The 69,066-nt window shown below is 46.5% G+C and overlaps 6 protein-coding genes across 11 annotated transcripts; 2 read left to right on the forward strand and 4 right to left on the reverse strand.

Annotated features, from left to right (window-relative positions):
• Positions 1-7,620: 7,620 nt before the first annotated feature.
• Positions 7,621-17,162, reverse strand: LOC117857171 (ABC transporter G family member 31). Its single transcript, XM_034739684.2, has 24 exons — positions 16,722-17,162; positions 15,805-15,925; positions 15,542-15,630; positions 15,322-15,406; positions 14,947-15,106; positions 14,785-14,861; positions 14,650-14,703; positions 14,250-14,340; positions 13,827-14,128; positions 13,475-13,756; positions 12,707-13,023; positions 12,458-12,618; positions 12,280-12,383; positions 11,918-12,074; positions 11,712-11,831; positions 11,512-11,603; positions 11,087-11,419; positions 10,708-10,998; positions 10,288-10,371; positions 10,067-10,200; positions 9,753-9,980; positions 9,476-9,647; positions 9,120-9,374; positions 7,621-8,099 (listed from the first exon to the last, which is right to left on the reverse strand). Exons 1-24 carry the CDS (start codon positions 17,018-17,020, stop codon positions 7,827-7,829), a joined length of 4,281 nt encoding a protein of 1,426 aa, XP_034595575.1. The 5' UTR covers positions 17,021-17,162; the 3' UTR covers positions 7,621-7,826.
• Positions 17,163-21,068: 3,906 nt separating this feature from the next.
• On the reverse strand, positions 21,069-25,080 carry LOC117858516 (aromatic aminotransferase ISS1). 2 transcript variants are annotated; one of them, XM_034741587.2, is made up of 11 exons: positions 24,994-25,080; positions 24,851-24,915; positions 24,617-24,732; positions 24,474-24,521; positions 23,896-24,024; positions 23,182-23,241; positions 22,827-22,983; positions 22,431-22,537; positions 22,299-22,357; positions 21,984-22,092; positions 21,069-21,853 (listed from the first exon to the last, which is right to left on the reverse strand). In XM_034741587.2, exons 3-11 carry the CDS (start codon positions 24,677-24,679, stop codon positions 21,401-21,403), a joined length of 1,185 nt encoding a protein of 394 aa, XP_034597478.1. In that variant the 5' UTR covers positions 24,680-24,732; positions 24,851-24,915; positions 24,994-25,080; the 3' UTR covers positions 21,069-21,400. The 2 variants fall into 2 exon arrangements, with proteins under 2 accessions (XP_034597478.1, XP_034597477.1); XM_034741586.2 differs by lacking the exon at positions 24,994-25,080 and having other exon boundaries at positions 24,851-24,987.
• Positions 25,081-29,021: 3,941 nt separating this feature from the next.
• LOC117856725 (uncharacterized) lies at positions 29,022-32,463 on the forward strand. Of its 4 annotated transcripts, none has more exons than XM_034739096.2 (6): positions 29,022-29,417; positions 29,765-29,932; positions 30,584-30,830; positions 31,413-31,598; positions 31,684-31,955; positions 32,054-32,463. In XM_034739096.2, exons 1-6 carry the CDS (start codon positions 29,130-29,132, stop codon positions 32,228-32,230), a joined length of 1,338 nt encoding a protein of 445 aa, XP_034594987.1. In that variant the 5' UTR covers positions 29,022-29,129; the 3' UTR covers positions 32,231-32,463. The 4 variants fall into 4 exon arrangements, with proteins under 4 accessions (XP_034594987.1, XP_034594989.1, XP_034594990.1 ...); XM_034739098.2 differs by having other exon boundaries at positions 29,023-29,417; positions 31,476-31,598; XM_034739099.2 differs by having other exon boundaries at positions 29,023-29,417; positions 31,497-31,598.
• A 214-nt stretch (positions 32,464-32,677) lies between these two features.
• On the forward strand, positions 32,678-35,207 carry LOC117856727 (protein PGR). The gene is made up of 5 exons (XM_034739100.2): positions 32,678-33,023; positions 33,111-33,224; positions 34,207-34,429; positions 34,517-34,765; positions 34,867-35,207. Exons 1-5 carry the CDS (start codon positions 32,857-32,859, stop codon positions 34,996-34,998), a joined length of 885 nt encoding a protein of 294 aa, XP_034594991.1. The 5' UTR covers positions 32,678-32,856; the 3' UTR covers positions 34,999-35,207.
• An 863-nt stretch (positions 35,208-36,070) lies between these two features.
• LOC117856724 (serine/threonine protein phosphatase 2A 57 kDa regulatory subunit B' kappa isoform) lies at positions 36,071-39,258 on the reverse strand. The gene is made up of 2 exons (XM_034739095.2): positions 37,691-39,258; positions 36,071-36,666 (listed from the first exon to the last, which is right to left on the reverse strand). Exons 1-2 carry the CDS (start codon positions 38,789-38,791, stop codon positions 36,286-36,288), a joined length of 1,482 nt encoding a protein of 493 aa, XP_034594986.1. The 5' UTR covers positions 38,792-39,258; the 3' UTR covers positions 36,071-36,285.
• A 4,493-nt stretch (positions 39,259-43,751) lies between these two features.
• LOC117858376 (auxin-responsive protein IAA1) lies at positions 43,752-47,133 on the reverse strand. 2 transcript variants are annotated; one of them, XM_034741434.2, is made up of 5 exons: positions 46,884-47,131; positions 46,557-46,771; positions 46,303-46,417; positions 44,244-44,305; positions 43,752-44,151 (listed from the first exon to the last, which is right to left on the reverse strand). In XM_034741434.2, exons 1-5 carry the CDS (start codon positions 47,114-47,116, stop codon positions 44,132-44,134), a joined length of 645 nt encoding a protein of 214 aa, XP_034597325.1. In that variant the 5' UTR covers positions 47,117-47,131; the 3' UTR covers positions 43,752-44,131. The 2 variants fall into 2 exon arrangements, with proteins under 2 accessions (XP_034597325.1, XP_072149694.1); XM_072293593.1 differs by lacking the exons at positions 43,752-44,151; positions 44,244-44,305 and adding an exon at positions 44,312-45,082 and having other exon boundaries at positions 46,884-47,133.
• Between the last annotated feature and the right edge of the window lie 21,933 nt (positions 47,134-69,066).

Genomic DNA, 69,066 nt, shown 5'->3' on the forward strand with positions numbered 1-69,066 from the left:
AGTAGAATTCACCAGATTGCAAGCTTTGGTCCTGCCACCTCCGAAGCAAAAGAAGGACCCACCTCCTAATAAAGCAAAGCCTCCACCTCCGAAGCTTCCATATGAACGAACTATGGAGGAAAGTCATACGATATCTAAGGCTGAGGTTGTTGCTCACTTCGGGCCAAAGAAGAAGCCCGAGGAACCACCAATTGATGAAGCAACGAAGAAATATTTTAAATCCCTGGTGGTTAAAAAAGTGGTGAAAGAACCCATCTGGAACAATGATTGCTCAATCACAAAGGCATTTGAGAAGAAAAAAGATCACAGTCTACCATTCCCCAGCTCAGAGAACAATCTCAACAATTGATCGATCCGCTCAAAGTGCTTTCAAAAGAAGATGAGATTCTAGCTCAATGGATTGCTGAGACCAATCTCATAAAAGAGCAACTCCTAGGAGGGACGATATCGAAACTCACCCAGGTGCTGGTAAATGGGAGTTTAAGTTGGGGGAACCTCTTGTGCGGCCACAATTGGTGTCTCACATGCTAACGAAAATGTATGCATTTTATAAATGGTACATGGAGGTAGCTGCAAATGGACGAATCATGTTCGCTGCTCGGGTTCAAGATCGTGATTACTTTCGAGGGCCAGATGACATATGGATTGAGTTTGAAAGTCTATGGTACTTGTATCATCAAGACGCCCTTGACAAGTCCCTCATTAGTGCATGGGTTCTGTAGGTATTTGCTCTGATTTCTACATCCTAGCTCCTATATTAATTGTGCGTCATCTCATCCCCTCTTTTATTCTGTATCGTGTAGAATGGAGATTCAATATTGATGGAGAAAATATATCTATCATGTCAGATTCATGGACCCATATGTTATAAACGAGGAATGCTTACTAAAATGGCCAAATAGGACCATGAAGACTATTTTCAACTTCCTGGATAAGCAGCATCACATGCAATTCATACTTTTTCCGTACAACTTTAAGTGAGTCATTCATCCCTATTTTCATCCGTTCAAGTTAATAATAAGTATATCTAACATAGCTTGTGTATATGTATATGAACAACTTCCACTGGATATTGCTTGCCATCGAGATTGATCGAAGCCACGTCACGGTGCTAGACCCGAAGAAGAGACCAAAAGCAGAGTACCAAAGCATCATAACGCGCTTAATAGGGTATGGGCTCGCTTCATAAAAAAACACCCAGGACAGTTCAAGGAACAACTTCATATCAGGGAAAACTTTCCGGTATGAATTCAATTTGAACATCTAGTGTCATTTCTTTAATTACCACGACTGCTTGAATATTTCATAACTCCTTTTTCCATATTTAGTGTTTGAGATAGGAGGATGGAAACAACTTATGTGGATACTACTGTTGTGAGTTCATCCATAGCTTTGTAGGTCCTAAGAAAATTCCGGCCCAAGAATACAAAGTACATAAACACAATTCGTAACTTTTTCACTCTGCACATATATTGCTTTAAAATGATGATGTTAATTTGCACATGATAGATTTCTGAAATGAGAGAACAACTCATCGCCCTAGAACGACTCAAGGCAATTTAGGAGCAACTATGTGGATTCCTTTTGGAGGAGGTCGTAAATTTAAAGATAGAATTTTATTACGATGGAACAAGTGTGGGTCAACTTCATCCAATCAAGGACTCGGATGACGACGCGTAGTGCATATTAGGAATACTTGTAGCTTTTGAAGTATATATAAATTGTATAAATATAATATATGTAACCTTTACCGTGCTAGATCAATATATATATATATATATATATTAGCATAATATTACTACTATACGCAAACAGATATTGTACACAAATATAAATATGAATATGAATTAAAATGAAAGGAAAATAAAAAAGAAAAGGAATAATCATTTAGTACCGGTTATAAAACCAACCGGTACTAAACTGCCTTCCACAACAGCATTTTGGCCGGTACTAAATGGCGTGGCATTTAGTACCGACCAAGCAGTAACAGTCAGGTGCCCGATACTAAAGGGGGTTACTGTCCATTACTAAAGGTCGATCAGTAGTAACGTATAGAAAGTAGTTGTAACTTGTAAGCATGGAAGCCACCAAATATCCATCTCTCTATTGGTGGGGTTGGGGTGAGAGAGAGTTTCAATAGTGGATAGAGATTCAACTTAAAGAGGCACATACATAGAGATACTCAATTGGCAAGAAAGTTTTTGTGATGATTATTACGTAGAATCCGATAGCAAATGAATTTGACTTTTTCGATGAAGTTTGGCTGAAAGATAGAAAACTACAAGCTTGACCAAAATTTGCTCGTATTAGGTCAATAGATGGAGTTTATCAGAATACTCTTTTTTTTAAATGCAATAAATAAAATATAGATGCTCACGTGCACAGACAACTATCTGCATGATCTTACAGCTAAGAGAATAGTTATATTAATTTTGAACGAGTAATGTACCCATGATTAGTTGGTTAGTGGAACGAGTTATATAAATTCGAACTTGGATCGACAGGTTCCGCTAACCAACTAATCATGCATGAGCTCCCCTATTTATTGACCAAAGATCTTTGCTCAGCTTTATTTGAAAGCTTAAGAAAACCGTTTCCCTATTAGTACTGCTGGCGTTCATTGAGGTGTGCGCCTTTCTAATAAGCGTGTATGTGTACGTTACATATAGGACGTGTTCAGATAGTATCCTTTCGTTGAGTGCTTTGTTTGATTAATTTCTCCATGTTTATTTGTTACACATGCGTGCTTCAATCATGTGTTAACCAAGGGCATTTATGTTATGACGGCAAACCATACATGTCAGAGCAATCAGTGAATCGGTGGATCGAGTAGCAATAGCAAGCAGTGTACTAGCAGGGAAAAAGATTGATCGAACATATGTTGGCTCACCATGTGGGCATTCCAAGTCTCCAACACATTTTGTCTAGGGACATTGTCAGGCCAGGGCCGGCCAAATATGACAGGCTAAATTGGAATTAGGAGCCCTGTCTCCATGTGGATGCCACATGATGTGGGGGAAAGCTACCTAAAAATTACAGCACATAAAACAGTGGGGAAGTGCGAGTGACATTGCTCGTCTTTTCTCCCAACACCTCACCTTTCAGCATATGTATTGGTTTGGTTGGTGCACACAACTCATCTGTCAGAAATATTATTGTCGATCATATCATATAGCCAAAATAACTGATAGATGGCTATATACATACATGCATGCATGTGGCCTATGTGATAGCATTAATCACGAACGGTCCATGAGGAGAACTCTAAGCAATGGAAGTATTTGTACGAGTTGCACTCGCATACATACACATATAGGTAGGGTGTAAACACTAGGACACATTGGGACAAAGTTTGTGAGGGCGGTGGGTGGTGAGGGGTAATGTGATGTCCCTTGGTGAGGTTGCCAGGGTGCTGGTTGGTAGCTGCTAAAGAGAATAGGGAAGGGATGGAGTGTAGTGTCTCCTAGCTGACAGGACAAGGAGCACTGAGAGCTCAGTGGAAAAGCATGCATATGAACAATGGTATGCAAAAATTAGGTATCAGATCAGAAAATGGTTATTTCAGCAACATAATCTTTTGGATAGGAAAAGGATATATGTGTAGCTAGAGGTACCTTTTCTTAGCAAAAATGAGGGTCCGGCTTTATTTCTCAAGCACAATCAATTGTGACTGCACAGTTGGTTGAAAAAAATGATCAGCGATCAATATCTTGGTGCACATATATATACATATATATATATATATATATATATATATATATATATATATAGCTTGATCAGTTCTATAATTTTTAAACGAAATTATTGTGGTGGTGGATGCATTTGTGTATAAATTTTATGCATAGTTTTTATCCATTTGAAAAGTTTGATCAAGAAGCCTATCTTATTTTTTAGCAATATATTTTAGGTACATTAAGTTCCTACCTAGGACCCGCAAATTATCCACGCGCGAGTATTATCAATGATTTATTTATAAGCGTGAGATATGAGGCACATTTGTAGGCATGCGAATGTTTTTTCATGTGTGGTGACGTGTCTTTGTGTGTGTCATCCTTTGTAATCACAAAAAAGTGTCCCCAACTAGGAATGATTTGATTATTACACAACATAACTTAATTCTTTTTTGTTTTTGTTATTTATGTTTATGCCAACTTATAAACCTTTACCGGGCCCAAGCTATTAATAGTAGAAGAGCTCAGAAAAGGATTGCCATATATTTATCATGATGACCTGCATCCATCACAGAAATTTTATGAGGGGAATAAAATAAATACAGTTAGAATTAAGAGGGAAAAAATCCCTCTCCCTGTCACAATCAAGTCCATTGAACTAAGGAGGCAAAATGACATGCTTAATTTGCCAAGTGCCCCATATGTCATGTCTGATACTAGCTAGTGTCCGCCGATTCAGCCATATAAGCCAAACCATGCTTAATGTTGTATACACCGCCTCCATCACTCTTATCCCCTTGTAGCTACTTCGTCAAGCAGGCGGGGCCCATAAGCACAAATTTGGGTCCCCTTTTACTCCCTTTTGTGCTAACCCATGAGGTGGACAAAGGAACATGATTCAATGGCCAAATCTTAGCTAAAATACGGTGTGAATTAATCACGAAGCGGATAAGGATAAAAGTGGATTCGATAATATCTTGTTGGAGCTATATGTATGTATGATTAAGATATATAATAATGAATTTGTTTACATGTACATCACTTTGAATTCAATAAATCAATATTTGATAGTCTCAAATAACATCACAGATGCACAGGTGTCTATGTAAATAATACATGTCCGTTTCACAATATCAATGCATCTATGCATAATTTTTTTAATGTTGCAAAATGCCTGTCTCTTATATAAAAAAATCATAGCATTTCCTTGTCATATACTTAATGTCTTCCTAAAAGAGGGTCAAAAGAAGATATCGTCGTACTCACTCTCGAAGCCAAAAAGTCACTGCGCTGGATTGTGATTGAGTATGAGTAGCACCCGCGCTGGCTCTCATTGCGTGACTGCTACCATATCCCTAACCCTGTCCCCTTGTTGGATTGCATCTTCGTGTTGACAGCTCAAGAAAAGTCGAAGCTTTAACATATGCATGCACATGTCCAGTTTATTTTACTGCACAGTGGGAGCACACATGATTTGATTTACGTTGATTTAGGATGTGAACAATGTCCTTTTAAAATATGCACTGATGGCATTTACACTCCTAAGATCTAGTATGTTGAGATACAAGAACACTCGATGTCCATCCAAGTATCTCATCCTCACTCTCTGCACAGGAAATTCATCCAAACCAACGACCTCATGAAGACATGGATCAGGATGATACATATGCTACTGACCACGCTTGGCCTCCACATGGAAAGGGACACCGATGAATTGGTGGGGGAAGATACAGATTAGGCACCGTTGCACCGTATCTAGTTTGAACCCCCGTAGTTAGAGGCTGTAGGATAAGAACCAAGTCAAGGAGCAATCCGCAAATGGTGGAGCCATAACCTTCGATGACAACGATAGGCAGGACACATGAGCAACACGTTGGTAAGCGGTTACTTTTGATCGAGAATTCACTACGGAAGTTATGAAATTAACTAGTTCTAAACGTTCGTATATTTAAAAACAGAAGAGGTATAACACGCTAACACCTACACCTAACCGGTGTTTAGTTTATGATGAGTGAGGCTAGCTATGTGATCATCAGACAGCGTTTTATAGGATCACTACTCTCTGGCCTTAGCGTCGTCGTCGTTCCTTGGTCGTTTCCCTTGGAGCATGCGTCGTCGTCACCTAGTGCTACTCGCTACGTGCTCATCCCTACGCCCGCAGGGCTGATTGGTTGGTAGGTTATGTTACTCCTCCTTCCTTTTCCCTCCTTTATTTTTCCCCTGGCCGTTTTGGCTGCACTTCCAGCGGGTGAGATCAGCATATCAATCTTTGTCACCATCGCGCAGGGCATGCATGCGGCATGCCCACCTCGCATGGCGTCAAAATCCCCTCGGCCACCTAACCAAATTGCGGGCTCATGATTAGCCCTATCATTAGTTCATCACCGGCTCCAGCTGCATGTTCTCCTGCAGCCGGCGTGTCAGCTACATGCCTTGCCTGGCCGCCCTGCTGCACAGTCACTTGCCCTTTGCCGCTGCCGCAGCACTGGGGATCGGATGGATCTGACGACGAGAGAGACCGATCAGGCCGGCCGTTGCACGAATAATCCGTTCCATGCTGCTCGATCAGGCAGGTTAAAAACGAAAAAGAGATCGGGCTCGAGCGAGGAATGGAAGAAGAACACGATCACGACGCTACCTCGATGGATCGATCAAGCAAGTGGAGGTGGAGCTTTCCTCGATCCACGGGCCGACCGGTGGAGCTGTCCATGCTTGACCATGGATGGACAGTGCCTGACTGCCTGCGGTGCGGCGTGCCAACTTGCTTTCCGTGCTCTCGGCATGGACGCGCAGGCTGGAGGGAGGCGATATCACATCAGCGGCCGATCAAGATCAAGTGACCCCGACCCGACGCCAGCCCAGCGATCGATCGCCCACATGCGGATCCAGCGAGAGGGGAAGAGGCCGGCGCGCGGGGCATGGGGCGCTGAGCTGACGGCACCGGCCACCCTATGGCACGCCGCGCGCCAACCTATAGCTGCTAGTGCTAGCCTACCCTTCCTGCCCCGCGCCGCTGCCGCCCACAAACCTAGTAAACCTTGGACGCAGTGGCGGCCGGCGGCCGTGATGACGCGAGCCGTGAGGCAAGCCGAGCCGCCCTGCCGCCGCCAGCTCTCCAGCAGATACGATGCGGGCGCACCGCCCTTTGGCTTATTGCCCGCTCCGTCGATCGTGGCTGGCCTGGCTCGATCTCTGCGACGCTGGCACGCGCCGTGGCGTAGGTGGCGTACACATTAACACGCAGCGGGTGCGGACAAACCGCAGATCAGACACGATGCGCCCTTCCACCGTTTCACTCCACTCACTCACTGCTACGTACTGCCCAGTGTTACCCCTCGAGTACTGTAATGCTGGCTGCGCTGGTACTGCCATGTACGTAACACAACAACCATCCTCTCGAGTCTCGACTCGACGGATGGAGCTGTGCCTGTGCGTCTGCAGATGCAGCCAGACGCCGGGCAGGTACAGCAGCAGCACGTACCGCAGATCGGGCAGGTAAAGCTCGGCTTGGCCTCCATCTGTTCCACGAACCTGCAGAGAAAGAGAGACAGCGAGAGAGATGCTCGTCGCCTAGCACAAGGGGATCGATCGCTATCATCGCGGCCGTCACCTCACCTCGACTGATAGAGTGATAGATGGAGAGCGAGCGGGACACTACCAAGACGCCGCTGGCTGCCGCTGGCTTTTCCAGCGCTTGGAAGCACTGCGCAAGCGTGCCCGCCTACGCTACGCATCCAAAAGGGAGGCATCGGGGAGGACGAGGCCGCCATGCCAAAGCGGTCAAAAGGGAGCGCAGGTGTCGACCGCCCATTGGCGCCGCGGCGGCCGCTCGTGGGCACCGGCAGAAAGGCGCGGTCAAAAAAAAAAACCTGCACGAAGCGACCGCACGGTATAACGATGGAGAGAGGCAGTGGCGGACTGGCAGTACATGCACGCGCAGACGCATTCCTGCAGGGGTGAAAGAAAGCTGGCTTACTGGGGGCTATACAGTTTTTACTTTTCTCACTCTTCACACGCTCCCGTGACCGACCGGAAGATTATTTACCGGCGACAAAATGTTTCTGGACAAATTAATGTGCGGCGAACTGGTGGTGACACGATGCGGCGGGCGGTGGTGGTGGTGGTACATTGGCGAGCACGGGGGGCGGCGAGCGATCATCTTCGCTGGAAGTTGAGGTACTTAATGGCGAGGGCGAAGACGACGGCGAAGAGGACGCAGAAGCCGGCGACCACGGCGGCGACGACGCCGAGGAAGTCGTAGCGGAACCCGAAGTGGTGCTCCAGGAAGGACGCCACGGTGGTGGAGGTGACGCCGTCGGCGAGGAGCAGGGGCTGGTCCAGGTCGCCGAACTGCGAGGTCAGGAGGCCGTACAGCGTCCACGACACCGGGTTGGCCCAGTAGTACCAACGCCACCACACGGGGATGCGCTGCGAGCGTTCAGCGGAGAGACAAAAATTGGTCAGTGCTGCCGCTGTGAAGAACAGATGGCTGATGTGCAAATAACATGGGCATAGCGTGCACTGTGTATAAGAACATGAGGTTAACTCATCCAAGGCTTTCTAGAATTAGAAACTTTATTTACGGGAAAGGGATCAATTTTTGCAAGTACTATGAAAAAACTTGGACTAAGAACATATATACTCCTTGTATATAAAAAAAGGCTATTGAGCCCATGGGAGGTAGGAAAGCAGTGACTTCACATCGAAGTTAGATACTAATTAGGAGTATTAAATATAGGTTAATTACAAAACCAATTGCATAAATGAAGGCTAATTCGTGAGACGAATCTATCAATCCTAATTAGTCCATGATTTGACCATGTGATGCTACAGTAAATATGTGCTAATCATGGATTAATTAGGCTTAATAGATTTGTCTCGCGAATTAGCCACAACTTATCCAATTAGTTTTATAATTAGTTCACGTTTAGTTCTTCTAATCGGTATTCAAATATCCGATGTGATCCGAACTAAAAATTAATCCCTAATGCATTATGCAGTTAAAGCCCAACTCGACAAAATATGGCCCACCTAGGACAGTCAGTCTGGCTTAAAGTAACCCTCCACTCCCGAAAACAAACAACAAACAGAAAATAAAATAGTGCACAGGGGAAAATCCATTTAGCAATTGGTTTCTTCTATTGGAGGGAAGCTCTCCGATTCAGCTAACTCTGATGTTCAGAGCAACATTCCAATCATTTCAAAGTAACCAGTGTATAGCGCTTTTTTCCCGGATATGGCAATGACTCACAACCAATAACTCAGAAAGCTAGACAAGAAAAAAAAGCATTTTTAAAAATATCTAAGATTTTTATCATATCATTCTGTCTGGTGCAACTTTTTGGATGAGATGTCACATGCAAAATTCACAATTATTGGTAGGCTATGGCACAGAAATCGGCTAGAGGACATTAGGTGTGAATTACCGGGTGCATGTTTATCCCATACCTTTCTTGGGATCATGAATCCGCAGAAGAGATTCCACAGAGTGTAGAACGGAGCAGCAATAATAGGCGCAACCGTGTGGTTTGGAGTGATCGCCGTTGTCATCATGCCGTAGAAGGTGAAGTACAACAACGTGAAGTACATGAAGAACAGGTACCACAGGAACTTGGGAGCTGTCCACTCAAATGATCCCAAACTGTAGAAGATTGTACCGTAGATAAGTGACTGCACAAGGATGTAAGGGAACTCCACAGTGACCTGTCAAACAGCAATGGTTATCCAACAACATGAGCACCATTATCAAGAATAACAACAAAATCTTAGTCCCAAGCAAGCAAATGAATTCTGACGGAAATTACCAGAGAAAATGCAAAAGGCAATGCTGAATACATCCCAGCGGCTCGCTCTCTGTATGATACAAATCTTTCGATGGAGATCACAGGCTGAACAGAAGTGGCATTGGTAATTCCTATGAACAGCACTGCTGCGTACATGGCACCCATGGCATTGAATATGTCATGTTGGGTTTCCCTGGTAATTATTCAGCGACAAAATTGTGCTAAGTTCAGGTTGCCAGTTAAGTAGTTGTGTATATGTATGTGTTAAAATTTCTGGCAGAACAATCAGTAGACATACCTTCTAGACCCAAACTTCCAGCAAATAGTTCCAAACATCAATGAAATGATAACAGTGTAGAAGAATCGAACTGCGGTATATTGAGGGTTCCTCCAGTATGATAGGTTTTGCTTCCATAAGCAAGCAATATACTGAGCACAAAATGGTTGGGCATACTTTGTGGCGAAAGTAAGTTCTTTCGATTCACTGCTCGGTCTGCTCAGGACCTCAACCATTTCTCTGGTCTGCCTGAAATGCAATAGCATTACAAGATGATGAGTGGGGAAATGGTTATCCAAAAACATAAGAGAATTTTAGAGGGTATATGTATTTACTGAAATAATTTTGATTTTCGATAGTATTCAGCGAAATCCACTCCAAGAATCTGCTCCATTTGAGTACTTGTGACTTCCAACATCCATGCAGCAGGATTATAGCCATCCCTGATTTTAGGCACTCCTGGAATTGCCTGTTAGCAAATACGGATGTAAGGACAGAGGCATTGTGTAAACTTGCATCAGTAAGAAAATTAGAAAACACATACGGCAGAATATACCTCAAAAAAGTCAACCAGATTGCGTGATTTGGCACCTAAGGGACCAGCATATATAAGTTGCCCTCCACGCTTCATGAACAAAAGCTGAGGACCATACACATAAGTTAGGAGAGGACAAATCTGTAATCTTTACAGCTAGTAATAGTTGGGGGGGACAGTAGGTACAACATATAAGACCAATGAAACTTCTACCAAACAGGGTTCAGAATAAATTTCTCATCACGATGATCCTCAAATTAGATGTAACATCGTATTGTTTTCCTTCGTAGTGAAATTGGGACTCAATATATGTAACTAATTAACAGACATTTTCATCATATAATAAAATAAGAGCTTTGGAATGTTTAGATCAGTATTAATCAACTCTCATGTTTATGAAATGGATAGCTTATATAATAACTTCTCGGTTATTTCTTGTACCTCATCAAATGATTCGAATATGTCAATACTTGGCTGATGGATGGTGCAGACAATAGTCCGGCCTGTATTAACAATATTTCTCACTGTCCTCATCACAATGGCTGCAGATCGAGCATCCAATCCTGATGTGGGTTCGTCCATGAAAACAATAGAAGGATTTGCAACAAGCTCAACAGCAATTGTCAACCTTTTACGTTGTTCTGTAGACAAACCGTTTACCCCCGGCAAACCAACAAGAGCACCACTTAAGGGATTCAACTCAACAAGTTCCATCACCTCTTCAACAAAAGCCTATGAATGGGAACACTGAGGATAAGGAGGACGAAAGGGGGCATGGGACATAGAAAACCAAAAGAAAAAACATTCTGAAAAAGCTTACCCTTTGAGTGTCTGCATCAACATGAGAAGGCAACCGGAGGCATGCTGAGTATAACAAAGACTCAAGCACAGTCAAGCAAGGTGAATGGACATCATTCTGTTCACAATACCCGGAGATCCTAGTGAAGGTCTCCTGGTTCTTAGGATACCCAGATATAGTAATGCTTCCTTCTATGAGCCCTCCAGTTTTCCGGCCAGCTAAAACATCCATGAGGGTGGTTTTGCCAGCTCCACTGACTCCAACAAGTGCTGTTAGTATCCCTGGCCTAAATGCTCCAGTGACATCAACAAGCAGCTGTAGGCGGTCTTCTGCTATACCTTGCTTTTTCAATTCCTGCTAGCAAAACTGGATTATGAATGAATAAATACATATCTTTACTTTTTCTGAGTAACCTCAGTCATACAAATGATACAACTTTGACATACCTCTGGTACATCAACGTAGTAGTTGATATTCCTAAAGCACATAGAAAGGGGTTGAAAAGGCAACACCATCCCCTTCTGTTCCTTGAGATTACCTGAAAGTCAACCACAGTCAATGTCCATGAAAGTCACCCTTTTACAAAGGAAAAACAAAATTTTCTTCTTATGTGAGTATTACGAAAAAAAATTCCATCTAGAATTACCACTTAATGAATTTGAGTGCAGATAAGATCGTAGCTCCAGGGCTACCCTATCATTCTTCCTCCTAGAATCCCTGTGTCGAATTTCATCTTTGGACACAACAGCTTGCAGATTTCCAATAGCTGTGAAAAAGCAATAAGGGCGAAAATTAGTAAACTATTGCAAAGAAGTTGAAGTCGTTTTGGCCTTCTAGTAAGCATAAACTTACGGTTGAGAATCGTCAAGAACATTGTGAACAAGATGTTCAAAACAATAGCATAACCAAACAATGCTCCAACACCAATCCAGAACCAATATTTTTCCTTGAATAACCCATATCCAGTGAGTATCGCTTCACCCATTGTAATGTTCTGGTTTGCAAATTGCTGAAATACAGCAAGTATGTATCAGTAGAAAACCCCTATAGCACCATAACAACAAAACTAATATATCTCAATCATTTGGTTTATAGCCTTGGAACTATTTATGTGTATCCATGTTTTGTGTTGTGCACAACACAACTATAAACATAACAGATTGGTGCCATGTTGCGTTCCCGGCATGAGACTCGGGATTAAAATCAAGTGCTACCTTGCTCCATGAATGCCCATGGAATTCATTGATGGAAATAGCGTTTTGTGCGTACATCATAGGAGAGATCCAATAACCCCAAATCCACCAGACTGGTATGCTTTCTGTTGGTTATCAAGGAAACATTAGGTATATAATCTTAAAGTACTATGAATAAGCTAACAGAGAGAGGTTCAACCTTTGGTTATGATGAATCCTCCAAGAATCATAACAACCAACAAAGCAAATGATCCAAAGGTATTAGCAACTATCATATTACGGCCCAAAGATGCCATGACCCGAAAAAGAGCCAAAGATGTTTGGTGCAGAAAGAAAAGCAACAAAAATTGTCCCAAAAATCTGCAGATGGAAAAGATCAAACTTTAAATGAAAAACATCTCTGATGCTCTGAGAAAAAATAAAAATCAACAAATTTAATGTCAACTACCTTGTGAATTGGGGATCATAGCCAACCACATAATATGTTACAAGTACCCACATTCCTGATTCATAAAGTGAGGTTGGGATGCTCAAGAGCCAAGAAGGAAGTGTATAAGCCCATGGCGGGTAGAAGTGCAGGTCCCTGTGCTTGTAAAGAACAGGAAGCTTTGTGACCAGCATCGAGACTTCAGTGAAGCCATTGAACAGAATCATCACTATCGCAAAGTAAAGGGCTCCTAGATAAATAATCCCATCATCAACTGAATCATGGTGCATTGTTGATCTGAAAAACACTGTCATTGTGATAAGAGCAACAAGTAGAAGCTGCCAAAAAGAGAGAGCATGTTAAAACATCTTTCATTGGTTGGAATTGACACCAGAAAGTAAAACACGCGATTCATATCAAAATCATGGCATATGATTACAAACACGAAGATATAAGAGGCTGTGGCTCTGTGCATATCAAACTAGTGAAAGGCTAACATATAATATTTAAGTATGATAGGATTACTTTTTAGCACAAAAGGCATAATAGCTATATGAATCTGTACGACAATCACATTTATTATTTCATCATATTAAGAGGTTCTGAAGCAGAAAAGCCATCAAATGAATCAGTGAGGGCAATGTGTGTGTTTGGCTCAAGTTACTGAGCAAGTTTTAGCTACCACTGTTTGCATAAGTTTTTCGTATCAACTGTTCAACAGTGTAGCGGTGGCCTTGTGCACATACTTATTTATTCAGTTTGCTAGATGCATATCATAAATGATAATACCTGAATGAATTTGAAGACATAGATGAATGAGTTCCTTTTCATGAGCAGACGCTGCCACTGGTAGTTGGATTTGAGAAGCTCAAGCCTCTTGACACCGTAACTTGATGTACAAAGAGCTGCAGGATGATTACGATATCTGTTGTATGGCACAGCTAATTCCTCATGCAATCTCTTACCGATAATAAATGTTTTAAAGGCTTCAGCAAATTTTGATACAGAAACAAACTGGTATGGATAATCGTAGTGGCACCAATACTGCTGCTGATCTTTCTTGGACAAAACCTGAAACGAAAGAAAAATGAATACAAGAAAATCCAGTCGATATGAAACTAGAAAGTGTGGAGGTGCCTACTTCTTGCAAAAAATCTGCCACATTTTTTCTTTCTGGACACTTGAATCCCATAGCAGCAAAAAAATCAACAGCATATTCACGGGGACCCTGGTATACAATTTGACCTTCAGCTATCAGAATGACATCATCGAATAGTTCATAAGTCTCTGGAGCTGGCTGCAGCAAGGATATGATCGTAGTGCCGTCAAGTGCATGTGTGGAATGCCTTAGGTACTTGATAATCTGATATGTTGTTGCACTGTCAAGGCCTGTAGATATCTCATCCATGAACAGCACACGGGCAGACCCAACTAGCAATTCACCTGCAAGAACAACAAAGATTAGCACAACTTGCACAATGGAAACAGCATGCAAATCTTGCAATAGCTCAATTCCTTCAGCTAACAGCATTAGCATACATAAATGGCAGTAATATGTAGTAACCTGTTGTCAGGCGTTTCTTTTGCCCTCCGGAGATCCCTTTGATCATTTCATCTCCAACAATGGTGTCAGCACAGATGTCCAGCCCTAAAATCTTGGCTAGATCAAAATTAGCAATTCAGAAATCTTGGCACGGAAAGTAATCACGAAGCTATAGGAAATAAAATTGTGTTAACAACTATTTAAAACAATTAGAAAAGGAAGAATACTCCCCCATAAATGAAAGCAATGAACATTTAAAAGGGGGAATGGGCCGAATAACGTATTTGTACAATAAAGGAATAAAAAAATCACGTAAATTAATGAGGCCAGCAGAAAAAGTAACTGGACAAACACAATAGAAACAATTTTTTGGGACTATCCAAAGCAAATAAACAAATAGCTGAAAGAGATACATCAATACCTTCATTATATACTCAGCCACAAGGCTTGTCTGCTTACCCTCAAGAGCCAACGCCTGAAAAGTTAAGAACAAGATATATGACACAACAATTAATTTGGTGTGCAAAGATGGTAAAGCTATCTTGACGTAATCTACCTTCATGAATACATCAAGGTCCTCATCGGGTTTTATCCCCGCATTCTTTTCTCTCCTCAGTAGTTCAACAAGCATGTCTGCAGGTTGATTCATGTCAAAGAACAAACAAACAACTAAGCAAGGAACAATAGAACTTGATAATATCATGGTGCAGTGACCTACCATACTTTATTCCAACACCCTGACAGCGCCCAGCAAACTCCAGAGTTTCTCTGACCGTCATCTCTGAAGCATGCCAGTCTTGCTGACTGACATAAGCAGATGTTCGCTGAGGCACAAACTCATTTAAATGGTGGCCGTTGTAAGTAATGTTCCCAGACATCTACAACAAATTTGGGTGCTGCTTGTCAGCAACAAGAAGTTGTTTGGGGCTTGAAAGGCTAATTTTGCTGATCAGAATTCATTTTCAGGAAACAGATGGTATTCTTCTGATGATGGATAAAGCGTTGACTGAACCAGACCAGGTAATAAAGATTTTGCCTATCAACTTTGAGCAAGATATATAGAAAGAAAGCTGATTGACATGATGATACAAACCTTTAATCCAGGGCCAAGCCGTCCAGCAAGAGCCAGAAGCAAGGTGGTCTTCCCGGAGCTTGGAGGACCCAAAAGCAGTGTCATTCTGCAGCATGAACCATACGCATATTTAGTTTAGCAAAGCTTAATTTTGAGCAACATAAAAACAGAATGAAACACAGTTTTCCTATATATCATTGAGAGAGGGGGGGGGGAGGAGGGATAGAGTCTCCACACGCACCTTGATGGGCGAATTATCCCACTGATGTTGTCCAATATCGGCAATTTCATTCTTCCTCCTCGGTAGATCCTCATATGCCTCAGAAACGCCTTTCAAATCGACAAAATAAGCATTTCAAGATCAATAAAACTGGTGCCTAATTCTGGTTGTTGTCGTACCGAAATCGTTTGATCAAAACTTTCACCACGAAAATTAGTATACTGGACAGCTGATGGATACCGAAAATTGAAGATAGATTTTGCAGCTAAAGATCACAGGCCAACCTCAGTCATGTTGCATATGAAGTTTGGGATGGTGGGCAGCGCCCTGCTCCCGACGTGCACGTACGCGTCCACCGTCAGATCCTCATACCTCACTTCGATCTTGGGGAACTCTATGTGCACACTGCAGGAATGGATATCGGACACCAAGAAACCACACATAGTTCAGAACCAAGGAAAGATCAGCATGCTGCAAAGTATGGGGGACACAAATTATTTGATTCAGAGCGAGTAATACAAATTATGTGACACAAGCGGGCACATACGCGGCTCGTCATACGAGTACGCACGACACGAACCATGTATTGGCGCTACTGCCGAAATAGTGATCTGGTGAGCTTGCGTGCGCCTGCTACTGCTGCAGGTGCTCAGCGCCTCAGCCTCCCGCCTGCCCGTGGGGCCCAAACATGGCCAGCAAGTCGGTGGGCCATGCTATAGAAGCTTCTGAGTAGCACGTTCGGGAAGATTCTAGAAGAAAAAACTTCGAGGCCTACGCGCTGCGCTGCGGCGGCGCCACGGACGGGCCAGGCGACAATCCAAATTACGCCTGCGCTGGGCTCTCTGCAATAGGAGAAAGCCCGCGGGGCCCGCGGGCCAGTCGCTCTGAGCGCGCATCTGGGAAGCCTTTCCGCAGACCGCAGCAGCACTGCAGCACCACGCCACCACCAACCAGCAAGCAGCAACTCCAGCGGATGTGTCCTTTGGGCCCGCATTTCAGCCAATGCGCGCGTGGGCCCCACGGACGCGCCACACTGGACCAGGCGAGCGCTTCTAGAAGCTTCTAGCGTCGGCGCGCCGCCGCTGGCGCGTGCGGAGGCGGCGGAGTGCAGCACAAGTAAACCGAGAGGCGGAGAGAGACGAGGATGCCGAACGATGATGATGATGCGAGAGCTAATTAAATGCAAGGCGTGTGTACTCACGCGTCGAAGCGGCTGCGTATGCGCCGGAAGAAGTGCTCGGCGTCGCCGGAGTCGGCGAGGAGGCGGTCGACGAGCGCGGTTCGGTCGCCGGAGGAGAGCCCCGCGACGTCGACCTCGCAGAGCACGTCGTCCCCCTCGACGGCCGCGGCGCCGTCGGGCGCTGGGGACCTGAGCAGGCCCCGGCGCGCGCGGGCGACGGTGGGGAGCCGCTGCAGCGCCGCCCACCGCAGCGCCTCTCGCTCGTCCTCCGCCTCCCGCCACGACCCCGAGCGCGAGAACGCCGCCTCCGCCGCCCACATCGCGCCCACCCGGTCTCCTCCTCCTCCGCCGCCGCGCCCGGTCCCCAAACCCTAGCTCCCGCGCCCCTTTCCGCCGAGTGTGTGGGTGGCGCGGCACTGCGGGGGATTTAAGGAGGGTCGTACTGGCAGCCGGTGGTAATGGCGGGGTGGGAGGGAGAGGAGTTGGATCCACCGACTCGCTCGCATTTATGGCGCGCGCGGCCATGGCCGCCTTCTCTCTCTCTCTCCTCGCTTGATCGCTCGATGACCTCGCCTCGGCTGGGTTTGCTTTGCGCCTCACCTAATCCTCGGGGTTTTAGCGGAGACCTGCAAGCTCACTCACAGTCACAGCCACCGGAAAAAAGGGAGGGAAATGGGGAGGCCGTGCACCGGCTTCCCAATTCAGATCCCCCCGGTTCGGTTCTTCTGGGCTTGTTCCAGGGCCCATTGAATAGAATAGCCTTTCGTTTCGATGGATCCTCCGATTTCACTTTTTACCGGCCCATAGTAACTCTTCCATATCAGATTCATATCCCTGTTTGAAACTTGTTATACTGTTACGTTCTAAAATTAGGAATGTAAAAAAAAAACGTGAAATTCTGGCGTTCGAAATGATGGTGATGATGTCTGAGAGTCGTTTTGCTGCCGCATTGCGTTGCATGGCCAAGGCAGCAGCACGAGCGAGCAAGGACACGGACGGCCGTGGCTGCGCTTGCACGGGCGAGCTGGTTGCCAGCGGCAACAGGTTGGCACGACCGATGGCGTATGGCACGTGACGCAGCCCCGTGTGCTACTGTGACAAAAACAGTGCTACCCGTATGTCCTAATGGTTGGACAGTTGGTCATAGTAATTAATTGGTTCGAGGTCGAGAAATTTGGCTCATTTCCTTCGGTGGCCTTTTTCAGGCTACTGTAGTGGAGTGAGAGTGGAGAGCACCAGGCTGCAGAGCCAAACGAACCGAACCAAAGCGAGATCGACGGGGACTTGCTGTTCTTGATGGCCTAAATTTAGCTAAGGGGGACAGCGCAATGCGCTTCCGAATAATTCACGACAGTAATAGCTCGGACCGCAGCACCGTGCTCACTGTACCGGCGGCGAGTAGGGTAGGGGGCACGGCGCGGCGCGGCGGCGAGTAGGAAGACGATGGAGCAAACGGAGAGGAGGGGTCAGACGTCAGAAGGCAGCAAGGGGGTCCCACCGTTACAGCTTCTTCTCGGCGCGAGGGACCGGGGGGGCGCGGAGGGGAGGGTTTGGACCAGGAACGCTATCGCCATGGCCAGTGGCCCTACACCAGCTCGCCGCAATAACTGCAGTGTCTGCCCGCTGGGTTAACTGGGCTTGGCAGGGCGCGGCATTCATGGCTCCCGCCAACCGCAATTGCGTGCTGCAGTTAATCTCATCCCGCCGGCGCGACGCCGGCAACTCGTCGGCGGCATCGCTCCGTTCAGCCCCGTTTTGGGAGTGTAGCGGAGCGCAGGAGTTGTTCCCGCGGGGATCTCTCGCACGGAAGCACCCAAACCCAACAAGAAACAAGAAAGATCATCGTCAGGGTTACAGTAGTTAACTACTACTGCCATCCTAGTGCCAGTGTCTGGCTTGGCGTCGCTGCCATGTCGTGCTACGTTGGAGTGGGTTTGTCGTGGCGTACGCGCCGTGCAGAACCACGTCGCAGCCTCTCGGATCTCCGATCGATCCGCCTGTCGGGCGTGTGAGCACGTACAAGGCAGTACAACACTACACGGCCGACAGCACAGCACATGGATGCGAAGAGTTTACAGCCTTCAGACTTCAGTACTTGTGAATATACCTCGCTGCAGAGATCTGAACTCTGAAGAACTTGATGTGGTTCTGACAGTGCAGTCAGTCCAGGCGCGCAAACCAGCCGAGTTCAGAGTTCAGAGCACATCGTGTCTGAAGGTCCCAGTCCTCCTCAAGCACTGGCCGCATCTGCATCTGACTGGCAGTTCCCGGTCCTTAGCTTTGTTTTCGTGTAACTTGCTGGCTTGTGTCGCTGTACTTCTTTTGGCAGCGAGGCGATCGCTTCGATCAGCCGGCAGATCGATGCGCCGCGCCACAAGTTCCCCCAGCTCTCACGCTCACACCGCTCGACGCCTCGACCGGCAGCTGCAAGCCTGCAACTGCACCGGACCTCAAACCTCCTCCTCCAAACCAGCACGCCCAACAACCTCTGAAGAAAAACGGCAGCATTGATCTCCCATCCACTTTTACAATAACAGGGGCCCGTTGCCGCATGCCTGAAAGATTGGCAGTTATGGCGCCCAAAGGTAGCGTGCGTCATGAGATGAGATGAGATCTGGGGACGGGACCATAGCGATCAACCACGACGACGACGGCCGGTCGCTGCTGCGCGCTGCACGCTCACATGGTCTTTGGCCACCTACCAGAGGCCACCAGGCCACCACCATTGCTGTCCGCGACCTGTAAACTCGATCGAGGAAGAAGGGATTGGCAGAGCATGAGCGCGTACTGTGAAGCAATGAGGAGCAACCATGCCTGGCCGGGGGGACGTCAATGCCGTGCTGGATGTGGCCAGATCAACAGATCCTTTTCTGATGATGGGCCACTACTCTACTCTTTCCCATATTACTGTTTCGTTCTGGTGAGCCACTGTTCGATCCGATCAGACATTTATCCGAGATGATTGACAACATTTTCTCGCTTTAGAGAAACAAGTGTCGTATATAATACTATCTCAGTTGTTGTTAACAATTTTTCAGCCACTTCTCTCTTCTTTCACCCTGAAAAAATGAAGGTGTTTTTGTTAACAGGGGAAGAAAAATGAAACTGTGACAGTGTCAGGAGTTGTCCTTTGTCATTAGTTGCAGGCCACCCCACAATCCTGCTCAAGAATTAGTTGGGGCTTGACTAGCATGATAGTACTCTACTTTGGTAGCGGGGCGCTTGACCTTAAGGTTGCTGCACCTGCATTCCACATTGCCACTGCAGCAGTACTCTGCCCTGCACTGGCCATTCATGAACTTTGCCCAGAAATTGGAGCAACACATGTTGCGTCCTGGGTGCCATGACAGGACGCCTAACCAAGAAAGCCCCCAGCTTGATTACGCTAGCATACAACACTGCTCTATGATTCAGGGACTTAAACAGTGTGCTCCGCATTGAATTGCAGCCCTAGTGCTGCACCTGCTTTCTCCTGCAGCCATTCAATCCTCTTTCAGCCACCTGAACGCGTTGGACCCGCCTCACGTGGCACACGAACGGAACGGAACGGGGCGGGGCGGAGCAGTCCGTTCCTACCCCCAGAAATGAACGCCGTTTTTCTTGATGACCTGTTCATCCCCTTTACCCACTGAGATGTTAGCTGCAATTTGTCTTCAGCCACGGCTTGCAAAAGTCACGTTCCTTACCAGCTGCATCCTGGCAGTTTGTTGAGAGCTTTTCTTTTTCCCCCCTTCTCCCTTCCCGAAAGGAGTTTTGAGCATTTCCTATTGTTTTCTGCTGTTTTTTTTGTTTTTGCATTGTTTTCAGTGCGTGGATGAAGGGAGGAGTCGTTTTCGTGTGTACTCCGCCACGTTTGGAAGGCTATTGATGCGCCGCTTCTGCACTTGGCACATCCCTCTCAAGCTAGTCGCTTTTAATTTTCTCTATTTTTTTATAAAGAAAAATAAAACGAGTGGAGACAAAAACAAAATGGTTTTATGGGAAGCCGATCGCGTTGTGCGGCCAGTGTACGATGAAAGGGACCCGGTTGGAGGAGGATTAGAGAAATGTCACCAGAAAGAGGCAGTGAAATGGCCAGCGCAATGGTCAGGAGAGATTGTTCCAAATCTCTGATGTGATGCCTCGCCGGTCGCCATCATGAGAGACAACTGGAGTTCTCTCCCTCTGTGTTTCAGGAACTGCAATTTGCATTACCTTTTTTGCTTGGACTGAAAATTTCACCAGATCAGGTTCTTAACATTCAGGTTCAGAGTTACAATACTATCATATCAGCAACATAAGAAAAGCAGCTGGTTTGAGTTTGCAAGCATGAAGAAAACCGAAAGCTCGGCAAAACAATTTACCAACGAACAGCTCATCAGACAAGCATTTCATGAACAGCTAATAACTCTTATAGTCTTAATGTCTTATACTTCGATTGTGTACAATTGCTGTCATCAGTAATACGGAAAACTGGAAGTCAAACAGCAGCAAGTACTCAATGGTGATATGCTATTTATAACATAGGTGACTCTGCAGGCTGGATGCCTTTTATTCTGTTCAAGTTCTCGTTCCACCAATTGCCCTTTTCAACAACGATGTATTCTTGAAAATAATATCCTTTTCTTCTCTCGAATCAAGCCCAGCAGAAATTTTTATACCATTGAAAATTGGAGTTCTGTGAAACTTGAATGTTAAGCTTTACTTACGCCAATGGGTGGTTACTGTACCATTCCATCAGTCACTAGCTCCTGCAAGCCACGCCTTAGTCTCTCTGCAGCAAGCCTTGTATCTTCCTCCTTGAGCCCACCGAAGGAAACACGGATGTATCCAGGGCCCCCACTGGCACTTCCAGGGATCACAGCGATCCCATGCTTGTTTGCGAGCCACCTGACGACTTCGAAATCATCTGAGAAGTTGTCTGGTAGCTTGGCCCAGAGGTAGATGGCACCCTCCCCGCCCTTGACATTGTCCTCACCGAGTGGAGACAGCGCTTCCACAAGTAGCTTTCGGTTTTTCACCAAGTCTTTCACCCTTTCTTTGATCCACTCGGGTCCAGCCTCCAGTGAGTAGAGCGCCAGGCGCTGCCCGATGATGGAAGCACAGATAGGTATGTTATCTTGCACTTTGAGGAGCTGATCATGGAAGCCATCAGCTTCATTTGGAAATGCGATCTGCAGCAGACAGATCATGCATGACTTGCTGGCACAATGGCAATTAACAACAGCAAACTAGCAGGCTGGGCTAGGCATCACCAGTAGTAAACAATAAGAAAAGGATAAAGGGTGAGTATGATGCACTCACGTATCCCACACGCCACCCCATCATTCCATAGGCTTTGGAGAACGAGAAGAGGTTGACAATATGATTATCTTCTAAGCAATAGTGCTCCATTCCATCATACATAAAGTATCTGTAAAAGACCCCACAAATATTGAATGAAAATTGATGCCATCTGGACACAGATTCAAGAGTAGGAACTAGGAAGTAGAGTTCGAATGACTGATGTCCCTTTGACTACAACCATAAGTCAAGGCTCTTTTCAGTTCTCTCAATATATATCACAAAAGGTTATATGATTACTTGTGAAAAATTATCACTCTATAAGTATTTACTTACTCATAGGTATTGTCAACGACAAGCCATGCACCAGCATTTTTGCAAATATCTGAAATTCTCTGCAATGACAATGTAATATTAGGAAATATTCAATAGTGATTACAAACACAAGTGTTTGTGGAGAGAGATGACCTCAAGCATAGGCCTGGGAATAAAAGCTCCGGAGGGATTCCCCGGATTCACAACAGTAACAAGTTTAGGGACAGGGTCATTTTCTTGCAGAACCTTCTCCAACCAATCTGCAGTTTTAGACATACTTGTAATGCATGCTTCCAAACTGAAATATTATCCATTATAGCCGATAGATAATTTCTTATACTACATGCATTGGTATCGCACTTTGTAAAGCATATCCCTCTAATTAGCTAAAAGATGGCATAGACTTATCAGAAAAATTTATCATGTGTCAATGAAGCAGCTGCTGCCAGAACCAGCACTAAGTACAACAAATTTCTTACAATATACTGTTGATATAAGACATCTCATCGACTTTTCAAATGCAAAGGAAGAACAGGAGAGTCATCTTACCAACATCAGGATGAAGTGTCTTGGGATCGCAAGCACCAACTAATATGTCAGTAACACCTGTCATCTGGAATGACATGTAGGCGTTGAAATAATACGGCGCAAACATGACAACAGAATCACCAGCATCACAAAGAGTGAGGACCAAGTTCACGAAAGCCTGAAAAAATAGGTGTAAGAAAAGACCTGGTTTGACCAACCTAGTCGAAAGACAGGAAAAAAGGAGTGTGCCCCAAAGAATTAATAAACAGAAACTGGGAAACACAACCTGCAGCTTGACAACTTTACAAAGAAAAATAGGCAGCACGAAAAAGTAAAAACTTATACCAGGGCGATCTAGATGAAACATAACTATTACCTGATTTGCTCCAGCAGTAACCATAACTGATGACTTGGTAAGCTTATTCTCTTTGCGTAGCTGCAAAAGAATAAGTAAACATCAGAAAATATATCCAAGTTGCGACAATCTTTTTTTTTCCGAAAGGACAAGTTGCTAGCTATCTCAACGGAGGCATGAAGTCAAGGTGCAATAGGCAATAGGCAATGAAACACTGGAATAAATTTTAAAGATAACTGCGCCCCGTGGAATATTCAGGCTAATAGTATTATGGAGAGTACCCAAATGATCTCATGAATTCATCTTAACTGTTAGACAAACAAATTGCAGCTCCTTGAACCATGATTTTGCCTTCCAAACTTCCAGGAGTCACATAAATGAACATCATTCTCATTTCTCAGTTGATAAATAAACAGTTTAGCAAACTTGTTGCCTATCAGAAAATTAGATGCTTCCGGGAAACATAACTCTGAGAAAAGGCTTTTTGGGACCCTTCTCTTTGACAAAATTAATTTCTGAAGCTTTCAGCAATCACTTGAGGTTGCCATTTGCCAATGCAATTCTTAGAATTGAGATCACATATTTCTATTAGATTTTGGTGAAGATGTGGTGGGCTTGAAAGCGGGATCCTGAGTCTTGAATGCCAATGGCAGTGCAGTAACATAACAGCATGGTAATCTTGTTCTAATGTATGGGGGGAAATATATTATATATCCCACGATGAAAATAATTTACCTTTTCGAGAAGTGCTTCTCGAAGTTCAGGAAGTCCATCATCAGAACCGTATTTACTGACTGCTGGTTCCCTGATGATTTTTTCGATCTTATTCATAGCTGACTCAGGAGGTTGCCAGTAAACAACTCCCTGCATTCAAGGTTTACAAAAGTTAAAAGCAGAAACTAATTTCTAGGAGATACTGCATGGTCTGGTCATGCTAGTAGTGGTAGGACACTTACAGACATGCTTGTCACTAACTAGATTACATGGCAATAAAAGAAGAAGAAGTATTACATTCGAATGTGTCCCACAGCAGCAACATAAGAAACATTTTCAGGAATAGCAAGTAAAAACCATTTGATGCGTTCCATGAAACATAGCAGAACTGTATCAAACTACATTACAACTTGAACAATTGACAAAATCATACGGGGAGCTAATTGCTATACAGATGATCGCTCCACATGCCCCCATTTGACTTCCATTTCATAATTCATATGCAATGCAAACATCCCATGTGCTTGTGTTTAACCTTACATCTCCCTCACAACGCATCAATTCATTGCACAGCCAAATCGAGAACTATGATCAGATACCTGCGCAAGCGACATCACGTTCGTGGCCCCTCGAAGCAGTTCTTGTATCTGAAAAAGGGACGCCATCAGGAAGAAATCAGCACAGAAGACCAAGAAACAGGGAATCAAGACGCGAATTCGATGAGGCAGGAGAAAATCGTCACCTTCACCATGACCGGGGCGTCCGTCTCCACCGCCCTCCTCGCCAGCTTCGCCAAGCTACCCATGGCGCCTCCTCTCCTCTCCCCTGCAGCCCTCCTCCAAGAAGAAGAACCAAGAACTGGAGATTGTGGGGAAAGGCTGGAGTCAGAGATCCAAGGAGACCAACCAAAGAACAGCAGCGAGTCCAAGAACCCGTGGAAGAAGATGGGGCTTAAGAATTCCCCCGAGACAACAACCTCTGGGGTCACCCGCTGATCCCGAGCTCGCTCACCAACTCTTCCCCCCTCTCGTCCCAAGTCTCCTGCCCCAACAAGCCAACGTCTAAACAAAGACACATGAAGACAGAAAAAAACTGAAAGATTCGAGGGGAGGTTCCTACTCTCTTTTTTTCCCGCTTCCTATCACTCCTCTAATCTTGTCTGTCTCTTTCTCTGATCTTTTGGCTTACGTTACGGGAGTGGTGGGGGTGCCGTGGATAAGAATCCAAGCTCAGCTGCTTTGCGTTTCATTCAGGGGCAGGAGGGTCAAGAAAGGTGGAGCTTTATGGTAAAAAAAGGAGACAAAAAGATTGCGTTTAAATTTTTTTAATGCAGTGTAGTGCCATCAGTCAGAGGAGAAATCGCCAAAATGTCGCAGGCAATTGATGGTGAGAAGATTCCATGAAATCCGGCAGGCTTCCTCTTCCTCATATCCCAGATGTAAGTTCATTTTGGCTTAGACAAAAGAATCAGATTATGATGGTAATAAGATGTGTAATCATTGATTCATTTACATTTGAATATGAGCATTGCATGGTAGAGTAAAACAAAATGATGGATTTATATTCGGGATCCCAATGAAGTAGACAACAAACACGTATCATGTGTGATAGACAAAAAATCGAATTGTTTTTGTTGCGTTCAAGTTCAATGCAGGAGCTAGAATCCAACAGGTGGATGAAGACAAGTTTGCTCAGCCTAACTCCAAGAAAGTTTGCTATCCAACTTGCTAATCTAAAATTTGGTAAGAAAGTTTGCTATCCAACTTGCTAATCTAAAATTTGGTAAGTTAGTAAGAAAATCGTGGTCCAACAGAGTTGCTATACGGCTCTTCATGCTATCTGACTTGCCAAACTTCCCCTCGCACGTGCCAAACTTGGCAAGCCAATTTACCTTGCCAAAGCATGGGTCCCACGTGCAATAATTGCTCTAATGGAGAATGCAAAATGGAGAGACTGCTGTAGTTGTTGGAGTGGATGGAGAGTGTATATTTTAGAGAGTAATCTAGCCGTTGGGATTTGGAGACTGGGAAATGGATAGTCTGTTGCAATAAATAACTTAATACGGAGAGGGATATTTTTGCTAACTCAAATAGAAAGTCAAAAATGGGTAGTCTGTTTGGAGATGCTATCAGTATTCTCCTGCTTAATAGGACAAAACTGATTTAGCTCCACAAGAGAGGAGCACAAATACGATCAGAATCTCAACAGTCCCAGCGTTTCTACTTTCTCCCGAAAGTAAAATCAAACTGGGTACCTCCACAAGATTATCCCAACTTATTAGTAAGTTTATTAGTATGGCCGCGACAAATCTTATTGGCAAAGTGCAGAAAAAAAATTGACATTTCCAGAGCAAATTTTACCACCAATCCAGATGCGCTAACAAGACGAAGGATCGGAGTTAAGAGTGACGAGACGGACAAGGACAGAAGCAAATAATGCTCGGACCTTCTGCGGGGTCGGGGGAGCTGGAGCCCCCTGGATCGCGACGCGACCCAGCGGCACGACTGCACGAGGCCCGGGCTCCCGGCACCAAGCAAGGATGCCGCCGATCCGGCTCGATCTGTTCGTGGACGAGGACGAGGACACTCGAGGAGGGTTTTGTCGACGGGCAAACGCTGAACACGCGGCCTTTTTCTTGCTGGCGCGGCGTCGGGCGGGCCCCACGTCATGGCGTGCATGAGTTGCGTTGCGGCGGAGCCGCGGAGGCGTCGTGAACCACGGCGGACGCAGGGCCCGCGCCATGGAATGGGCTGGTTATTGGACAAGACGACAAGCCGGCGTCCGGTCGTGCTGCTGCTGCTGCCCATTCATCCGAGTCTGTTAACACGCCCGGGCCGGATCGGGCCAGACCAGGCCTTAAAATCAATCAAATGTTTCAAAAAAAAAACGTACTAGTATCAAAGGATCAAGTTACATCTATATTTAGGCCGATCGCACTCAATTGCGTCGCGATAACCCCGATCTGAAATTGCAATTTCACCACATACAAACCAGATTTAGTTCTCTGCGCTGATTCGATCATTCAGCATGCTATAGATGAGGGGTGTTGTATTTTTTTTATGAAGGTAATGTTGTTGTAAAAATTTTAGACCTAGCATATATTTTTACTCGGTAATACTCAGGTTGATTGACCGGCAGTCCACGAGCGCCCCTGCCCGCTTCTCTTTCTCCACGTGAGTGAGCCCCACTCTTCCGGTGGTTTCTTCCCCAACCATTCTTTCTCTTTCTCTATTCTTCTTCGATGGGTGGCACGCCGGTGGCCTGGCGAGCACTGAATATGGCACCGTGTTGTCCCTGTAGTGCTTCCTCGTGAACTCCTTGGCGCCAGGATCTTGCTGCGGCGCCTGCTGCGGTGGTGGTGGCGGCGGGAGTGGTGGCGGCGGGAGGAACTGCTGGTGTTGGTGATGGGCCGCGTGGCTCCAGCCGAGCATGGCGCGACCTCGTGCTGCGGCGGCGCAAGGTGGTGGAAGGCGGTAGTGCGGGAGCCGGGTGAGGGGTGCGAGGCGCCAGAACGGAGGGAGACAACGAGGGAGGAGAAGTTGGCCGGGACGGTGTCGGTGGCAACGATGATGGGGGGCTCCGCCTGCTCGAGCAGCCACTGATGGTCTTGCCGTCGGTCTTGTTGCCCAGCTCCCGTGTCAGCTAGAGCACCCGGGCGGTGCACAACGCCGGCATCCGTATCCGCTGCCCGCGCCCCTCCACCTTGGTATGCCGGTTCTTGGTGGGCCGCTTCGCCACCAGCCGCACGACCTTCTTCTTCGCGCCACCGGACGATCTAGGGGGCATCGTGCCGTGCCGCACCAGTGGCCGTGGCAAGCAGCTCGTGGAGGTCGAGCAGGCGAGCAACGGGCACTTCCCTCAACGCCATAGCTGCAGCGCGTGGAGGTCAAGCAGCGTGCGGCGGGCGCACCCTTAATGCCACAAGCTGCCGCATTGCTAACCATGACGAGCTCCTCCGCATGCTCGACGCCATGGCGAAATGGAGCAGCAGAAGCTCGCGCCTACTGACGGCTCCATGTTGCGATAGGTACCTCCTCGTGTTGCAGTAGAGATTTTTGGATGTTGCAAGTGCTATAGATGTGCGCGGGTGTTGCAAATGAATGTATCTTTTGACCTTGCACGATTGATTTTCTAAGATGTTTCAATGTTGCAACAGTTGACTTTTGATGTTTCATTTGTTGATTTTTCGTGTTGCAATATTTGTCCCTGTAAGAGCTCAAACAGTCAAACATATGATGATTTATTTAGAAATGTTGCATGAAACATATGTTCGATGTCGCGGTGGGAATTTTTCCTCACTGAATATTTATGTTTACATTGAGCCATATTTTTGTATTTTTTTAATATTGCAACTATAGATTTTCGATGTTGCAGCTGTTTTGTTTTCGATGTTGCAACGGAACATTTGATTATTAGTGGGTATTTATTATGGTGCTACTATAGCTATCAGATTTTAAATAGATGGTGATGCATGCGTCGGACGGGAGCTGCTCCGCTAAACGTCCGGGCGCTAGCAAGCCCCTTTTTCTATTAGCCACATTGTGGCAAGTACCGCCATCAACTATAACTTTGTATTCCTCGTAGAAGAAACAACTATAACTTTGCCATATCTTGCCATTGACATTTTGCTTTGGTATATGAAAACTTTATGGCTTCTTATATTTATTAATGAAAATGCGACAGATTTGGCTGGGCGCGTACCAAGTGGAAAATAAGGGCGTGTTTAGATGTTTCATTGCCCTTGCTCGGCCTGCCTAGGCAAGAAATTAGTCATTTGGTTGCCTTACAAGTTACCTCAATTTTTACGCTTTCAAGAATTTTCCTCACCAATCCAGACGCTGTTAAGAATTTTTCTCACCAATTCAGACGAGCTAAAAATACTCTCCCACACTATGAAGCCTAACCTTACCGAGCGAGGCGAGGCGAGGTGAGGTGGCCGGTCAAGACAACCAAACGTGCCCTAAAATCGCATTGGGGCCATGGGGCGGGTGAAACATTGCAACAAAACTATGGGGATCGAATATAAAAATCAAACTTCAAAGTGTCAAAGTGACATTTAAGGGTCTTTTGCAATCGCAGAAAGAATTCCTAACCAGCATTTCCGTTTACTAGTTGCTATCACGGACTTCACAAAATCCGCCTTCACTGTGCGTTGGCAATAGCCAAACTTCCGAATAGCCGGAACGCAAAATCCTCTGACGGTCTGACCTCGCCGCCGGAGAACACCCTGACTCAGTGACCCCGCACCAACTGCGATGGCGGCAGCGGCGGCGGCGGAAGCGCCGAGCGCATCGGCCTCTTCCGCCGGGAACCACAGGCTCCTGCAGTCCCTCGCGGACCGAGGATGGCGCTTTCGCGACCCCACCGACGAGGCTATCCAGGCCCTGCTCCTGGCTTCCCCCACGCCGTCGCCGGAGGCCATGGAGTCAGAGCTCGTTGACATGGACTTGAGGTCGTTCGGCGGCAAGTCGCTACCGGACCGCGCCACCACCGCCGCCACGGCGAAGCGGCTTTCGTACCTTCACGGCCCCATCGTGCTGCAGGTACTGTCGGAAATCTCAAAACCACCCAGTCCCGAGCTTATACACCCGCTGCGCTAAGAATTTGTATCAGTATCCGAGGAAAAAATGTCTTGCTTGGGGTAATTATTTAATCTGTGGCTCGATTTGGGTGAACATTGCATTTGTGATTTATGGTTGCGACGTGACAGTGGTTCTAGCCAATAAGAGGGAAAAGAGCATTGGCATTTGGCAATGCCAGTTCTCTGGACCAAACTTGTGTGTGTCAGAGGGTGAAGTGTCTGTTCTGCACTTGTGGATTGACTGTGCATTCTCATGTTATTGTAGTATAATATGCCTAACTATTTCCATGAACTGTTGTTTTAATACAGGTAGTCTCTGTAAGAGATATATATCGCAGCAGCATTGATGCCTCCTTCAAGAACCCGCAACAGCGTCGTCTTCTGCGCTTTGGTCTCACTGATGGGACATGTGAAGCAGTTGCCATAGAGTTTACTCCTATCCCATTCATCACTGAAGAGATAGCGCCAGGTACCAAGGTCAGTTGACACTGTTCTGGTTCTGTTTCTTGTTGTGGAGTGGCACATTTTGTGCCCATTCGGTGTACAGAGTTTAAGCTTGCCTGACTATCTGGGTATTGTCTGGGACTTCTAGTTCAGTCCTGAATATCAATGCCATTGGAACCAGAGACTAGAGTATATTTTTTTGAAACATTGAGATTAGAGTATAGATTAACAATATCTAGCTCAGAGCATATTAGAAATGGATAAGAGAATAGGAATGTTCAGGTAGCTTTTGTGTGAAGCTATTCCATCTTTCAGCATGAAAACAAACTTTGAAACAGATAAAGTAGGCATGCTAATATTTCTATGTAAGAATGGTGTAACGAAGCTTATTTGAGATGATGTATATATGGTGATGTGGCATTAAGATGGGGTTGGGAGATAGCATTCTTTATTCCCATTGGTTGTCTGCCCCATGGTCTGTCTGAAATTCCTTGTGCTTTTTTTTTAAAAAAAAAACTAAATATGAAGTCCTGAATTTTGATTAAGAACTGTACATTATGGTTCTCTGTGACCATTTGAAGTTGAACTGCCATGCAATACCATGCGGCACCTGCAGTTTACATGCTTTTGCAGTTTATTGAGAAATAGCATTGACATGCATTTTTTGTCCTTGCCACTTTACAGGTTCGCCTTGAGAATAAAATTCCAATCAATAATGGTATATTGTGCTTAAGTGCGAAAAATGTGAGAGTCATTGGGGGGACTGTCCAATCATTGTATGAAGAATGGCAGATGAACCAGAAATACTCTGGCTTATCTCGTCCATCTTTGAGGTTGTCTCAAAGTGATGATGGAGCTGGACCTCCACCATTTGAAAAGTTAGACATTGAAGCACGTCCCTGCAGGACAACCAAAGTTCAACCGTATCCTGGTAAGTATTCATACCTCTCTTGCCGTTATCACTCATGCTGTTCACTAAAGAACTGGAAGTTATGTAGAGTTGTTTACTTTCAGTAAAATACAGCAGCAGCAGCAACAAAGTTTTCTAGGTCCAATTTTGGCTAAGATGAAACACATCATGAGGCACCAGCAAATAGGAAAAAATTCATACAAAAAAATCGTTTAGTAAAACACCGCATTGGAAGTCAATCACAATTGCATTTGGTTTGGGTGGTGAAATCCACATGGATGGCATATTAATGTTCAGTCCTTCATTAGAAGGTGTTATAACATATAGTATTTTGTTACACTCGTCACTATATACTTGCTTTTTTTGAAATTTAATATGAAGTCACTATCAAGTCCTGTGAATCTGAAGCACCATTATTTTGATAGCGAACCGGTTCCTTGTCGTTTCTGAAAAACATGGAGCTCTGCACCTCAGTAGGAAAACCTGATCCTTCTGAGGTTTCTCACATGCTTGCAAGATACACACTTGTTTTGTATACCTGCACTACATAATTCTCACCTGTTACTCCACGCACAATTATTACATGTTTGCAAAAACTTTTAGGCTTTGGTAACGTGCTTGTAACTTGTGGGCTGTCTTCCTTTCATAAAGCTATTAAGTTGGCAGTTACTCATGACCACGTGCCAGTTAATTCCGGTGGCAAACCAATGAATGAGGGTTCGAATGATGTATACAAAGACACTACAAAAAGCAAGGTTGAATCCACTCAAGATAGCAGACCAAAAGAAGGTGGGCTTCCAAAACTTATCTTTCATCAATTTACTCAGCATAATTTGTCAGGTGCAGTTAGAACTTATTTCCTTGCAATTTGCAGTCAGTGAAACAGTTCCTGTTCAAAACCAAGCTGCTGCACAGAAGCTACTGCAGAAAATGTCGCAGGCTGTGCCTGAAGGCAGGCATGGTCGGGGTCATAGATTCAAGGGCAAAGGTAAGGAAGAAGATGCTCAGGTTTTTACCCTTGACGAATGGGAGAAGAGGAAGGCCATTGGTTCAAAGTCCACCTCAGAAAGCTATATGCAAGACACTAGCCGAGATGAGGAACTGGCAAGGCAACTGCAGGAACAACTAGACCTAGAAGATATGCATGTTAGTTCGATCCCTTATTATGATCATGCGTTCCTTTCCAGACTTTCGATAACACTAGTGTCAGAATGTTGATTCCAATGTCAATATGATGTTTTCAGGGTGGGGCAGATGTTTTCCATGGCAGGCCAGAGAGTTCAGATGCTGAACGTTTACGGATGAGCATGTTCAGCTTCAGTGGCCCTGATGAAGCAGGTGGTGGTAGAAGAGAGTTTGGAGGATGGGGGCGGGGCAGGGGAAGGGGCCGAGGGCGAGGTCGGGGCAGGGGAAGATTTTAGTCCAGTAACGGAATTGTAGGTTTATGAGTTTGTTGTGTGTAGGAGTAATAGCGGTATGATGATGACCTCCTCAAATCATGTTCTCATTTTCTCTAGCCGGATGGGAAATTTAGGAAAAAATTGTATACTTCCATGGAAATTTTGTTCTATTCTTCGATGCACGACAGCACGAGAATAGACACATGATTTGAACTTTGAAGAATGAATTCAAGTCCAAATTTCCATGACTTTAATGTTCTGTTTATTTGATGGCTACTAGTGCATCCATCTGACCTATGTTACTGTATGCTTAGATATTGTGTTTCCTCTTCATTCTGATTTTGCTTGTAAAAATGAAAGTCAATGCATTGTGGATCCAGCAATTACAAGACGATGGGCAGAAACTACAACTCTGGACAAACGTAAGGGGTTCCTTGCAAAAGTTGCCAACTATAACGACTTCTTAGACTTGAAGAAATCTCAGAACAGCAGCAAAGAAACACCAGAGCAGCAAGACAACGAGCACCTCGCGACGATCGCTCTTCCAATTCCTCGAGTTGAAACGATTTCGCAAGCATTAAGGTTGCCAATTTTGCCAATTTGCTTCGGTGGTATTGGTAGGATCCCAGGGCGACGAGGTAGCCGCAATGGATCACGGTGGCGGCGGCGGCGGCGGCATCTGGATCCGCGCGGCGGCGGCGGTGGCGGCGGGAGGCGCCATCGCGGCGCGCGCCGTCCGGCGCAGGTCTGTCGACTTCAGCGCCGTGTACGTCGGAGTCCCTGCCATGGTGGCTCATACCATCGCCGGGTACAGGTTAGAGAGGCGTCTCTCTTCTCTTCGTTTCCGGCGGAAGGGCTCGCCGGTGAATTCGTGACGAGATCTCGAGTTTGTGCCTCGCAGGTTCGCGGGGTTGCTGCTGGTATTCTTCTTCACGTCGTCGCGGGTGACGAGGGTCGGGGAGGCGAGGAAGCGTGCTCTTGATCCCGAGTTTAAGGAGGGCGGGCAGCGTAACTGGTGAGTGAGATCCTGCCTATGTTGCTCTACCTCTCCGCCAAGAGCCCAAGACCCAGTTTACAAGCAAGAGTAACATGGAAATCTTAGTTTCAGTTTTGGGGTATGATGGTGTGGTAATTTTTTTGGAAGGCGTAAAAACTGAATGTTAAGTCCCTGGATTTTTATATGTTTGGTGGATGATGTTATAAATTGAGGAACGAGGAGGTTTTGCGGAGGTGGAATATCGAGTATTTTGATTGTCTACATCATTAGCTCTGTAGAACCTTCAGATGATTTCGGTTTCAGTTGTTTAGTAGGATAATGAATTAATTCGGTGGAAGAGAGTTTATCTGAGTAGAATTTTTCTCCAAGTAGAGAGAAGTCGGTGGGAATTTTGTTTTCATTATTTCCTGCAGTGGTTCTGTAGTTTTGTGGCTGAAAGGAGGAACCAAGGGCTTGGTATGCTTTTGAACCTAAGTCTTAAAATGACTAGATGGCCTAACTTTTCATAAACGGAAGGATGATGGCTATGAATATGAAGTTTTGTTTTGAATTTGATTGCCTTTTCTTCTGTTAAGAACTCATCATACTACTGTCTAAAAGATATCTTGCATACCTTTCTCTTTCTGTAAACTGGTGTAAATTGATATTTCTTGCCTTGGAGCATGCTTGCTTTCTTCATCTCAGGAGCTGTGTCAATGATTATTATGCCTTGTTCAGTCTTACTCAAAGTGTTGGTAGAATACAAGAAAAGTAAAAAACAACGAACAGTTTCTATCTTGATGTAATATTATCCACCACCCATATCTTTCTTATTTTTCAGATTTAATGAGTCAGTTTTCCTTGATCTGAATGTAAATGACGTGCAACCAATGTGCCTGTATTTATGTGCTTTCTAATTTTGAAAACGTTGACATCACCATTGCTGAGATGGATATATTTGGATTTCAGAAAGTTCCCTTCTGAATCTTTCTAATGCAGGTGCCCCCACTCTTATTGGCAGGAAGCAAGTTTTGTCAAATAGCGGCATTGCAAGTATCTTGGTTGTTTTGATAGCATTAGTTACTGGAGGGACAGATAGGTGTTTGGATTCTAAAGAGTCGACTCTTGTAACTGCACTTATTGGTGGTGTTATTGGACATTATGCTTGCTGCAATGGTGATACATGGTCTTCTGAACTTGGCATTCTTAGCAAAGCTGAGCCACGAATTATCACAACATTCAAGGTACACTTTAAACCTTTTTTCCTCGATTGCGCAATTCACTAGCAAGATTATAATTTCACTGTATGTTTTTACATTAAATTCTATCAGAGAGTGCAAAAGGGTACCAATGGTGGTGTAACCATAGATGGACTTCTCGCAGCAGCAGCAGCAGGATTCTCAATTGGGCTTGCGTTTGTGCTGATAGGATTTTTAACCACTCACTGTGCTTCTGATGTATTCTGGAGGCAGCTGCTAGTTATACCCTTGGCTACAGCTGCTGGCCTATGTGGAAGCCTGATTGATTCAATCTTGGGCGCAACAGTTCAGTACAGTGGTTTCTGCAGTGTTCGTAAAAAGGTACTACAACATCCTACTCTATTTGAAATCTGCCGATGTCTACATATCCATCTTTGATTCAAAAGCTGATTATTTCTGTTGTGTATGATTGCTTTGTTTAGGTGGTCGGAGTAGACGGTCCAACCGTAACGAGAATTTCCGGAATCAACATACTGGATAACAACGGGGTCAATGTAGTGTCTGTATTCTTGACAACTGTTCTTACTGGGGTGGCTTGCACATACATCTTCTGAGGTCTAGCAACTGAGAGTAATCATAGGATGACATTACTGAAGACAAATAGAAAACCAATTGATGGATTAGAACATCAAATTGTGTAACAGTGCCATTGATCAGCTTTCATACAGGTAGTAGTAGATGCAAATTGTTGTTTTAGCATCAAGTATTTTCAACACTGGATGATATCTTAAATCCTTTTAATAGAGAAAGACACTTGCAGCTATCCCTTAAGATTGTCTGAAAACTGCTGTTCTATGCCTCCGATTTTCTTGTGCGCAGTAGACGTTATTCACGTAGTGCGTTCTCTGTCAACATAATTATTTATGCTCTCGCAAGAGAAATAAAAAACACATGTTCTCTGTTATCATCTTCGTTAATTTACGAAATATATAATGTATTCTTCATGATTGGAACGAGGTAAAGATGACTGGAACCTAATGGCCCCATCAAATTAACAATAAGATCTCTTTATGCAAAGAACAGACAAGAACAATCACAGAGAGTGCGCATCATGGTAATATTGATACATGTGAGTACTGAAGATCATAATATACTGCAATAAAAACATCGTAAGACATTATTTCATTTCTGTTATTTTCACTTTTCTCTATTTCACTCTACGATACGGGGCATTATTTCATTTCTTTTCTCTTATATAATGTATCCATGTAGCTAAATTAGCAATGTGTGTTTTGAAGGCTCTCCAGCTCCACAGCTGGATCCAAATAATTCCCAGAATATTATGTAAGAATTAGGCCAGCTCTTGGATTACAGGAGAACAATGAGACAGGATCCTGATTATATAATAGAAAATCGCTAGCAATTAGCAAGTAGATAACCAAAGCACATTTTGAAAGAGATGTTTATGTCTCAGCTAGCCCCAGCTGCTCTTGTTTCCTTTACGCTTTCCATTCCATACTTCAATTTTGTCCACATAATAGATTTTTTTTAAAAAAGAAACATAAGTTATCTGCCACAAAAACAGCAAAAAGGAAGGGCTGCAAACTTTTCATCTTCTCATGCAATGCACGCTGTCCAGACAACACAGAAAACAGAGCACTCTGGTAGAATTTGAACGAGACAAGATTTAGAGAAGAAGAAACACATGCCCATTCCAAGAATACGCCATGCAAAAATCAAAATGTCCCTTGTCCTCAAACCATCAACTATTAATTACAGACTTTGACATTGGGGACGCATACAAAAGGTAACAAAATGCCTTTGCACATCCCCAGGGAAGCAAGCAACTTCATCTAGCTTAGCTACCAAGTGGTGAAAAAGGAATGCAGTTTGTTCCAATCTCATGTCACAGTAGGGGCTACCAGACGAGCTGATGAAGGGGGCGGTGGGAAGCTCACGTCCGCGGCGATCACTGGCTGATGGTATCCACGCGCGGCGCTCCGCTCCAGCTGCTCCCACATGAGTCTCCGCCGCTCCTCGGTTGCGGCTCGCGTCTCTTCTTCCTCTTCAAAATTGTTCTGACAAGCCAGGAGCAACCTCTCGTCCATGTCGTGGAACATTTTCCGCACGTTCATTGTTACATTGAGGACTGATTGGTTCCAGTGCCAACGGGTGTTCCGCTCCAGAGCTGGATATACAATCGGCAGGATGACTTGACGATTTTGGGAGATCATATCAAACAGATGCTCATTGTTCCATAGGAATAAGGCTCTCTCAGCAATCTACAAAAAACATGCCAAAGAAAAGCAGCAGTGCTTGAGTTTTGAATGCTAACTACATTATGCGACACTGCAATATATATGTATCGTAGAACATGCAAGTGACATGAACAAAGCGGACAGTAGTGTCAGGCCAGCCATAATCCTACATTTATGTTTTTTTGATCTACAGTGAGATAGATGAATACAACATGTTATACATGTAAGGAAATAGGAGTCATTGCAACCCATCCACATTAGCGAACAAAATCAGTAAACAACACAAATGAAAAATCACAATTCTATCTTATTGATTGTCAAACTCCACAAAGTTCAAATGCCTACAACTTTTACTTATTAAGGAAATTAGAGCATTTGCGTTCATAATGACTGGAGTATATAAAATAGCAGCAGACTTGATCACTACATATTAACGCCCCAAAAGATTCCTCTCATCTGCCTCTGGACCAAGGATTTGATTTATTGTGGCTTAGAGTTCTAGAGTACACTGGGACCAATATAACGCAGAACTAGAGAATTATAGGGCATTTCCCAATCCTATGTTAAAAACAGATGGCCTGAAGCCTCGCAGGGTTAGGAAAGTGACCACCAACTGCACCCGAGCCAATATCATAAGCGTGTGGTCTCACTTTAGCCAACAAGAAAAGATTTTAACCACTGATGAAATTCTTATCATTAATTAGCAAGCACTATGTCATAAAGGCGCAGGGGACCATGTAAAGGAGCACTAATAAATCTTAAAAGCACCACAAAAAGGAAAGGGGTCAAACAGATTCTTGGATTAAAATAAGCAAAAGATTCAGCTGGAAAACAACTTTGCAACTACTACTTGATAATAAAAAAGATTTTCCCAAAACCTTTTATTAGAGAAACTAACATTACATGGGCATATACTTCCCATTAGTATTTCTTACCATGACAATTGTTATGAGCAGAAGAGCACGACAAAATACACGGAGATGGCACAATTCAAGGGAAAACATTAACCAAGGACTACTTCGATTACTGATTTCAGAAAGAAACTCACCTGAAAATGAGAGTTATTCAGGCAACAAGCAATCCTCCGGAATAAAGGAATCATGCACTTCTGAAATTCAGCCATGTCAGTCAACTCCAGCACCTCCTCCAACTCCCCCAAGAACATCACTTCCTTCTGACTATTCGTAACCGGCCAATACTTCAACAGGCCTCTAATCACAGTCCCGGCAAGCTTTGGTTCCTTCTCAATAAATTGTGTAATGCAATACGTCAGCTGCGGCAGATACACTCCCACTGATTTCGGCTTATGAAGCGGAATCAATGCTTTCCATAAGAACAACTTGTGTTCCTCCTTCAATGGCTTTGCAAACCCACTTATTACACTGCCAAAGACCTCCAACAGCTCGGCAATCCCATTGTGATGATCAGTCTCGAACACAAACCTATAAAAGATATTGCTCACAGCCTTACGGATGAATGGACGGTTCCCCATGAACTTTCCATAAATCCTATGCAATATCGTCTTCAAGCAGTCCCTCTCTCTCGGGTCATCAGAATCAAACAGATCGAGCAGCTTCGAGACGAAAGCGCTATCCACATACTTCCTAGCTACCTTGGCATCGACGAGTGGCGAGGTCACAAAGCGAAGGAGAAACTCATACACGACTTGCAGGTGGTACCAGGACGGATCGAAGAACGGCTCGTCCTCCTCGGTCTCCGAAGCCGTGGTGCCCGACCGGACTTTGGGCGGGAAGACCCTGAAGAGGTTGGCGGCGAACATGCGCACGCAGGCCGCGATCATCGTCTCCGTGAGGGGCTCCTCGGCGGCGCCAATGCAGTCGACCAGGGACATGAGCATCTGCCGCTTGCGCTCCTTCTCCGGCGAGTCCTTGCCCCGGTCGGAGAAGTCGTACACCACGCAGCAAATGTTCACCTTCTGGATGAAGGCCTCCTCCCTGGACCTCACCTCGGCTCCGGCGCCCGCCAAGGGAGACGGAGGCGAGGCGCTGGGCTTCCCCGCGGCCCCATTCTCCCGCGGCGACGGCAGTGGCGGCGGTGGCTTCGCAGGCGGCGAGCCGGCGCCCCCGCCACCGCCGGAGCTGGATTTCATCGACTTCCACGACAGCTTGCCAATAAATTGCTTCCACATGGCGGCGAGATCCGGCGGCACCAACACCACATCAAATCTCCCCCCAATTAAACAACCATTCCGACCAGCCCAGCCTCCTCCCTCAACAACACGGCGGCGCGAATCCCGGGCCGTGAAAGACCACGCTTTCGCGGCGGCAACAAGCGGCCGATCCTCGCAGGGCGAGGTGCACCCGCCGGAACAGATCAACCACCACCCCCGGAACCAGAGGGGACGACACACCGCGCCAAAAAAGTCCGGGCCCGGAGCGCGACGGTGGGGAGGAGGCCTGGCAGGGATCCGGCAATGGCGGGCTCAGCGCCAGATCCGGGGGCGGGAGGCGGCCATGGATTGGATCTCGGGAGGAGGGGAAAGGGCGTGGAGAGGTGGGGAAATTTTTGGCGTTTTGAGGAGGGGGTGGTGGCAGGGCAGGGCAGCCGCTGGGAGCGAAGGCGAGGCGAGGAGCACTGCGAGTGAGCGAGCTGCCTGCAGTGTGGTGCGCTGCAAGGACGATGGATGGATCGCCCGCTCGGCGCGCGTGGGCCGTCGGATCGGGCAGTGGAGCTTCCTCAACCGTTGGATCCGGGAGCAATTGTTTTCGACTATTTTATGGTTGGTTTCCTTGTTTAGCTCTGGAAAGGCATACGGGTATGAACTGCACGATGCTGATTGGATAATGGGAAATCGGTTGTAACGGTCGGAGAAATATCACCATATTTCCTTTGGTGCCCATAGTTTGTTTATTTTCCTTTGGTGCCCATAGTTTGTTTCATTTGTAAAGTTCTTTTATGATTTTCCCCGTTTCTTCTTTTATATTGTTTTACTCGAAGATTTTGTGGTCTACTCCAAGAGATGATGTTTGAGCATGGAGGCATCATGATAATGGACCTGTTCGCTTCAGCTTATTCAGCCGGCTTATCAGCCACCAAAGAGTGTTTTCCTCTCACAACAAATCAGCCGTTTCATCTTTTCAGCCGGCTTATAAGCTGAAGCGAACATGCCCAATGTACCTGCGTGTTGATGCAATTTAATTTTTTAGAAGATATAACCTAGCAAACATACTATTTGGTAGGCTTTTTCTGATAAATGGGTGATGAATCGTCATTCTTCCGATCCAAAGGGCGAATGATGGCTTCATTTGACATCCCAACACCTAATAATCATTTCATTTCAGTCTCAAACCGTGCTTTGAGTAGCCATGAAGTCCCCCCGAACTTTCGTTCGCCCCAAGACCTTAACATTATTTATTAAGCTCATGAAATCCATGCTGCCGTAGAGTAGTCTGCACCACAACCCGATCGATCTCCTCATGGCCTCATGCTTTCAACTGAAGCCTTTAGCTTGCTCCAAGAGTGTCGTTTTCCCCAAATAAATCCTTCAGAAAAGGGAAGAAGGCCAAGAAATGGACATGGCAGGTGACAAAGCCCCTAGGATGACCGGACATGGATAAGCCGGTCGTTTTCCCTCTGAAAAGGGAGCGCCACCAGTCCTGATCCATCGCCGCCGCACCACCCCATTCGGCGGCGACGAGACCACGCCAGTCACAAGGCCTGGCCAGCTCTCGCCAAAGCTGACGCTGGCCGCCGCCCGTCGCCATCCTCCACCCATGTTCCGCGTACCATGCGCCATGCGCCCATCAGGATCCGGGACCCCGCCCGGCGAGATCACGGTGCCGATCAATCATCTGGGCTCCGGAGCGCCCAGAACAGCTGAACAGGCGCCTCTCGCCGTCCCACCGCACCCGCAGGAAAGGAAGAAAAGGACCCTTCATTTGGTCGTGTCGGTTTCGGTTCAGGGCTTCAGGTTTCAGAGAGATGCTGGAACAACATGGCAGAGAGACCATGGTCCTCAACTGAAGAATTGGTTTATATTGGGGTATGACTTCGGCCCCGTTTTCTTCCACTGACTTATTTTTAGCACCCGTCACATCGAATGTTTAGATACTAGGAGTATTAAACGTGGACTATTTACAAAACCCATTACATAAGACGAATCTAAACGGCGAGACGAATCTATTAAGCCTAATCAGTCCATGATTTGACAATGTGTTGCTACAGTAAATATTTGCTAACGATGGATTAATTAGGCTTAATTAGGCCTAATAGATTCGTCTCGCCGTTTAGCCTCCACTTATGTAATTGGTTTTGTAAATAGTCTACGTTTAATACTCCTAATTAGTATCTAAACATTCGATGTGACACGTGCTAAAAATAAAACAGTGGAAGAAAACGCCCCTTCATTTTCAATGACTGTTCCATTTGGCATCAGCATGGCGTTGGTTAAAAAAAAATTCAACCATTGACGACCATTCATTATGGAAGTTCAGAATGATTATTCATTTCAGCTCTCCCAAGACCTTTGGGGTTGGGAGCAACCTAATGCACATGAACTTTTTTTTCCGAAAAAGAGAACGTGGAATCAGTACCCACAAAAGACTCGATACAACTCGGGACATCCGAGAAGGATCCTCTTGCGTATGACTAGATGAGCTAACTTATGCGCGACTTTATTCTGTTCTCTACTGATCTCGATGAACCTCATGCTTGATAGAATCTCAGCATCTTAGAGAGCGCGTCACGAATTATAAGCGCCACCAACTATCTGTCTATGCCTCCAGCTTTAAGCTTCTCCACCACTCCTGAACAATCAGAATCCAAGATCGCCTCTCGGTTTGGCCAGCACCCGGCCATCCTGATTCTCTCAAGGCAAGCCTGTGCCTTCGCCTCTAAAAGCAATAGAGATTGCGTGGAATAATAGATTGATTAGGGTATACAATATGTACAAATATATAGGCCTTCGCGTCTCTGCAATGCCTTAGGAGACGTCAGGAAGCCAGGAGTGGCTGGCCAGCCCCTCCCGTTTCCTTGATGAAGGCTCCATCAACATTGATCTTCAGCGCCTCTCCTGGCAGCGGTACCCATCCTCCATCAGCGGCTAGCCTCTTCACAACAGGGTGGGCATTCCTTCCTCGGTCCAGCTTCTTCTTCCCACATGTATCGCCCTCCACTTGCTGTTGTTATTGTCGGATTTGGAACATTGCCTCTATGTAGCGTGTCAAGAAAAGCATTGAGCCGACGATAGAGATCTGCTCTCCTACTTGCAATACGCTGTTCCTGACATTCCAACAAATCCATATTAGCATGAGAAAATTTTGAACTAGAAACGGCATCATACCTGTCCAATATGGCAAGTAGCCATTCAGACCCTATATTTCTCATATCTGCTTCTGCTGGCATAGCCACCAGCTTCCGGAGCTCGTTCCTGAGGGCACGTGCGTGCGGGCAAGAGATGATCGCATGAAAAACATCCTCCATTTGGTGACCACACAACTCATAGTTACACTCCCGATCAAGATGCCTATACTTCTCATTCTGTCTCGTTCTGTCTCATTGGTAGCCCATTGTTGACCATCTTCCAAGCAAAAACTTTAACCTTTGATGGTACTTCAGCACTCCACACTCGTTTCCATAGAGCCCACTCTACTTCTGTACTAGAGCTGGAACCGGTGGCGCCCATCTCATATTTTTCACGCATAGCCGCTTGTATGCACTTCTGACTGAGAACATGCTTGTCTTATCAAAGTTCCACGCAATCCAGTTTGCAGATGGGGTGGATGGTAGTTTAATCTTCAAGATCTCATCGACATCGCAGCGATAGAAAAATCTTCTAATAGCAGCTTCATTCCATATGTTGGACGTCTGATCAATGAGGTGGGAAACCCGTCGCAACCTACACATTCTCACACTCTCGATTGGCTTCATACCATATGGCCTGGGTATCCAATTGTCTTGCCATATACGAATGAAACCCGCCAAGTTGTCTCGCCATGTACGAATGGAACTACCATCGCCAACCCGCCAAGTTACCCCCTTCTTGAGCAATTCCAGTCCATACTCAATGGCCCTCCATGTCTGCGAGGCTTCCCCGGCCACCGCAGTGTCCAAGAGGTTTCCTGTAGGGAACTTTAGGATAGGAGCACACAGGCTATCTGGGAAGATAAGTAAGCGCCAAGTCTGTTTAGCAAGTACAGCCTGATTAAAAAGCATCAAATCCTTAAAACCCACCTATCCTTAAAATTCCTGCAGGGAACTTTAAGGGCGCGAGCACACAGGCTATCGGGGAAGATTAGTAAGCGCCAAGTCTGTTTAGCAAGTAGAGCCTGATTAAAAAGCATCAAATCCTTAAAACCCACCTATCCTTAAAACCCACCCACTCCTCCAAAACCTTTGAGCACTAGCATGGTCATCCATGGAACCCATTGCACTTTCGGTCTGCCCCTCTCTAATCCTCACCAGTAAGCACGAATAGCTTTCATTAGATCCTCACATAGGCCACTCATAAGCTTGAAAACGCCCCACCAATAAGCACGAATAGCTCCACCAATAAGCACGAATAGCTTTACAGCTTTAGATCCTCACATAGGCCACTCGTAAGCTTGAAAACGTCCTACCAGTAAGCACGAATAACTTTCATTAGATCCTCACATAGGCCACTCGTAGAAAACGCTTAAGAACTATAACTTTCATTAGATCCTCACATAGGCCACTCGTAGAACTTTCATTAGATCCTCACATAGGCCACTCGTAGAAAATGCTTAAGACATAGTTCGGGAACGCTTGGGCTACCAATTTAATTAGAATTTCTTTCCCAGCCGACATCTCCTTTTCCTTCCGAGCAATCATGCGCTCTACAAACCTCGCCTCAAGTGCCTCGAAAATTCATCTTTTCATGCACCCCTTAACTCTAAAGTGTAGGCAGGCCCAAGTACTCCTCAAAATCCAATCTCTCCGCACCCAGAATGCTACGGACCTGGACGTTGGTGAAACATCAGCCGACTGAATCTCAACCCGCCTGATACCTAAGCTCGTCAGTTTATAACCAGAAGAAGCAACGTGCCATAGAGAATCAGAATATATCGGCAACAGAACAAGCTGACCACATCTCAAAAAGGATGGAGAACCATGAACTCCAAACAAAACCATAGCTCAACACAATAAGATGTATAATATGACTTATGACAGCAATGCCATCAGCCTCACACCTGTAGCGATTACCACACATATAACCACCTAAAATCAAAACGGCAAGCAGGCGACAAGCGTCGACGGCCATGGGTTCTGCGTGTCTGGTCTCATTCATCGGGAGGCGAACTGTAGGCGTGTATATTTCAAGGTTCGGTTCTATATGTAGAAACTACAGACAAGTAATGCAACTACAAACTTTTCTCAGCTCAATAGCATAAGGGGACCAAAAGCGGGGTTGGTGACAACTGTACACATTTCTATCTCACGTGAAGATCCTCAGGAGAGCAAAGTTCCCTCTTTCCTTCAAGAAGCCTGTGCGAAGAGTGAGGAGTGTGCTTCACCGCGCAGCTCTTGGTGCTGTAACAGAAAAAGAACTGAGTGAATCAAGATGGTTGCAAGCATGAGCTGGCAATTGTACCATAGGAACACAAGCTTTAGAAAACACGTACCTAAGTTAACAGCCTCTGAACTTTTCATCAGACGAAGGCGCTGGCAGGTTTCCACAAACATCCTGCATAAGGATTAATTAGAAACTTGACATATTGATGTCTAGTGGGAACATTCTACTATGGACTTGCATCTCTTTGGAGCACTACTCTAGTTCATTGCAGTATACAAAGAAAGAAGATACATAATAAAATAAAACGGACCGAACCATCGCAAACCTCAGGTAATATATTTCCTAGAAGGATCAAGAACCAATTTGCTCTGTAGCAGAGCCCAAACGGTGTGCAATCCAGTAGTGGAGTACGAAACAAGAAAGAAAACCTTATCCAAAGTTGCACAACTTAATAAAGTTCATCTTTTCATACATAGGCCACTAGAATTGCTCTGTTGTGGAGAGAAACAGTACACAGATTTGCTTAAACAAACAAAAGAGCTAGAAACAGCCGTAGCAACTTATACGTACAAGAAGCCTCAAAAAGAAATTATTGTGATTGATCCACCTGATAGATGTTTACGGATGAAACATAAGGTTAAAAAAACAAAAGAGGTGTGGATAACTAGATTCAATTCTCCCCGTTGGTTATTTGAGTTAAACTTGACCAAAAGAAAAAAGGGCTGTGCTACAAGGTGAAAAGGAAATGACAAAGCTTGTCTCTAAATGTAAATGGCAAAAAAGGGTTGTGCTTCTAAGTCTAATTTCCTGAGATCACTCAGGGGCTGATTGGTTACCTGTGCGGAGGCTCAGCCAGGCTGCTGGGATGCAGTCTGCGCTGGTTTGGTTGCCTGCACTGTCATGTGAACCTGGCCCAGCTCATGCAAAAGGCACCACTCAGCCTGGCTCCTGGGAAACGCAGATGGAGTCTGTTTCAGGCGGGCCTGGCTCGTGGGTGCAAGTGATTTTTTCACTAATGATGATGTTAAGCAGGTGATTAACTTATATTAAGTGGTATTAGTATTTTTCAAAGATGATTAAGACTTAATGAGGTAGAATAAGAACTATTAAAGTAAACTTAAATAAAATAAGCATCATAATAATATTTATTTGTAATAGTTCATCTCATGCAACATGTTCTCATGCGGGCAACCAAACAGCTTCTGTCCGTGGCCTGGGTGAATGAATACAGGTAGACAATCAAACCTTCATTGAATCTCCAGAGCCTGGCTATCAGGAGCCTGGCTCCCAGATACGAGCCAGGCTAAGCTCAGCAGCAAACTAATCATGAGCCTGTTCGCTTCAGCTTATAAGCTGGCTGAAAAGCTGAAACGGCTGATTTGTTGTGAGAGGAAAACACTGTTTGGTGGCTGATAAGCCAGCTGAATAAGCTGAAGCGATCCCCATGCCCTCATATACTCCCAAGAACACTATAGATCAGTACATGCGGAATCAGAAAAGCAATTCCTCCTCAAATGCAGTTGTGCTACACACATGTATTACTGCCAACGACCAAGGGCACTTCTAAGGAATCTAACTTTAAAACAAAGCACCTCTGTGAGAAAAAAGTTAAAACAAAACAGGCAAGGCACCCTATGGTCTTTTTCAAATTAGATTAAAATCACTTCGTATACATGACGAAGATGAAGCAATTTCGGTGCCAATCCAGGGCAATAGGCAAAGTCCCTTATCAGTCCACAGCAGATCGCTAATAAATAGCCCCCAATATTTCAAACACAGGCCACGTCATCGTATTGGGCCCATCGGAAGGGACGCGCGGGCGTGCGGGAATCAAGTCTGTTTTTTAGCGTCACTAAAAAATTGGGGAAGGTTTAGGTGGATTGTTGGAGTTTATTTTTTCTCTTTTTTCCTAAAAAAGGTATTGGGGTAAGATTAGCAGCCTCTTGGAGTTGCTCTTAGGATTTGCTTCCTTCCTACCCAATCTCAACTCATATCAATCATGTTGGTTACAAAGCTACTTGGCGCAATCTAATCCCAACCAAAATAGTTCATCACAGGACACTGCAGAAATTCTCAAATCACAGTCACCACGTCAATTTGACGATCAGTTCAAGATCCTAATCATCGACGAATTTGGGAAAGTAGGAGAACGGATTGAAGGAGCTCACTTCCAGGGGACGTCGCCGACAAGCATCCAGTCGCCGTCCTTGTCCTCGTACGTGGGCACGTACTCCGTCCCGTTCACTGCGTCCACCAGCTTCCTCTCGTCGTCGGCGAACTTCCCTGCGCGGCATCCAGGCAAACCACCCTCATCAGCTGGAACGCTCAACCAAACAGAGCGAAGCGCTGCCGGAACCAGACGCGAGCGAGGCGGGGGGGGGGGGGGGGGGGGGGGGGGGTATGGTGCCATGGTGGTACTCACGGATGGTGAAGTGGGAGAAGAACTTGTCCTGGAGCGCGCGGAGGAGCTGGTCGTAGCCGGCGTAGGCCTCGAGGTCCACCTTCCGCAGGTAGGGCGCGCCGTCGACGGCCACCTTGACGAACTTGGCGGCCTGCTTGGCCTTGCAGGAGCCCGCGACGTCGGCGAGCGCGTTCTTGCGATACGACCTCACCGGCGGCCACCCCACCACCCGCGCCCTGACCGCCGTAAGAAAGAGGCAGAAGCAATCAGGCGCACGCTCACCTCAGACCAAATTAATCACCTTGCAAACTCTTGAAAAAAAAAGGGAAATGAAGAAGGGGGCCGTACTTGGGTGCCGGTGGAGCATCGGAGGACTCTGCGGCGGCGGGGATCGGGGAGGAGCGGTCGGCGTCGGCGTCGGAGGAGGGGCGCTTGTGGTCGGGGTCGGGGAAGGCGGAGGAGGACGAGGACGAGGACGCGGAGCCCGGGAGGCGGAGGGTGAGCGTGAGCGCGGTGTCCTCGAAGTCGAGGCCCGACGCCGCGGAGGACTCGGTAGAGCTCCGCTCCGTCTCCACCGACATGGCCGAGCGGCGTGGGTGGGGCTGCCGCGGCTGCAGCTGCCGTTCCGTGTGGGCGAGAGAGAGGAGGTGGGGAGAAGGGAAAGCGGAGACGGTTTGGTTATAGTGGGTGGGCCTCGGGTCGCTGGTCAGGTTGCGCGGGCTTTTGCGCATGAGCCCCTAACATTTACGTAATTCTTATAAATAATAGAACCTTTTCACTAGTTCCTCGTAAGCCGACAGGCGTAAGTACATGGTGAAACGCTTATGAAGAGCTGTGTAAATACGGGACGGGACGAGGAGCGAAGCGTAAAGAGCCATCGAGAGGGAGAGGCTCGAGAGTTCCCAAAAGTGGAATAAACAAGGAAAATAATCGCGGGAGAGCACTCAGCGCGTGCGGGCCCACCGGTGGGCCCCTGCTGCCGGTTGGGCGCCCTGCAGCGGCCCCCGAAAGCGGCAAAAGCGGGCCCGCGCCGGCCCGGCCGTCGGATCCCTCACCGACGACGGCGACGGTCAGCAGCTCGGGGCACGCCGAAAGAGACCTGAAGCACACGCACGCACTGCTGCCTCCTGGTGGGTCGTCGGGTGTATCCGTTATAAAATTCTAGCGGAGGAGGCGAAGGCACGCACGAATTTTCTCTTTTTTTAAAAAAAACACAAAGACAGGGCACGCACGAATTCGAAACGCGTGGAGCGGATTTGGGCAGGATTGGTACCACCCTGAAACTTTTACAGCCGCTACCTGCCAGTACAAATCTGAGTGAAACCGAATTTAGGGTTGGCGTTTAGTTCGGGACGCATCGTATGTTTGGGTTAGTCAGAAGTATTAAATATAGGTTAATGATAAAAATAATTGTATAAATAAGAGTTAAGTTTGTTTGCCGGAGCCCGAAGGCGTACCTGTCGAACCATAAAGGCCGGGGCCGGGCATGTGAATGTGCCGGGCTGTCGGCCGCTTGTCCCCCGCGCACCCACCCGCTCTTCCGTGCGTCGATTCATGGCTCGCCCGCTCAGTTCGGTCACTTGCGTCTCCGCTTCGCCTTGCCAGAATGCCAGTCCTGCCGTGCCGTGCCGTCGCCCGCAGGTCTCCGCCTCTTCTCTGCTCTCCCACCACCGGGCGCGCGCGCCCGTGCGGCCGCTTCGGATGCCCGGCCGGACCGCGGGTGGCGTCCGTGCCACCAAGTAGGCACGAGATCGCGAGCGCGAGCTATTCCCCCCGGTCCGGCGGGCCGGCAGCCGTGGAATGGAAGACAAGAAAAGGAGGGTGCAGAGTGAGTGGACGGGGCGGCCGGTGCGTGGAGAAGCGCGCTGGCGTTGAGATCTCGACGCCTTTTTCCTGTCCAGTTCAGGCGCGACAGGGCAGGACCCGAGGCCGCCGCCCGGACGCCTTGCCCTGTTCGACGAATCGACCGCGGCAGGCTGGCAGAGCGAGCCGCAGCGTGATTTTGACGGATCAGGGGCTGCGGCCTTGCGGCTGTGCGTGTGGCCTGGTTTGGTTTAAGCTCCTTATTTTTTAAGCACCCGTCACATCGATGTTTAGATACTGATTAGAAGTATTAAACGTAGACTATTTATAAAACCCACTACATAAGCGGAGGTTAAACGGCGAGACGAATCTATTAAGCCTAATTAGTCCATAATTTGGCAATGTGTTGCTACAGTAAATATTTGCTAATGATGGATTAATTAGGCTTAATTAGGCTTAATAGATTCGTCTCGCTGTTTAGCCTCCACTTATGTAATGGGTTTTGTAAATAGTCTACGTTTAATACTCCTAATTAGTATCTAAACATTCGATGTGACACGTGTTAAAAATAAGCAAACGGAACCAAACAGCCCCTGTATCTGTATGACTCGGTGAGATTCATTGGCCAGCTGGGCTGATTAGGACCATGCATGCCGAGATTTGGGCCTTGGCGAGGTTGGCGCCGTCAAAATCACTATACGGCACTGTAGCACATTGTAGCGTTTCGTTTGTATTTGTGAATTATTTTTCAAATATTGACTAATTAGGCTTAAAAGCTTCATCTCGCAAAGTACAACCAAACTGTGCAAATTAGTTTTTAATTTCGTCAACATTTAATACTCCATACATGTACCGCAAGTTTGATGTGACGGGGAATCTTCTTTTTGCATAGTGCCAAAGTTTGGATTCTGGGGGAACTAAACAAGACCTTGTAGGGCCAGTTTTCGCGAAGCTTCACCGGATCCGGCTCCATCTAACATGTCATCGTAGGTCCACGGGAGTTGGGTTCTCTCTCTTACTCCTCCCCCTCACGTATCGTCTTACTCCTCCCCCTCACGTATCGGTAAGGAGTCAGCTCCACCAGCTCCAGCTCCTCTGACACTCCTGCCACGCACAGTGTAGGAGCTGGAGCCGGAGCCAGATGGAGCGGCACCAAATGAGCCCGTAGTATAATTTATGAATCCAATCCTTATTTCTGTTCTGATATTCTCTCACGATTCGAAGTCTTATTCAGCTAATTTCAGGGCCGGTTTGGATCCCTTTGCTAAAGTTTAGTTGGCTAAATTGGTCCCATTTGCTACCACTGACTTATTTTTAGCACCCGTCACATCGAATGTTTAGATACTAATTAAGAGTATTAAACGTAGACTATTTACAAAACCCATTACATAAGTGGAGGCTAAACGGCGAGATGAATCTATTAAGCCTAATTAGTCCATGATTTGACAATGTGTTGCTACAGTAAACATTTGCTAATGATGGATTAATTAGGCTTAATAGATTCGTCTCGCCGTTTAGCCTCCACTTATGTAATGGGTTTTCTAAATAGTCTACGTTTATTACTCCTAATTAGTATCTGTTGGCGCTAGAAATCGGTCAACCGAATCCCAACGACCGACACACGACCCGGGAGAATCTGCTTAACTCCTGTTCGGGTGAATGCCCTGGTGCGGTCTACGCGGCGTGCCAGCCAATCTGACCTGTTGATTGGCAAGGAAGAACACGTGTTAGGTTCAGAAATCACGATCGGCTAAGTTTCCGATCTCGAGAGAGCTTATCAGCGAATCGGCCGATTTGCTATATTAAAGGAATCGGCTATAGGACAGCCGATCACTGTAGCCTTGTTGACAAAGAATTGCTAGAGTAATCGATGCAAAGCTTATGATAGTAACACTAGGAATAGATCTAATCGGCAATAGATGAATCTAACAACGGAAAGTAAAGAAAGCCGATACTACCGATTCCTAGCTGGATAACTGGTGATAAAGACTAGAAAAACAGGTAAAAACCTATGAATCTAGCAAATATCGATAACTAGTGAATAAATCTAAACGAAACAACAGCGATACGCCCGAAGTTAAAGCTTAGATATTACTCGATAAACGGAACTTACAGAATCGGCCGGAGATCAAGATGATGCAGCCCTGCCAACCCGCACGAACTCGTGGGAAAAGAGAAAAGTAGTAGCGAAGTCGCCTGCTTAAAAGTAAGTACGAGGAAAAAGTAGCTTGTTGTATTGATTGGTTGATGATTACAGATTTACAAAGGTAGCTATTTATAGCCCCGTACAGATATCTTCTTAACCGACTAGAATTCTATCCCTAACTCAAACAGAAAACGAATATCTACAAGCACGATTCGTGCTAGGTTGGTTACTTCACGCTTCGTGGGCTGATTTCCACCTCGTCCTTCTATTCCCTTCTAAGCCCATACAGGCCCAATTAGTCCACCCTCCTAATCGGCCGATTCCTTATCGGCAAAAGATTACCGATTGGGACTCTGGTATGTTTGACCTGAAGCAAGACAGAAGTCACCGGCCGATCTCACACTGTAGCACCATTTGGCCGATTCCCAACTGTGCTTTTCCGATTCCCCCTCTTCTTGGCGCCGATTCTATTAGTGACGAAATCTGGCGTCAACACATGCTCCCCAATTTCGGAGTAAAACATAGTCTTTTACTTCGAAATTCTTTATAACTCCCCCTCCGAAACGGCCGCAGTGAAAATATCCTTCCGTTTCGCGGTCTTCCAGTTGATCATTGCAATTTTTCGAAACGGGCGCCCACGACAGCCACTACTCCCGAAAAACTCGAAGCGCCGGCGCGGTGAAAATTCCATTTTTACCCCCCCCCCTTCAGGCATTCTTTAAATAGCGCTTCACCCGCACCTCATCTTCAAGCTTACGTCTTTTTTCCAGCGCGCGCGCCTTCTTCCTCCTTCGACATCTTTCCCTTGCCGCCGAAGCTTCCTAGCTCCACTTCCTGCTACTTTTCTCTCTCTTCCTCCAATGGCGGCTCCTTCCGGCAGCTCTCCCGCGCGCGACGCCCCAGAAGTACCTCCGGTGGTGGTGGCGACAACCGTTGCTCCTTCCTCAGAAGAAGGAGCTTCATCGGAGATCCCAATGGCGATCCCCATCGCGGCCCCATTGTCCGCATCTGCACCGGCGACGACGCCGATCACCCAGAACTTCATCCCAGAGGTAAATACCGAATCCTTTTTCTATCGGCAACAATATTTACCTTAGATCTGTTTCTTACTTTTCTACACTCCCCTTTCCTTTTTAGGCAGTTAGGCATCGAATTACCATTCACCTCACGGGAAATCCCGGCCTTATTTGTCTCGGACCCATGGGAAACCCAGATCCAATAGATCTCATAAATTTGGAAACTGATCGGATACCCTTCAAACTGTCTGATATGAACTTAGATCACTGGCTAGGCACTTTTAGATCCTGGCCGAATGAAACCCCAGGTTGGAGGGAGTGGTACCAACGGGTGGCCGCATCAAAGAGCGTCTCATGGGAAGAACTCAAAATCAGCCAGTGCATCAACCTTTCCTTATCTCAGATGGAGAAAAATGAGCCGTTAGTGATGGCGGCTTCTTATTTTTGGTCTGATGCACTTAATGCATTCTTATTTGGGCACGGTCCTATGACCCCCACACTGGCCGATGTGGTCCTGTTGACCGGCCTTGACATATCCTCCCCGGATACACCCTTCCACCTTTTGACCACAACATCACATCGGCTGGACACAAGGGGAATCGGCGGATGGAAGGGTTTCATCAGAAGTAATAAGAGGACCGGGACTGTTGAGAACAGGGAGCACACAGCTTTCCTGATGATGTGGCTAGAAAAACACTTCTTTTGAGGAAGAGCCGCCGGCCCAACAACCAACACCCAAGCCTTAGCTGAAGCACTATCCAGAGGAAACCATGTCCCCCTCGGGAAACATCTACTAGGGGCTGTGTACCATATGCTTCATCAAATCGGCACAAGACTATCCAAGGGAGAGCCGATCGGCAATCAAGGCGGGCCTTGGTGGTTCATCAATCTGTGGTTAAACCTTTACATGAGCAGAATCACCCAGCAGCCGGTGGACCGCATGACGTTCCCCAATATCGAATCGGCGGAGGACCCTACCGAACGTCGCCGATGCATGTCCTTTGGCGAAGCAGCGTCAGCTTTTCCAGGTTGCGCGTATTCTGCTACAAAGGTAGCCGAGTACTTTCGATGCTTCTACAATGGATTTAATGAAGACGCAACCATTTGGTTTCCGTATCAGCGAGATGACCCGGTCTTTGAACTCCCCACTTGCTTCGATTCGGCTTCCGGCTGATTTGATGAAGATCTCTATGAAGAGTTGATCAAGCCAGGACTCCTGCCAGCCAACTTCTTCTCAGGGAAGGATGCCCCTACGTACGAATTCTACAACCCCTCCGCTGCAGCACGTCAATTCGGCATGGGTCAGCTGCCGATTCAAGTGTACTTTGCTGGCCGAATCAAGTTTAGAGATGAGCTCACATCTGGCCTGGATTACAGTCGGTTGCGAGACCGAATTCCGGACTCCAGTACAATTAACTTGAACGACTGGCTAGTAGCTCCATTTGCTGTCCAGCCGTTCAAACTCTGGTGGGCCGATTGGAAGCAATTTCTTTTCTGCAACTCAGCATCGGCATACTGCAACCTTCTGGACCTGGCCAACATCGACCCGAACGCCGAGGTACTTCACTTAGCCGATTTTTATTTCTCTTAACATGATTGAGTACTAATGATTTTATTATTTCTTCAGGCCGAGAATCGGACCCCTCCAACACACAGCCGCAGCGGACGGCTAATAGAGAGTCATCCATATACCACTTATCCTCTTATCGGCTATGACGCCCCGTCTGTTGACGTGATTGCTGGCCGATCAAAACAAGTTCATAAGAGGACCACTAAGAAGACCAGTCGCCGAGTCCGGGCTCGTACGGAATCGGCGGATCCTCCTATGCCCGTATCGGCAGAAACTTCGGCCGCACCACCTCCTCAGGTCATTCAAGGTGCCGATACACAAGCCATCACGCAAGCTGGGGCGGCCACCACATCGTTGTTGTTGGAAGCCATACAGGTAAGCCTGAGTTTTACTGTCTCCGATTGTTATTCTGATATTAACCCTTCTTAACTTTAGACCACACAGAGCACCCCTATGGAAATACAACAATCGGCAGCAACTCAACCAGCCATCAACGCGCCCCCGCTCCCATCCGTTGAGGTATAGTACTTATCTTACCGATTTCCTTTGGGTATTTGCGTAATGTACTTATTCAATCCTCTGACACAGGTCATCGGCACACCAAGCGCTCCTCGACCACCGATTTCTTCTCAGGGAGCTGGTCCAAGCACCGCGCCGATTATCGTGGAGTCTTCTTCATCCGATGAACCCACGGCGCAGGCTCCTGAGCAAGGCGTGACGGCTTCACAAGTGCAGCATGAGGAAATTCGCTTCAAAATGGTAAGTTTCTATTTCGGCTTCTATCCAGCCGATTTGCTCTTACTCCCCGCCGATTTATCCTTTCTCTTTATTTTCTCCAGGAACAAGACACCCCGACAACAGCCTCTTTTCCTTTGCGGTCACCCTTTCCGACGACGAAGAAGTTGCTTCTCGCCAAGTCGCCCTGAGCTCCGTTCCTGATGATGTCCGAGCTAAACTTTCCAGCATCCGATCCCTCCTTCAAGGGGACATCGGCCGACTAGTAGAAGACGCTTCGCCGATTCGGCAGCTCTTCAATGACGTCAGCGGACGAGTACCAGAGGAAGCGGAGGAGGCCCTAGCGCCAGCGGCCTTCATCGAGTCCATGAGGATCCCAGTCTTCAGGGCCCTTCGTCATATGGCCGATCGCGCCAAGCTGGCCAAGACTCGTGAAGAAGAAGACGCTTTCAAGCGTCAGGCTCAAGAGGCGCATCGGCGTATCCATGTTCTAGAAGATTCCCGCCCGACGATCATCGGTGAGATAGACCGCCTCAAACGTCGGAGGGCGGAGCTTGCTAAGGAGATGGAGCAAGTGACTAAAGCAATCAGTGCTGAAGAGAAAAAACTCCAAGAGCTACCCTCTGTCATTGCCGATTTGACACGGGAGAGGCAGCGCTTTGCTGACGAGGCCCTAAAGCTCCATCGCAGCACATCAGAAGTCCCTGGATCGGCAGATGAAGACCAACGGGTTCTTGACTCTGCCGATCAGATCCGGCGTCGGGCCATCACGGCTATCGATACCCTTCTGGGTAATCTGTAAAACACTGACCGTTTTGTACGAGCATTTACTATCTTCTTTGACCGTCTCTCGCGACGCCCTTTCTATTTATTGCCTTTCTTATTACCGATGGGACGTGGCCTTACCAAATTTCCCCGCATCTTTTTCCATAAATACCAACCTCGGCGCTTACTCCCGATAGCACCAATTTGGCTTTCGGTTCACTTTTCTTCTTCCTCTCGTCGGTGCGACTCTCTGTCATGGCTTCGTCAGCTTCTTCTTCTTCTGTTAACCAGGTGAAGTCCTGACCTCTACCTTCCCTTAGATCCTAGGAAAAGAATGTCCCTTCTTATTCCTTCTTTGTTTCAGCCTCAACGTCTTAGCCCCGAGCTCGTGCGCGCCATTGAGCGCATTCACTCCGAGGACCTGTTGACGTCGGAGGACAAGGCGCTGATCCTGGCTCACCGAGAGGAACTCCAAGACCACATTACTGCGGAGGCTCGTGTGGTCTTGGATCCCGTGGTGAGTGAAAGTAATCGTCGATCTCCAACCGTCAGGAGCCATCATTGTGACGATCTTGAAGATGACGTCGCCACGGCAGCCCGCACGATCTTGGACTTCATGGAGAGGAACGGCAGCCGGCGACCTCCCACCAACAGGAGCCGTCTGCTTCCTCGGCCAGTCGTCCTCGCGGCGGCAGGGACTTCGCACCCTCCCATGGATCGGAGTCATTTTCTCCCTCGTCAAGTTGGAGCGGAGACTTCAATGAAGGCAAGAGAAGAAGAATACCTCCGCGTCATAAGCGAGTTGGAGCGGAACGGGAAGGCGTCCAAGAAGAAGAATAACTAGTTTTTTTTGTATTTTTTGTTCTAAGGGCGACTAATGTTTTGTCGGCCGTGTAACCCATCGCCCGTACCGAATGAATGCAATCGGCCGATCCGGTCGACTATGTATTTGAACCGATTTGCATCGGTTATGCGTTTGAACCGATTTGTATCGGCTAAGTGTGGTCGTGTCATGGTTAATTTCCTACGCTCCGACCCATATACTGGGGTAGTATCTTTTTAAGTACCTTCCGTTCAGAGCTCTAGTAAATTCCTCCCCTTCTATTGTTTCCAAAATGTAGGCATTTCCTGGAGCGCACCTTCCGATTTTATACGGCCCTTCCCAAGTAGGGGACCATTTTCCGAATTGAGGATCTTTCGACCCGATCGGCAATACTAACTTCCATACCAGGTCCCCAGGGAAGAATTGTTTGACTTTGACCTTCTTATTGTACCACCTAGCTACTCTCTTTTTATTTTCTTCAATGCTTATCAGAGCCCTCAATCGTTGGCCAGCCAAATCGTCAAGTTCCCTTTTCATAAGCAATGAGTACTCGTCGGCCGATAACTGGTCCTGGAGCGAAATACGCCTCGATCCTGCCCTTGATTCCTACGGTAGTACTGCATCGTGACCGTACACCAACTGGTAGGGAGACAACTTGGTAGCCCCATGACAAGCCATCCTGTACGCCCACAGGGCCTCAGTTAAACATAAATGCCACTTCTTTGGCTGTTCTTCGATTTTCCTTTTGATTAACTTGATTATCCCTTTATTAGAGGATTCCGCCTGACCATTGGCTTGAGCGTAATACGGAGAAGAATTTAACAATTTGATTCCCATATCGGTCGTAAATTCCTCAAATTCCCCCGATGTGAACATTGTTCCTTGATCGGTTGTTATGGTTTGAGGGATACCGAATCGGTAGACGATGTGGTCCCTTACGAAGTTGGCCATGATAGCCGACGTCACGGTTTTTAACGGGATAACTTCTACCCATTTGGTAAAGTAATCAGTAGCCACCAGAATAAATTTGTGCCCCTTGCTAGACGGTGGGTAAATTTGGCCGATAAGGTCTATTCCCCATCCCCTGAACGCCATGGTTTAATGATGGGATTCATGGCCGATGCGGGTGCACGCTGGACATTTCCAAACTTTTGACACTCCTGACAACCCTTATAATATTTGAAACAGTCTTCGAGGATCGTCGGCCAATAGTACCCATTATTCCTGATCATCCACTTCATCTTATGTGTCGATTGGTGTGCTCCACATACCCCTTCATGGATTTCTCCCATTAGAGTCTTGGCCTCTTCTGTCCCAAGGCATTTGAGAAGGACTCCGTAAATCGTTCGGTAGAATAGGTCATCTTCGAGCAGTACGTATTTGGTGGCATGAAAACGTACTCGCCGCTCCACCTTTTTAGACGAATCCTTCAGGTAGTCGGCAATTTCTTTACGCCAATCATCGGCCGTGAGTTCTAGAGCCATAGCGCCTAGAATTGGCCGATACCCAGATGCATGCTGGGCGAGTTTGTTGGCGTCTTCGTTGCGGTTTCTTGGGATGTGCTCGATTACTGCCGATCGGAACTCTTTCAAGAGCTGTAAGCAATCTTCGTAATAAATTCTTAATACGTCATCTTTGCATTCAGACCTTCCGGTTAGTTGATCCATAATAAGCATAGAATCTCCGAAGACTTCAACGGAATCGGCCTTGACTTCTCTCAATAGTTGTAAGCCTTTTAATACAGCCCGGTACTCCGCTTGATTGTTAGTAGCGGCGGTTTCTATCGGCAGAGAAAAATCATAGCTTGCCCCCCGAGGCGATATGAGAACGATGCCGATTCCTGATCCGACCCCACATGATGACCCGTCGAAATATAATTTCCAAGGTGCCAGCTCTACGAGGGTAATTTCCGGTCCGCAGTGCTGTGCGACGAAATCGGCCATGACTTGACCCTTGACGGCTTTTGCCGATTCATACCGCAGGTCAAATTCTGATAAAGCTAAGATCCATTTGCCGATTCGTCCTTTCAATATCGGCAGTGATAGCATGTATTTTACTACGTCGTCTTTGCATACGACTACACATTCTGCCGACAGTAGATAGTGCCTGAGTTTAGTGCATGAGAAGTAAAGACATAGGCACAAACGCTCCACTGGAGAATATCTTGTTTCAGCATCCAGAAGTCTTCTACTGACGTAATAAATTACCTGCTCCTTGCCTTCGAACTCCTGGACTAGAGCCGATCCAATAGCTTTTTCATCGGCTGATAAGTATAGTTTAAACGGCTTACCAGTTTGAGGGGGAACCAACACTGGTGGTGAGACCAAGTATTGCTTGATATCTTCCAATGCTTTGCGCTGCTCTTCTCCCCATATAAATTCCTGGTTCGGCTTTAGCTTCAGAAGTGGCGTGAACGCCTGAATCCGTCCAGATAGATTAGATATAAATCTTCTGATGAAATTCACCTTGCCGATAAGAGATTGCAGTTCAGTTTTGTTCTGTGGGGCCACGACTTTGTTGATGGCCGCTATGGTCTTCCGATTGATCTCTATGCCTCGTTCGTGTACCATGAATCCTAAGAACTGTCCGGCGGATACGCCGAAAGCACATTTGTTGGGATTCATCTTGAGACCGTGTTTTTTGGTACACTCTAGCACTTTTCGTAAATCGGCCAGATGTTCTTCGTGACCTTTAGACTTGACCACGACATCATCGATGTAGATTTCTACCAGAAGGCCAATGAGTTTGTGAAATATGTAATTCATAGCTCTCTGATATGTAGCGCCAGCGTTCTTCAAGCCGAAAGTCATCACCACCCACTCGAACAAACCAAGGTGGCCTGGACATCTGAAGGCCGTTTTGGGTATATCCTCTTCGGCCATAAGTATTTGATTGTATCCGGCGTTTCCGTCCATGAAGCTAATGATTTTATGCCCCGCGGCAGCGTCGATTAGTACATCGGCCGTTGGCATGGGGTAACCATCCATCGGTGTGGCCTGATTAAGATTCCTGAAATCAACGCAAACGCGTAGCTTCCCATTTTTCTTATATAAGGGTACGATGTTAGAAATCCACTCGGCATAACGACATTGCCGAATAAATTTTGCTTCGATTAGCCGAGTTATTTCAGCTTTTATATCTGGTAGAATTTTAGGATTGCAGCGTCGTGCGGGTTGTTGGTACGGCCGATACCCTGGTTTTATGGGTAGCCGATGTTCAACAATGGATCGGTCTAAACCGGGCATCTCGTGATACTCCCAAGCAAAACAATCCTTAAATTCCTTTAATAAATTTGTCAATTTACACTTGTACTCTGGATCTAAATTTGCACTAATATAAGTCGGCCTTGGTTTAGTATCATCGCCTAAATCTATCATTTCCAATGAATCGGCCGACGTGAACCCGTGCCCTAGCTTCCCATCTTCTCGGGCGGACTGATCCATCTATTCTGAATCCTCGGAGCCGACTGCTCGGATCGGCTGTAGGCCAAAATCGGTGACCTTCAGGAAATCGGTCTCCCATACTTTACCTGATATGCACCTGACAGTTTCGCAGCTCCACTGCTGCGTGTCAGCCGACGCAATGCTGTATGCGGAGTCGGCTTTGACCACCTCGATGTTATCGCCGACCCATTGTACGAGGCACTGATGCATTGTTGACGGGATGCAGCAATTTGCCTGTATCCAGTCTCGACCAAGTAGCATATTGTAGGATCCCTTGCCATTAATAATGAAGAAGGTGGTTGGAAGGGTCTTACTGCCGATGGTGAGGTCGACTCAGAGAGCACCGCGAGCGTTTGACACCTTTCCCTCGAAGTTCTTGAGCATCATGTCTGTCTTGGTCAGGTCGTCGTCGCTTTTCCCAAGCTTCCGGAGTACGGCGTACGGCATGATGTTGACAGCAGCTCCTCCGTCTACCATCAATCTAGTAAGGGGGCGACCGTCAACATGCCCTTTAAGGAACAATGCCTTCATATGTTGTCGTTCGTCATCTTCGGGCTTCTCGAACGTAGCCATCATTGGCTCCAAAGCCAACTGTGCTGTTTGTTCTTCTATTGCCGATACATCCTGTTGATCGGCGGGAGTCATGAATTCCATCGGCAATATAAAAACCATGCCGATCTCGGCTGCCGATTCGTCACCCGCCGATTCATCGTTCCTTTTATCGTTTCTTTTGGGGCGCCACACCCGAGGCCTTCCTTCCTTCTTGTCCGTCGCACTTTCTTCTTCTTGCTGTTCCCATTGGCGGAGACGTTGGATTCTTCGTTTTTGAGACTTGGTCAGTCCATCAGGACACCACCTGGGGTTTATTGGTCTTCCCTCTGACCTGGCGCGTTCCCATTCCGGTTCGCATCCTAACGGGTTTTCATCTGTCACCCGAGCATCGGCCATCTCTTCGAGCCGGCTGTGAACGCTAGCTCTGTTGTCTGACTGGTCGTGTCGGTCAGTCCTGCCCCCCTGCCTATTATGGCGTTTATCTTCCGACCGATCATATCGGTCACTTCTGCCCCCCAGCCGATCACGCACGGGAGGGCGCTGGTCATCTTGGTTGCGCCAATTCCTGCTGATCGGTTCTGGCCTTCTGTCTCTGGAGCAAGACCTGTTGAACGGCCGATTGCCACGATAAGGACCGTTGCATTCTGGGCAAGTATCGGCCGAAGGTAGCCTGAGGTTGTTTTCCCAACAATGAATGAAGAATGGGCATCTCCAATGCTCCTCGTGCCGACGCATTGCTTCTTCTCGGGACCTTGAGCGTTCATGCTGACGTTGGTATTTCTGAAGCAGGAACTGGGACGTAATGCGTGGCCCTTCTGACTCACCATCGTCGTCTTCTATCCGCCGCTTCCCCTTTACATCTTCAGGTGTAGCTTGATTTCTGGGATCGACGGCGCCGCTCTTTTTGGCCGATTCGGATGTCAGCACTTTTGTTTGGAGTGAATTCTTCCACGTATCAACCATGTTGGTAGGAAAGGGGTGTTGGTCAATCTTCATTGGCTTGGCCGATTTCGCCGGCACTTCAAATTTAATTTTGCCTTGCTCAATGGCCGACTGTATCTGTTGCCTGAAGATCTTGCACTCGTTGGTATCATGGGATGTGGCATTGTGCCACTTGCAATACTTCATCTTCTTTAATTGTTCGGAAGAAGGTATTGTATGGTACGGCGAGAGTTTAATCTGCCCTTCCTGGAGGAGAAGGTCGAAGATTTTATTGGCCTTAGTTGTGTCAAAACCGAACACTTCTGGATCCTTTTTGCCGAATGGGCATGATATCGGCTTCTTCCCCTTGATCCACTCCGCAAGTCCGACTTCAACATCTTCCTCATCCTCTAACTCTTCCAGGAATGCCACTTTCTTTTGGAAATTCCTCCTCGGATCGAAAGGACGTACCTCCTGTCCAGACAATCGGTGAACAATCTGGCTCAGACTTTCAAATTCTTGTGAAGCGTATCTTTCTTTGATGTGGGGCAGAAGGCCTTGAAAAGCTATATCGGCCAACTGCGCATCGGTTAGAGCCAGAGAGTAGCACTTGTTTCTGATTTCCCGAAACCTCTGTATATACGAGGATATCGGCTCATCACTCCTTTGCCTGAGGCTGGTCAAATCGGACAGCTTCATCTCATGCACCCCGGCATTGAAGTATTTGTGGAACTGTCTTTCTAAATCGGCCCATGTGATAATTGAGTTTGGCGGCAATGTAGTGAACCATTGAAAGGCCGAACCAGACAGAGATGACGAGAACAACCGTACCCGTAAGGCGTCTTGCGTAGCTGCTTCTCCGCATTGGATGATGAATCTATTCACATGCTCTACGGTCGAAGTATCATCCATCCTCGAAAATTTAGTGAAATCAGGAACTTTATACCGATGGGGGAACGGCAATAGGTCATATGTAGGCGGGTATGGTGTTCTATAGGTATAAGTTTGCACCTTCGGCTTCAAGCCGAATTGTTCTTGCATCACCTCCGCAATACGTGCTGTTGCTGGTGAACTGTTGGTTGAGGTACCGGCACGTGCTGATAAATCGGAGGCTGAATGAACGGAGGCTTGAAGGGTGGTATCTGAGTGTAAGCCGGCTGTGTAGTAAAGGCTGGCTGTTTGAATGAGCCACTCGTTTCATCATACAGCATGATCTCTGCTGTCTTGTTGACTTCCGGAGCGACAGGCTGGTATGGCGGCACGGTTGGCCGGATAGCAGCCTGGAAGGATGTCTGGAATGGAGGATTCATTTGACTGGCCGATTGATTCTGACCGGCCGTGACTAAAGGTGCCCCCCAGGGTGATGGGTTAATTGGGCTGACCGGAGGGAATGGCGCAGAGGATAGTTGGATGGAGCCATATCCCATAGGAGCTGATGATGAGGAAGCACCTGATCCCCCAACAGAAAATTGGATCGGCTGCGAAGCCGAATTTGAATAAGTCTGATTTGGTGGAATCGGCTGAAAATATGTCGGTCCCCTGTATCCTTGAGGTATGCCCCCGGCGAAGGAATTGACAATGGCGTTGTGCACCATGTTTGAAAGCACCGGGGACTGGTCGATGAAGGCGTGATGAATAGATTGTTGAATCATATCGGACATTTTATCCGAATCCTCAGAAATTGTGATCTGGCGGGGAGCAGGGAATGGAGTCTTTTTGATGGTCTCCCCGCTTCTGGAGCGACTGAAAGACTTCAGGCAAGCTTTCCGGAACTGCTCCGTATACTTGTCCAGCTCTTCCTTCTGGTCGTCCTTCAGATCTGCTTCCGTCACCTCGATGACGTTATCTTCGGAGACTTCGGCAGCTTTCGACATGATGGCGGTTGTATTTGGTCCCACCGGGCGTGCCAAAAGTGTGTTGGCGCTAGAAATCGGTCAACCGAATCCCAACGACCGACACACGACCCGGGAGAATCTGCTTAACTCCTGTTCGGGTGAATGCCCTGGTGCGGTCTACGCGGCGTGCCAGCCAATCTGACCTGTTGATTGGCAAGGAAGAACACGTGTTAGGTTCAGAAATCACGATCGGCTAAGTTTCCGATCTCGAGAGAGCTTATCAGCGAATCAGCCGATTTGCTATATTAAAGGAATCGGCTATAGGACAGCCGATCACTGTAGCCTTGTTGACAAAGAATTGCTAGAGTAATCGATGCAAAGCTTATGATAGTAACACTAGGAATAGATCTAATCGGCAATAGATGAATCTAACAACAGAAAGTAAAGAAAGCCGATACTACCGATTCCTAGCTGGATAACTGGTGATAAAGACTAGAAAAACAGGTAAAAACCTATGAATCTAGCAAATATCGATAACTAGTGAATAAATCTAAACGAAACAACAGCGATACGCCCGAAGTTAAAGCTTAGATATTACTCGATAAACAGAACTTACAGAATCGGCCGGAGATCAAGATGATGCAGCCCTGCCAACCCGCACGAACTCGTGGGAAAAGAGAAAAGTAGTAGCGAAGTCGCCTGCTTAAAAGTAAGTACGAGGAAAAAGTAGCTTGTTGTATTGATTGGTTGATGATTACAGATTTACAAAGGTAGCTATTTATAGCCCCGTACAGATATCTTCTTAACCGACTAGAATTCTATCCCTAACTCAAACAGAAAACGAATATCTACAAGCACGATTCGTGCTAGGTTGGTTACTTCACGCTTCGTGGGCTGATTTCCACCTCGTCCTTCTATTCCCTTCTAAGCCCATACAGGCCCAATTAGTCCACCCTCCTAATCGGCCGATTCCTTATCGGCAAAAGATTACCGATTGGGACTCTGGTATGTTTGACCTGAAGCAAGACAGAAGCCACCGGCCGATCTCACACTGTAGCACCATTTGGCCGATTCCCAACTGTGCTTCTCCGATTCCCCCTCTTCTTGGCGCCGATTCTATTAGTGACGAAATCTGGCGTCAACAGTATCTAAACATTCGATGTGACATGTGCTAAAAATAAGTTAGTGGAAGCAAAAGTTGGATCCAAATAGGTCCAACTGAAATGTTACTGAGGGCCTGTTTGGTTTCAATTGCTTATTATAAGCAAATTAAAGTTGCTTATTGTAGTTGCTTATTTTTCTCTAAGTGTTTGGTTTGGGTTGTTTATCTGATTGCTATTGACATATTTGCCCCTGCCATCCCATTTCCCTCTACCCCTAATAATTACCCAGCTGCGGCGGGCGGCGGCGGGCGGGCGGGAGCGGCGCCATGCCTGAGTGGTGACGGGAGAGAGGAGAGAGAAAGGGGAGAGAGGAGAGAGAATGGGGGCAGGAGGTGTAAAGTGCCCCATAAGCAACTTATAAACAACTCTATAAGCAAAAGTGATTGGTTCATAAGCAACTTATTTGCTTATTTTAAGCAACTCAAACCAAACAGAGCCTAAACTTTAGCCAAACTTAAAAAAGAGCTTAGCCATTAGCCAGCCAAGAGTAGCTAAAACCTACTGAAAGTGAGCAAAGTTCAAAATACCCCCGCGGTCTCCTCCTGTCCTTGTCTTTCCCCGCAGCGCCGCACCCTATCCCGATCCACTTTTTACGCTTCGCCGCCACCTTCGCCGTTCCCTCGCCCATCGCCACTGCACCGCCACCGCATCCCACCCCCGCCTCCAGTGCTCCCACGCCGGCACCGGATGGAGTGCCAGGACAAGCATGATGACAACAACTCCTTTTGGGAAGACATCACCCGCCCCGTGGAAGGTTCTTCTCCCAATCTTCATCAGCGCCGATCCCCAATCCCCGCGGCCAGAGCTTCAGCACGCCGGCTTCCTCCTTCGTTGGCCTGGGTGTTGGGGCGCTGGATCTAAACTCCGAAGCGCAGGACAACATTGACGACATGTCGTTTATGGAGATGCTGGGTGCTTCCTCGGCCCACCCGCTCCCTGCAGCCGGAGAGGATGGTGGCGGCAGTGAGACCGGCAGCACCCGTGGCTCTCGCGGCGGCCACAGCAGCCAAGGCGCCGGTGTCGGCTGTGGTGCCCCTGCAGGCTGTGCCGTGGCTGCTGGCCATGGCCCCACTGCCAGCTGTGGTGCCGGTGGCAGCCGTGGCGCCGCCTCGCCCCATCCTCCTGCAGCTCAACCATATCAGGCTCCTCGGCTGACCAGCCAGACATCAAAATCGGCCGGAGCAAGTGCGACTGGTGGCCGTGGCCGTGTCCGGGAAGGTGCATTAGATTCTTATGGCACCTTAGCAGAAGAAGATGATGGTGTTGAAGAGGTTCTTGGCTCTGGAACTCATGCCCTGTACATGGACAGATTGTTGTGTTGCAAATGGTTTTTATTTTTAGGTCTATAACTGTTAGCGCCTTGCTCCTGTTAAAATAGTTAGTGTCTTGTATGTGTCTTGCAAATGTTCAGTGCATTGCAAAATGTTCAGTTTACATATGTATGTGTCTTGTACATGTTTATTTTCCTGTTAGCGCCTTGCAAATGCTTATGCTATGTTAATGTCCACATGCACTAGAAGGATAGCTTTGACAAGTCTAACTAAACCAGTTTCAACAACAATGTGGTGTCCTGTGACCTTTGTGTTGAGCAAGTAAGGGCTGTAAATAGAAACAATGGAACCATGACCAACAGAGATTACAACAACATAGCCGGTGCTTTCTATGAGAGGACAGGTTTGCGTCACTCTACAAAGCAGTTCAGGAATAGATGGGATCGACTCAAGAGCCTTTTTACATTCTGGACCTATTGTAACAAACAAAGTGACCTTGGCAAGAATGCTAGTGGGGGAATCATAGCAAGCGAGGTATTTTGGGAACAACACAGTAAGGTACTACTGCATGTTCTGATTTCCTTTCCAATTGTCCACTATAATGTCATTGCACTTAATTTTTTTTGTTATGTTTTTTTTTCAGAAACAACCTGAGAGAAAGAAGTTGAAGTTTGGTCCCCCAGAGTGTCTAGAAGATCTTGAATTGATGTTTGAAGGCATAACAGTTGATGGGTCTTGTTCTTGCATTGCAGGAGAGAATCCATATGATATTGATTTGAGTGACAGGGATGAAAATGAAGACTATGAAGCAGAAGACAGAGGTGATGATAGGAGTCCTATGAGTATTGGAAGTTTGAAGAGGAGCAGTAGTACCAACAAGGTATTCAATGATGACCAAATATGCGGGTATTCAATGATGCTATAACCAAATATGGTGATAAATTCCCGCATCCTCCACAAGGTATAACCAAATATTGTTACAAGTTCACTTTCTAAATTTGTGAGAGCTTTCATTTTCTCATATTTTGTTAATAATTGTTTGTAGGAAAATTTTATCTCGTTGACTCGGGCTATCCTAACCGGCTAGGATATCTCGCCCCGTATAGGGGGATAAAATACTATTTTGGTAAAAGAGCGCATTTCAATTATTTACATTCCTCACTTCGCAACATCATCGAGCGCTCTTTTGGTGTTTTGAAGATGAAGTGGATGATTTTATTGAACTTACCAAGTTATCCTATGGCTAAACAAACCAAAATAATCCTTGGTGTTTTGAAGATGAAGTGGATGATTTTATTGAACTTACCAAGTTATCCTATGGCTAAACAAACCAAAATAATCCTTGCATGCATGGTTCTTCGTAACTTTGTTCGAGAAAGTGCTCTAGGAGATGAAGATTTTGACATGTGTGATCAAGATGAAAACTATTAGCTAATGTCCGCATCTCAATCAGGAGGTGTATTCAATCATTAGGTGATTAAAATGGAAACATTAATACTTTCCGTGACCAACTTGCTGACGCTTTGTTTGCTACGAGGGAGTGATTGTGCTAGGCTATCGTAGTGATTGTATGGATTTTTGATGTATTTTGTTTGATTTTGTATGAACTATGCACTACTATTTGAAACGTCATATATGTGTGCGTGCTTGTGTTGGCGTTAAAAAAAAGAGACGGCTGCTTGTTTTTTTGCGTCAGAACAACAGCACGGCAAAAGAGCACGGTCTGCCTTTGGCGCAGAGAAAAGAAGCTGCTGTGTTGGCACGCAGACGAAAAATGAAGCGGCAACTGAGCAGCAGGGTGGGGTTTGGCGCTAGTAAAGAAGGGTACCATGGTCATTTAGAAGGGTTTAAGCCCAGGATCAAATAATCTCCCCTCAAGTTTAGCTAGCTAAAAAAACTCCAAACTTTAACTATCTAAACTTTAATTGGAGGGGATCCTGTTAGTGTCAGTCATAGGTGAACATGGTGGCAGGGCACATGCGTGATGCATGGCCTGTTTGTATATTGGACCGGTAGCGACAGTATTTCTTCCAAGAAAGCTGCGATACTGCTTCCAGCTTCCTTTGTGGCGTGAGTCACGAGCAACGGAGCAAGTGCCAGCAGGCAGGTACTCGGTAGAATAATGCCGCCGAATCGATCGCACGGTGAAGTTGCCGTGCCTGACCGCAGCTTCTCTTTTGGCCCATTTCGAAAAGAAAACGCTTTCTCTTTTGGCCGCTTCGTGCTCAAGCCATTACTCTGATGATCGCTGCAGAAGAAAGCCAGTATACTCGCCTCTGCCTTTGTCGTTTGCTAGGAAAGAATGAAAAAGAAAAGCTCACACCGTGTCATCATACTTTGCTTTGTTACCACTTACCAGCTGTTCGTTCCTTCGGTAAGTAACCCTAAATACTTGCTCGTACTGACCCACCAACCTGCCGTGCCTACCAAGCCAGACCACAGGATTACTGCTCCTAGGTCTTGTTTAGTTCCCAATTTGGGAGTGACAAAATTGGCATTTTACCATAAATGCGACAATGTAGCGTTTCGTTTGTATTGTGAATTATTGTCCAAATATTGACTAATTAGGCTTAAAAGATTCGTCTCGCAAAGTACAACAAAACTGTGCAATTAGTTTTTGATTTCGTCTACATTTAGTACTCCATGCATGTACCGCAAGTTTTATGTGATGGGAAATCTTCTTTTTACATAGTGACAAAGTTGGAAGTTGGGGTGAAGTAAACAAGGGACTAGTTGGCCGGCAAAATGGCCTATCGCGCATCACAATCACCCGTCAGGTCAAAGCAGAATCTGGGCTTGCTTTTGTGTTTGGTTTGCTTTTGGCCTGCCTGCCCACTGCGGCGAAACACGGCGCACCCGGTCAAAGCTCTGTTTGGCACTTTGGTAGTGGCATCCAAGACGAGCGGTGGCACTAGGCGATCCGCCGTGGAAAGAGACGCGGGCGGATTAGCATTTTTAGAATTCGAAGTGCACTTTTAGAATTCCAAGGCCTTGTTTAGTTGCCCAAAGTTTGGAGGTGCAAAATTACTGTTATACAACTGTAGTACATTGTAGTGTTTCGTTTGTATCTGTGAATTATTGTTCAAATATTGACTAATTAGGTTCAAAAGATTTGTCTCGCAAAGTACCACAAAACTGTGCAATTAGTTTTTGATTTCGTCTACATTTAGTACTCCATGCATGTACCGCAAGTTTGATGTGATGGGGAATCTTCTTTTTGCATAGTGTCAAAGTTGGGAGTTTTGAGGTAACTAAACATGGACCAAATACAAATTAGGGGTGTTTGATCCTGGACTAATTTTTAATTTAGGTCGCCTCGGATGTTTGGATACCAATTAGAAGGACTAAATGTGAACTAATTATAAAACTAATTGCATAGACGAGGGCTAATTCACGAGATGAATCTATTAAACCTAATTAATCCATAATTAGCACATGTTTACTTAGCATCACATGGGCTAATCATGGACTAATTAGGTTTGATAGATTTGTCTCGCAAATTAGCCCTCATTTATGCAATTAGTTTTATCATTAGACTATATTTAATACTCCTAATTAGTGTGCAAACATCCGATATGATAGGGACTAAAGTTTAGCCAAACACCCCCTTAGCATCGATGACAAATGACAATACTACCCTTGTGAAGGTAACATATGGCAGTAATCATTGCAGTAGTATATGGTTTGAAAAACAAACCGGAAAGGCAACTATGTGCCACGTTTACAATTTGGAATGTCCCAGAAGAAAAAAATCACAACAACAGTTAAACAGAGGAAAGTGGCGCCAGATTCAAAATTGGAGCTGCCGTGTACTGGTAGAAGTATCCCCACTATATAAGCACATCACAAGCTCCGGCAACTAAATGAGAGACATCCATTCCATCCTAACATTCTGCAATCCACTTCATCATCAACCATGGCCATTGATCTAAACACACTACCAGATGAAGGAGATAGACATATCTTACCTAATCTAAATGAAGAACCACTAGGTGCCTTACGTGATCTAAATGAGGAACCACCAGATGAGCAAGAAGATGAAGTCCATGTCCTGGAAGATGAAATCCATCACCTCGAAGAAGCTTAGGCTGCTATGCATGGAATAGATCTCAATGTTGATGCTTTTGAGCTACAACAACCAAATGAAGGTAATGTGTTATTGTAACGACCGACCCCTAAACCTTCCCAGTTAATCTTGCTCGGAGCCCTTGACCTTAGTTATCTGTTTTGCTTAACCGTGCCTGAGTGTTCAGTTTTCCGCCAGGTCCCGACCCCTGGATCCGACCCCTTCCCGCCCCGCTCCTTTTCCGACCCCGGCGAGTTCAGCCCACCGTCGGATCCTGCTGATCTTCCTCACCCGTCAGATCTATCCACAGGTGGACCCGTGAGATCTTTTCCAGATCCCCCGCGCCAGCCGCACTCGAGTTGCATGGCCGCCTCAGAGTCTTCCTGCCGCGTGGCTCGTCTTCTCCGACGCCGTCGCTCAGT

The sequence above is a fragment of the Setaria viridis genome, chromosome 5 (assembly GCF_005286985.2).
Source record: "Setaria viridis chromosome 5, Setaria_viridis_v4.0, whole genome shotgun sequence".
In the NCBI taxonomy this organism is placed as follows: Eukaryota; Viridiplantae; Streptophyta; class Magnoliopsida; order Poales; family Poaceae; genus Setaria; species Setaria viridis.

Excerpts from the sequence above, each read along its gene's own strand:
- LOC117858376 (XM_072293593.1), bottom strand. The coding sequence starts at position 47,116 with ATGTCGGTGGAGACGGAGCGGAGCTCTACCGAGTCCTCCGCGGCGTCG. Across the intron at positions 46,772-46,883 it reads GATGCTCCACCGGCACCCAA|GGCGCGGGTGGTGGGGTGGC; the intron begins GTACGGCCCCCT and ends TACGGCGGTCAG. Across the intron at positions 45,083-46,302 it reads GTCGGCGACGTCCCCTGGAA|GAGCCAGGCTGAGTGGTGCC; the intron begins GTGAGCTCCTTC and ends TGCGTTTCCCAG.
- LOC117857171 (XM_034739684.2), bottom strand. The coding sequence starts at position 17,020 with ATGTGGGCGGCGGAGGCGGCGTTCTCGCGCTCGGGGTCGTGGCGGGAG. Across the intron at positions 13,757-13,826 it reads TGGCAGATTTTTTGCAAGAA|GTTTTGTCCAAGAAAGATCA; the intron begins GTAGGCACCTCC and ends CTTTCGTTTCAG. Across the intron at positions 10,372-10,707 it reads TATTCGAATCATTTGATGAG|CTTTTGTTCATGAAGCGTGG; the intron begins GTACAAGAAATA and ends TATGGTCCTCAG.
- LOC117858516 (XM_034741587.2), bottom strand. The coding sequence starts at position 24,679 with ATGGGTAGCTTGGCGAAGCTGGCGAGGAGGGCGGTGGAGACGGACGCC. Across the intron at positions 22,984-23,181 it reads TTACTGCTGGAGCAAATCAG|GCTTTCGTGAACTTGGTCCT; the intron begins GTAATAGTTATG and ends CTATTTTTTCAG. Across the intron at positions 21,854-21,983 it reads TGGGGTGGCGTGTGGGATAC|ATCGCATTTCCAAATGAAGC; the intron begins GTGAGTGCATCA and ends TGTCTGCTGCAG.
- LOC117856725 (XM_034739096.2), top strand. The coding sequence starts at position 29,130 with ATGGCGGCAGCGGCGGCGGCGGAAGCGCCGAGCGCATCGGCCTCTTCC. Across the intron at positions 29,418-29,764 it reads ACGGCCCCATCGTGCTGCAG|GTAGTCTCTGTAAGAGATAT; the intron begins GTACTGTCGGAA and ends GTTTTAATACAG. Across the intron at positions 29,933-30,583 it reads AGATAGCGCCAGGTACCAAG|GTTCGCCTTGAGAATAAAAT; the intron begins GTCAGTTGACAC and ends GCCACTTTACAG.
- LOC117856724 (XM_034739095.2), bottom strand. The coding sequence starts at position 38,791 with ATGTGGAAGCAATTTATTGGCAAGCTGTCGTGGAAGTCGATGAAATCC. Across the intron at positions 36,667-37,690 it reads TGAATAACTCTCATTTTCAG|ATTGCTGAGAGAGCCTTATT; the intron begins GTGAGTTTCTTT and ends TGTTTTTTGTAG.
- LOC117856727 (XM_034739100.2), top strand. The coding sequence starts at position 32,857 with ATGGATCACGGTGGCGGCGGCGGCGGCGGCATCTGGATCCGCGCGGCG. Across the intron at positions 33,225-34,206 it reads GAGGGCGGGCAGCGTAACTG|GAAGCAAGTTTTGTCAAATA; the intron begins GTGAGTGAGATC and ends TCTTATTGGCAG. Across the intron at positions 34,430-34,516 it reads GAATTATCACAACATTCAAG|AGAGTGCAAAAGGGTACCAA; the intron begins GTACACTTTAAA and ends AAATTCTATCAG.